The sequence below is a fragment of the Gymnoscopelus braueri genome (genome assembly GCF_963280865.1).
Source record: "Gymnoscopelus braueri genome assembly, chromosome: 22".
NCBI lineage: Eukaryota > Metazoa > Chordata > Actinopteri > Myctophiformes > Myctophidae > Gymnoscopelus > Gymnoscopelus braueri.
The window spans coordinates 25,412,382-25,483,914 of record NC_137624.1 but is presented as its reverse complement, the minus strand read 5'-3'; the positions used below and the strand labels follow the sequence as shown (position 1 = coordinate 25,483,914).

The following is a 71,533-nucleotide window of genomic DNA, read 5'->3' as shown; positions in this document are numbered from 1 at the left end:
TCTCTCTCACACACATACAGAAGCACAGGCTGCTCTACACACCAAGGCTTTACACACCAAGGGTGATTTATCTGTGCCATTTATTTGCAGCACATCAGTAATACTTTTCAAACTTGCATCCACTCATATACTTGAATATCAATGTATTAGTACTGAGTACTGGCAATCAAAGACCTGCAGGACACAAGTAATGTCACTTCTACATACTTAATCAATAATCTGACAAAATAAAGACCAAGTGATCACTCTTCAGCCAATTTTATGACATTTCTGGTGTGTACCAGCTTCAAGACTGGTGCCTCAAAGTCACAAACCAGCAGCCAGTAGGCCCACTTTTACTTGGGCATATTTGTTTGTAGGCAGGTGTGATGCGAGTGTGTGTTACATGTGTTCATCTGTCTGTATTTGCATACATGTGTGAGTGGGTGACTATTTTTCCTAGTTGAACTTTCCCTATGTCTCCTGGTCTCTGTAATTTCACTGCTGTTCTTGCTTTCTCCTTCTCTCCCGCTCTGCTAGAGCGCCCCGGCTGCACTGTTGACATGGGCACTGTTAACACTGGCATCACGATTCTCAATTAAATCCTCCTCATAATAGCAAACTAGGCAAAGATGTGGGAGACTTGTGGTGTGATCACACTCCTGGAACTTCAGAGTTTGGGTACAAGAGATGTTTGTCGTTCCCACACTGAACTTGGCATGGGAATCAGCTTCTGGCCACCTAGGTCAAATTACTGTTTAAAATACCTTTTCTGGGAATGACTGAACCAGCCAGACACAATGGGACCCATTACATTTCCTCAAAGATGCCTTTGGCAGTCAAATCAATATGCATGGAAGCAAGTGTGCAGGTTGACGAAAACAGATTTGGAACTCGTTATATATTTTGGGTAAATGTATCTGTATTTAGTGGGCACAACTTAATGTTAATCTTTTTACTAAGAAGGACATTTTTGCTAAACCACTTAAGCCCTATATACTCAGCCATACGACAAATAGTGGAGGAAGTTTTATTTTATTCTTTTTGGGGGGGGGTGGAAATGTTTGCCTATGACATGTCCAAAATACAAATGCCAGGGTTAGAGTGGTTAACAAGTAACTGCATATTAAGAAACAATAGTAGTAATATTGATACCATAATAATACATTGATAAATTGCATTTTGCTTCCTGTACCTGTAGTGACAAATAAAATGTTCTTGATTCTTCTTGTTTCTTGATTCATTACAATTGAAATGCTTGAGACAATACTGTTACACAAGAAAGTACATATTCAAATACAGAATACTTGATAAGGAACTCTATCAAACAACTCATACACATAAAAACATCAGTCCTATCAGGTAAATAATCAAAGTTGCAGTGTTTGACCTAGCCATTATCCCCCTAAAATCATAAATGACCAGCAAGAATTTGATGCCATTGAACCTCCTCCCAAATGAAGGAAGTTGAAACAGTCTTTATTATGCTATTTGTAAATTCACTGTGTGCTTTCTTGATGTTCGGAAACTCAAAGCAATTCACTGTGTTTACATTTGGTCATTCAGATCACACACTGTGGTGCAGCTGAACAGACGGTTTGTCCGAGTATCATGGCTGATGACAAGGACAGATACATAGGACAGTCACAGGGTAGAGAGGCCATCTGGGAATCGGAAGGTCGCCAGTTCAACCCCCGGCCTGTCATGGTGTCCCTAAGCAAGTCACTTAACCCCTAACAGCTATATCCACCTATACTCCTTGGAGACACAAAGAAAACAGATAGCTTGGTCTCTCACCCATACACACACATAACATATCAACATGACATGATGTCTTGATCATGTCACCCAAAACATGTTATTTTCAAATCCAGTATTCTCTTTTGGCTACGCTACATGATGTCTGTGATTTTGTGCTGAATTAGTCTTTATTAGTTTAGGTATATGCTTTGACTGTGGTAAAAGCTTTTGTATACCTACAGTACCACTATAACTGATTTAAGAGCAAGACAACTCGGACTGAGATTAATGTGTGCGGACAATAAGACTCATAATTTGGGGGCACATTTATAAATGTATATTTTATAGATAATCTAACATTGGTTGTTTCTATCGACAAACTTGGATGTCTGCGATTATAATTGAAAGAAATGGCATAGTTGTCATTGACAGATTAAAAAAAATCGAGAATGGAGGTCATTGATTGGCCTGCTGTCTGTGTGCACAGAAATATGATGCTAATCGGCCTAGTTGGTAGTATGTGAGATTAGCTACACTGACACACAGACACACACAGGGCCAAATGCATGGCCATCAGTTCTGCATCCGTTGTGAATACAGTACATACACTTGGTGACTAATATAGGATTGTATCGAATGTGGATATGCTTTGCTTCAGCTCCATGTGCAGTGTACATACAAGCATTTGACTCAGTCCACAGTGGAATGCTGGACATACTCAGGGCGTATGGTATGGGATACTGGAGAAGATTGTGTAAACAGTGGCTGCATCCTACGCACGCACCCTGGACAACATCTTGGCAGGCCAACATCTTGGTTAGGAGTACTGCAGGGCAAGACGCTCACCCTCTTCGCCATCATGCTCGAATGAGGAAAGCCATCGCCGGGAGGGATGAAAAGCCAGTCTTCTCCCTGGTCCCACGCAAGAGTCGGCAAGTGGTGCCTCCAGTGAGTATCACCGACCTGGACTTCAGCGATAACATACTGTAGCAGTGGTCTGAAATACGGTGGAGCAGGCCTGCAGCCTTTTATTGTTGGAGTGTCTGAAGATAGGACTGCTTTTCAACATGGGGAAAACCAAGCTCCTGGCATATAATACCACCGATACCACTGTCCACACCAGAGACAGCACGCTGCTCACAACCGTGACCGAGCTCAAATACGGTATATTGGAGCTTATATAAACTCCGCTGAGAAGGGCCTCAGGAGGACCAGACGGGACTGGTGTAGTCAGCATCAAAGTGTGGATGAGGACTCCAAAGGTCATGGTTTCTCTCAACGATTGAGTCAGTCCTCCTTTACCGCTCAGATACAGTACGGTAGATCCTCACTGTCAAGGCCGAGAAGTCACCAGATGGCTGCAGCACGGCCCTTGATGTATCGTGGCAGGGCCACGTACGGAACATCGACCTTTATGACAGCATGCTGAGAGTAACAGACAAGTTCAAGGATCGTTGTCTGAAACTTTCTGGCAACGATATATATCCAACACCCTGAGCATGCTCCCTGTCAAACTAAACTGTAGTGGGAGCCCAAGCAGGGCCCTGCCTCGAGAGGGAGAATAAGGCTGACCAGCTCAACAGGGACACCGGCCTCACAACCGCAGAAAAGCTGCACTCCTGCATGTGTGTGTGATTAATGAAACCACCAAGACTGTTTTTATTTTAGAAATTGGATGTTCCTTTGACATGTACATGGATACTTGCTTCTACTGTAAAATACTGGAATACCAATCACTTGCACATGCCATCTCCGCATGTGGGTACTATTGTAAAACAATTGCTTTGATATTTGGGAGCTTAGGGCATGTCCATAACATGTGTGTGCGAGGACTACTGGCTAAAAGACGGGCAAAACAATTAATTAAATATTTTTCTGTGTCACTCTATATGGAAAAGACGGCGCCATCACCTATACCCATAACTGTATGGTCTACTTGTGTCTAGCGTATATAGACAACTGATCAAGATATTGCATTGCATTTTTTTTACTCTATTTGGATTTTGACATGATTTATGTCTTAACTGAAAATAAAGAAATGTGTGTGTGTGTGCGTGTGCATGTGCGTGTGCGTGCGTGCGTGTGTGTGTGTGTGTGTGTGTCCGGCTGTCCGCAGCTAATCTCACAAACTACTGGGCCAATCAGCGGCATATTTCTTGTGCACGCTGACAGCAGGCCATGGGCAACAATTCTCAAATGTTATATCAAATCAGTCAATGACAACTTTGTAATTTGACACATTTATTTTTCACAGAGCAATTGGCTCTGTGAAAAATCGCAAAAGCAGTTATTGGCTGGAACTAGCCAATTGCAGCAGGCTGTGGAACATGCATGATCTGACAGTGTTGTTGCTACTGTACCCCCCCCCCCCAGACAGACAGGCGCGCACACTGACTAAAGTGTCAGCATTTATGGTCGTCCAATAAAGTCCTATTTGTCAGTCAGTCAGTCAGTCAGTCAGTCAGTCAGTCAGTCAGACAGACAGACAGACAGACAGACAGACAGACAGACAGACAGACAGACAGACAGACAGACAGACAGACAGACAGACAGACAGACAGACAGACAGACAGACAGACAGACAGACAGACAGACAGACACACACACACACACAGTGAGATCGAGCAAGCAAGCGAGACAGACAGAGAGAGCGTGAGAGACACAGAAGAAACTCATTACGCCACCAAACCACAGCTTCTATTGAGGCATTTCCATTGTGCCAGCACATTTTCTGTTTTTAACTAAGGGCCAATATGTGCTTACGTCACAACTCAGCCAATTTGTGTTAATTGTGTATAGCCTCAATAGAAGGCTATACACTGAGTTTCCCAACTTGGTCATGTGACATAATATATTCAAGTGGAACCTCCCAATGGGAACTATGTTAGATGCTGTCTAACAATTTGTCCTAGAGAGACACCGACAGAGAAGGAGAAAGAGAGAGAGAGAGAGAGAGAGAGGCAGTGTTGGAAAGTAACTAAGTACATGTACTCAAGTACTGTACAATTTTGAGGCACTTTTACTTTACTGGAGTATTTACAATTTTGAAAACTTTAGTTACTATAGTTACTTTGTAGATTTTGATGATTATTACAAAACATACATTAACCACTTCAGCCCTATATACATTTTGGCCATTTGAAATTAGCCGATCTACAAGCTCACAATGACGCATTGTGAGCTTGTAGATCTCCTATTTTCAAAAGATTTTTATACATTTGAAAAGTTGTGAAATGGGACATTTTGCATAAAGAGTACTTTCTACTTTTGGTACTTTAAGTACATTTTTATACCAATACTTTTGTACAGTATTTCTACATTGCAGTATTGCTACTTTTACTCAAGTAAAAAATGTAAGTACTTTTTCCACCACTGGAGGGAGGTTGATATTGCTTCAGACTCAGGCGTAAGTATTATTATTTGGGTATTTACTTCCCAGATGTTAACCCCTTTACCTATAAAAATAGGTTAAGAGTATGAGTTAGTTCAATTTTACTCCTTTAAAAAGTAATATTACATTATTACACAAAAAAAATTCACATGTGACAACCTCCTATACTATGGATTATAAATTATAATAATATAGTCTACCTCGAAATGGCGTCCATTGTAACTCAAAGTTATTTGGTTTAATAACTAATATTACTGCTTTGGCAGTAAACAAGTTACACTACTAGTTACAGGGGAAAGTTATATTAAAGTAATACATTACTTTGTAACTAACAACACTAGTGAAAAATATGTTCCTAGGTCATCTTAATTAATTTCACATGTATGCATTCATACAGTGACAACAGAAAAACTGTCAAGAGCAGTGCATTAAAGAGACTAGAACTTCGGCCGCGCTGCGCGCGGCCTCAGCTCTATATCATATGATTATTATATTTGATTAAGATATATGATCTTATAATAATCATGGGGCACGTATAATCATTATCTAATAATCATATAATATAATGAATCATCATACATCTTATTAAATAATGTGTTCACAGAGAGACAGACAGGCTAGATATAGATAGATATATAGTTAGATAGATAGATAGATAGATAGAATATTCGTTTTATGCTGATGGATAGATAGATAGATAGATAATGTACATTTGTTTGTACTCAAGTACTGTACAAATGTGAGGGGTTTTAACTTTACTGGATTATCTTCAATTTTCAGTACTTGTACTTGTACTCGACTACATCTCAGAGGCAAATATTGTCCTTTTGTAAACTGTAGATGTATATAATTATTACACAACCTGCATGTATATCCTAACCTGCTGTATCCCTATATACTTTGGCTATTTTAAAATAGCCAGTGTACACACTCACAACGCGTGGCTTTGCGAGTTGTTGTGAGCTTGTAGATCAGCTGTTTTCTAAAGATTTTTCAACATGTTGTGTCACGGCCCCTTGGCCTGGCTAGCAGGGCCCCTATGTGTCTCTCTCTCACAGATATCCTATAGGCGTCGGCCAACTTGGGGTTCCTCATTAGGTGCATTGGGAGCACCTGATCAATGCTCCCTGGAGCCCTATATAAGAGTGGGTGGCAGCCATTCCAGGAATCCCTCACCAGATGACGGCACCCTTTTGTTTCTTTGCCTTATGACTCAGTTCACACACTTTACAACACCCCACACCACATTGAACACACATCCATACATTGCTGACACTACTGATTACTGAATTACACACCTCATACCTTTTGTACAGCATTATTTAAGTTCATTTGTTAATAAACCACTGTTACTTTTAGCACTACCACTGTGTCCTCCTCCATTTGTCATGGCCCACGGGCCAGGTTGTGACAAATTGGGGGCTCGTGCCGCTTTTAGTAAAAATACTCGGGTTGGCTGTGACTCTGAACAGGTAAAGTAAATTCCTGTATTGTTTTAAGCCTATTTTGGCAACTTTAAGTCACAGCATTACTGAGGAGGTACATGGTAGTGTTTTGAGTAATTTGAGTAACAATTTGTTTTGAATAGCAATTTGTTTTGAGTAATTTGATTAACAATTTGTTGGATTAACAATTTGTTTTGGTTAACAATTTAAGTAATTGATTTATCAGTTGGGTTAAATACAATATTTATTTTTGTTTTGTGCTGTCATTTAGTTACCGCAAGTGTGGTAATTAGGGCAGGTGGCACAGGTGTGTCTTGGACAGTCCAAGGGGTGGTGTTCCCCACCCAAATAGGATAGCGGCGTTTCCCCCTGTGGGACTCGTTGTGCTTTTGTTTCTTTATTGTATGGTTTGATAGATTCTGTCCCACAAAATATGGGATGGGGTGGTGCCACCGAGATGCTCAGTCGGTAAGGGGGACTCGGGAGGGCCACTGAAGACCAGGGCAAGTTATGGTAGGTTAGATTTGGTTAGGCAGCTGAGGTAGGGGGAACGCCACTCCTGTAGGCACACCTGTCTCACCTGTCCTATTTTGGCAGAGGGGGAACATTTGTTCCATTTTGGAATTATTTTTTTAACTATTTAAAATCTAACTTAAAGGAAAAAAAAACCCTACATGGTATATTTGAAAGTGTTTGTAATAGGTCACATTTTTCTAAAAGAAAATTCTTGGAACAGTTTGAAAAATGTCCGATCTAGAGGATTTTGTGAAGACTCCATCTGAGGGAACTTTAGATAGTTTTACTAAGGAGCAGCTGCTTAGGGTAGCAGATTACTATCAACTAGAAATCACTGACAAAAGGTTAAAGGAGAGACAGTAAAGTCACTTTAAAAGCTAACTGGAAGGACATGGGGATTCTAAAAGTCTCCTGAAACTGAGGAAAAGTCAGCTGAAATGGTTAGTCAGTCTAAGCTGCCCACTAGTCAGTTTTTCACATTTGAACAACAGAAAGAGTTGCTCATGCTGCAAACAGAGCAGGAGAGGCAGAGGTCAGAGCAAGAGAGGCTGAAGTCAGAGAATCAGTTTGATTGATTGAATATTTTATTAGGCAAAAAATGTAAAACATTTAAAATACTTTGTCTAACAGGTCCGTTCATAAAAGTCCTTGCGGACTTGTTTCCAATGAGGGCCTTGGTATTCAATTCATACATATATTCATACATAGTTGGAGAAGGAGTTACAAGTGGAGAGGTTGAAAGTAGAGCAGTCTAGACTAGAAATTGAGCGGACCAAACTTGAGCTTATAAAGGAAAGTAAACTCACAGCTGAGGAGGCTGGGATGTCCAGTAGTAGGTCAGCGGCCTCGGGGTCTCAGGCTCAAGATTTTGAAATTTTCAGGAATTTGCGCTTAGTGCCCAAGTTTTGTGAAAAGGACTCTGAAACCTTCTTTTCCATGTTTGAACGAGTAGCCGAGGTGCGTAAATGGCCAGAGTCTGCCCGCACGTTAATGCTGCAATGTGTGTTAACGGGCAGGGCACAGGAGGCCTATTCATGTCTAAGCCCTGCTGACAGTCAGAAGTATCCTGTTAAGGCAGCAGTATTAAAAGCCTTTGAACTTGTTCCAGAAGCCTATCGCCAACGTTTTCGCACATGGCAGAAAACTGAAAACAAGACTCATCTGAGTTTGCACGCGATTTGTCATGTTACTTTGCCCGCTGGTGTGCCGCATTGGATGTTAAGGACTTTGATGGGTTATGTGACCTTATAGTCCTCGAACAATTCAAAAACACTTTGCCTGAACATATTGCCAATTACATCAGTGATCGGAAAGTTGACACTGCTGCAAAAGCGGCTGCTTTGGCAGATGAATATGTTTTGACACACAAGCGCTCTTATGGGGAGCGACGCTCCTTTGGCCAGCTGCACGCTGGTAATGACGGTGGTGATGGCGCATGTGTCAACATGAACTTTCCTGGTAGTTCAGGCATGGCGGTGGCACCAGAGGCAAAAGCTGAATATGGCACGCGTGAGGAGGAGGAGAATAAGATATGTTATTATTGTCATAAAGAAGGGCATTGGAAAGTTGACTGTTACGCTCTAAAAGCAAAGACTACGTCTACCTCTCACCCTGCAAAAGGTGTGGCTGTGGCTGTGCCTGCGCCAAGCTTGGGGGAGGTACAGGTTGAAGGGTCATGTCGAAATCTTGAGGTTGAGGAATCCTACAGGCCGTTTGTCAGTGAAGGATTTGTGTCACTTGTAGGAAGTAATGTCAAGGTTCCAGTAAAAATACTTCGTGACACAGCAGCTTTTGATACTTTTATTGAGGCATCAGTGTTACCATTTACTAGCAAGAGTACTACAGGGTCCTCTATTCCTGTTTTGGGGATGGGTTTAACTGTCCTCCATGTTCCTGTTCACAACGTCATGCTGTATTCCGATTTCTTCCAGGGTCTGACCGGCGTTGCTGTGCGTCCCGCTTTACCCGTGGCAGGGGTGAATGTTCTTCTTTACCTCTTCGTAAACCTTCTCTATGGCAGCCATGTCCTCCCTAGCCTCAGAACTCTCCCTCCTCCATCCCCTCGCCGACATACCAGTGGACGAAGGCCCTTTTGACATACATTAGGTCAAATTGTGGTCAAAGCTCCTTGACTTGAATGTGATTCTGGGTAATGGTTTGGCTGGTGCACGTGTGTGGGCGGATGTACCACCACCTTTAGTAGTAGATTCGGTGCCGTTGGTAAGAAGTCAACCTGACGAAAGTGAAACTGAATTTCCTGAAGTGTTCACTGCTTGTGCAGTGACACGCGCTATGACGCGCGCAAAGTCTGAGGCAAATGATTGTGAGTTAGGAAAAAACGAAAAGTTAGGTTCAGGACCAAGGTGACCATCTGATTTTAACTGTGTGGGCCCACTCCCTGGCTCTAAGTCCGGTGTGGTAAATCTTCTCACTGTAATTATGTGTTCAATTGTATGTTCCATTGTATTCATTTGGTCTGACAAATGTCAAAAGGCATTTGAATTTATCAAAGCTGTGTTGTGTACTGCTCCTGTCCTTGCAGTGCCACGTCTTGACCGTACATTCACTCTGCAGGTGGATACTAGTCACGTGGGTGCTGGTGGGGGTTTATTACAACCAGAAGACTTAGGCATTGACAAACCAGTTAACTTTAAGTTCAAGTCTATGTAGTGTCTGGGGCTGCGCCTGTGGTGGTCAGTGTCCATAATCCACTAACCCTTTTGAATTAATTGCAAAGTCCCAATCAGAAGATTATTCACTGGTCCCTAATGCTGCAGTCATATTGGCTCGTAGTTAAATACATTAAAGGGGTAGAGAATGTTGTAGAAGATGCCCTTTCCAGGGTGCCTTAAATAGTAGGCAATATGTGACCTGTTGTTTTTTTTTGTCCCATATACTGGTACTCCTTTTCTGTCTGCTCCTGCCTCCTGTTCCTCTCCTCTTAGATGCTCCAGGAATCCATGTTAATCTTGGTTGCTGAGGGGAGGGCTGGGTGTGCTGGTTGTGGACAGGACTGGTTGGACCGGAATTAATTAGGGGGCAAGTGGTGTTTAAATTCACAAATAAATATGTTTGTTTAATTATTGATATACGTGCATGTTTTGTTTTCTTGATTGATTTAAAGTTGGTATAATTAAATTGGTGTTAGTTACACGGTCCCTTATGGTCCCTCATTTTGAAGAGGGAGGGTGTCACGGCCCCTTGGCCTGGCTAGCAGGGCCTGTGTGGTTGTATGGTGTACTCCCCTTTGTGTCTATCTCTCACAGATATCCTATAGGCGTCGGCCAACTTGGGGTTCCTCATTAGGTGCATTGGGAGCACCTGATCAATGCTCCCTGGAGCCCTATATAAGAGTGGGTGGCAGCCATTCTAGGAATCCCTCACCAGATGACGGCACCCTTTTGTTTCTTTGCCCTATGAGTCAGTTCACACACTTTACAACACCCCACACCACATTGAACACGCATCCATACATTGCTGACACTACTGATTACTGAATTACACACCTCATGCCTTTTGTACAGCATTATTTAAGTTCATTTGTTAATAAACCACTGTTACTTTTTTGTACCACTATGTCCTCCTCCATTTGTCATGGCCCACGGGCCAGGTTGTGACAGTTGACTTATTAGACTAGAGGTTGCACATGAACTCTGCAGCCGCACTGTGTCTCTCCAAGGCTGGTGATCATTTAGCTCCATAAAGAACCTCTCACTCCGCTATACAGCTCCGAGATGAGGTTCTATGTCGTTCTCATCCAGGATCGGTGGTACGTCCGCCAAGGCTCCGCTGTTTACCCTTTTGTATACATCGTATCCCAAAACTAATGGTAGATTCCAAACCGCACGGATGTTTAAGGTTTGGTCGGCTGCATAATATTTTAGGTCGGCAGCGAAACTACCCGTTTAAATCGCTTATTTAGTCAGCCTGTGGCCATGTTTCCCTTCAACCCGGAAAACCCCCCTACGTCCGCTGCCAGTACTGCTCCCGGTTTGGCTACAATGGGAAACATGGCCACATGGCCACAGGCTGACTAAATAAGCGATTTAAACGGCAGCGCTTGTTTCTTTCCCGTTTGACTGATGTGGCAAAGGTGCTCAGTTTGGTGAAACGAACCATCCGGAAGTAAATTGCGAGCTGGCGAAGTGATTTGCATAAGTATTGGGGCATAATGCGTTTCATATAATTGTACATCCTGCAAGTACAGTAACGGTATGGAAAGCAGGTATGCTGGGAGGCAGAATATTGAGGAATTTGTGAAAAGTTTGGAGTAGTTGGGCCATGGGTGTGCTTGGATACCCTCCACATGCAATCATTTCGTCTCCATGAGTTTGCTTGTCAATTATAGTGGGAGGATGTTTAGGGCAGCAGATGGTATAAACAGTATGCCATCTAGTGGACTCTTAATTGTAATGCAGCAACGGCAACCAAATAAATGAAGCAGTGATCTGCTATTTTCACCATTTAATGTTCGCCTTGTTATGATATGCCTATTATACAGGGCCGGATCCCAAATCTATGGGCCCCTGGGCCTGAAACCAACCAGGTGGCCAATACATGTGTCATCAACAACCAGAAGGTGCAGGTGCCTAGGGCAACCAGAAAGGACAGAAAAAAAACTAAATATTTAGCCTTATGTGCACAGAAGAGATTCTTGAGACAATTGGGGTCCTGGCCAAAACATCCCATGGGGCCCTTCTGACCGACTTAAGAACACTTATTACTCTGACACCCCCCCCTGACATTTGTGTGCTTGGGTCTGGGTCCGCCCGACAGGTCTGTTTGGGGATCCAGCTCTGCCGGAATAGGGAATGTGCAGTGGTGGAAAAAGTACTCAAATTCTTTACTTAAGTAAAAGTACCAATACTGCAATACAGAAATACTCTGTTACAAGTAAAAGTCCAGAATTAAAAATGTACTTGAGTAAAAGTACAAAAGTATTGGCATCAAAATGTACTTAAAGTACCAAAAGTAAAAGTACTAAAATGTTTGAAAATAGCAGATCTACAAGCTCACAACGCGTCGCATCGCGACGCGTTGTGAGCTTGTAGATCGGCTATTTTCAAATAGCCTAGGTATAAAATAGGGCTAAAGTGGTTAATGTATGTTTTATAATGTAATAATTTATATCCGAAAAGTAACTAGTAACTAAAGTTTTCAAATAATTGTAGTGGAGTAAAAGTACAATGTTTGCCTCTGAGATGAAGTGGAGTAGAAGTAAAAGTATTGGAAATACTCAAGTAAAGTACAAATACCTCAAAATTGTACTTAAGTACAGTACTTGAGTAAATGTACTTAGTTACTTTACACCACTGGGAATGTGGTTACTTGACTTTTATATGAGACAGATCGCATGATGAATGAACAAAAAAATCTGTCACATCTCTATATCTGCAATAGTAATAATAGATGATAATATTAGGATGGAGTATGTATTAGAATTTTTATTTTATATTTATTTAGAAGAAAGACCATATTTTAGAATGAAGTATCAAAATTAGAACGGTCCAAAAGTTAATACATTTATATGTATTAACTAGGACCTGATACTGTGAAAAGAATTGCTCCGCCAACCACTAATGAAAAAGTAAGTACTGGTACAGAAGGCCCATATAGGTGACAACTGGCTTTGCTTTTGGCTAAACCAAACGCATGAATCTGGATATCTTCATAATGTACCTACAATGTAATCTAAATTATTCATTTGTTTGCAATCATGGCAATCTCTTATTGAAGCAATGTACAGACATACTTTAGTGGTAGGCTATTGAAGAAGAGGGATAGTGAGAATGGCAAAGAGACAGAGAGTGTGAGCATGGCAATCAATTTGACTGAACCAGTGTGTCTGCTCAGTGAGGACTAGATATTCAAACACAAGAAATGTGCTGAAAACATGGCTCCCATCTATATCATTGCAGCAAGCACTGTTACTCATGCCAAACGTTATTCAAAGATGCAACCACCTTTCCAAAGGAACAAAATGTGTCAGCAAGTTTATCTTTAAACGACAAATCTTCACAGGAAAAGAGAGAAATTGTAGTTCATCTGTCTTCTCCATTCATCAGACATGACAGAAATGCAACCATAGTGAAAGGTTTCAAAGCTACTACACACAGAGTTTACATGTATTCTGTGGAAAGTGTGGATTAATTTGGTTCAGGAACAAAGGGGGGAACCAAGGACAGATTTGTTGAAAAAGTCCTCTTACTCAGCTGACATGAAAACTTTCCTTTGGCTCATCATACTGAATAACCTCCAAGGATTCATCTCCTTGCATGTCAAAACTCTGAAAACTAGAAATCTAGACCCCCCCCCCCCCCATCTAAACAGGATGTAGGCTAAAACATTTATAAAATAAAACATATTTTAAATATTTTCTGGGTATTTCTATCCTGATAAGACAGAGGCAGGAAATCAAGGGCAGAGATGGAGGAAAGCCAGTCACTGAGCTAGGATTGAAAAGGGACTTTATCATATGGTGCTCCAGCTCAGTGATTCTCATACTTTCATGTCAAGGACCTCCTATTTGGCTGCAAATCCCCTTTTGAAAAGATTTTGTGCCAGAAACCCTCAAGAAGGGATTTGTCAACATCTTTCAAAAATAGCTACCAGCTCACGTGTTCAGCTTGTAGATAGCTTGATAGTTGTGAATACATTTTAATATGAATAAGTGTTTAAACTGTCCCTCATTTTGGTGGGGACCCCCTGGAACCCCCTCATGGACCCCACATTGAACGTATCAAAAATTAATACACCATGGAGTCAACCCACAGCTTCCAGCTTTATTAACCTTAATACATACAGCTATTCAGCAAACAACACATTCAACAGGTTGTGAGCTTGTAGATCTGGTATTCTCAAAAGATTTAGAAAGTGGCTAACTGGAATGACAAAGGAACAACGACAAATACTTTTCGCATCATAGACTCCCAATCAGGATGAATTAACCTGCACTATTTGACTCATCAGCGCCAACTAAGGCTATATTGCAGGTGGGAGATACCTGGCTACTATGATCTTGTGCTCAAAGCTGACATTCTGCCACACGTATTACATAGTGGGTGTGTGTGTCTGTGTCTGTCTGTGTGTGTGTGTGTGTGTGCGTGCGTGCGTGCGTGTGTGTGTGTGTGTGCTCGCACACGTGCGTGCGTGCGTGTGTGTTTGTTTTGGTATACAGCGGTGCTAGAGGAAAGCCCATAGGTTCATCCAACAGGGATAATGACATATTCCTACATTGTAATATTGCTAGTAAAAAAAATCATATCCATTCTCTCTCTCTCTGTCTGCCAAATAGTATGCCTGTAGAAAGCCTCATCATTGGCATCATTACCCAGAGATAGAGGCGTGACATTGAGCTCTGTAGTGCCTGGCACAGCACTATGAGTCCTGAGCTGGTAAACATGGAGAGGAACTTAATTCACACCATATAATCCAGATGGAACATAGTCAAGTTGAGTTGCATTTTCCCAGAACACTTGGCCATTTCCTGTTTTGGTTGGCATTTGTATCCCTGCTGTTTCTAGTCCCAATGCATGTGCATATGTGCGTGTGTTGTGTTTCTATTGGGGCACTTTGTTGAGGTAGCAGAGGCACATCAAAACAAAGGTTATTGATGGCCTTTTGTTATGACCTAATCTCTCAAGACAGATTTTCATTTCAATTAGTTTCGTTTTTAGCCGAATGTCAGCAAATAACAGGCTCTGTTCCAAAGCATAGCTGTCCCACTGTTATGTCCCATATAACCTGAACTCACCCTACCACTGGGGGACAAGACCTACCTGGCAAAAGCCCTTCTTATGTAGTATAGTAAATCTGCTGTATACTAAATAGTTATACCTTGTATACCATAAGGATACATTATATAGTGCATCCTAGGTATAAAAAATATATTTATTGAATTGATGAAGTGATTGGATTCTTTGTTTGTAAATGTCCAGGTCCACACATATATGCACGCAAATATTATATTCACCAAATCCCAAAGCCACCCAAACCCATGTAATGCCTCATGCATATTACAGGTGATAAGCCAGTCTTTTGCAGAGCAGAAGCACCTTCTCTCATCTGCCTATTACACCATAAATTATTCAGGGTGTCATTACATGAGGAGGGACACCCTCATTACCAGTCCAAATGACTTGTTAGTACATCTGAGCCCACTCAACACTGCAAATATCGATGTCATGGTCAGGTACACTGAGAGGTGAAGCATGGCTGCTCAGCTGGCTGGCAAGCCCATTTCACACAGCAGTATATTGTAGTATAGTATAATACAGACAGACAGACAGACCAACAGATATGAGTTTAGATACAGAAAAACAGATAAACACAGGCAGACAGATTGAGAGTGCCCTGTTTATGCACAGTAAAGAAACTAGTCAGTTCCCCTATACCCTGAATCCAAATGTATGCTCCATCGCACGATGACCTTGCATGCCGAAAATAGCAGACCTACAAGCTCTACGTCTTGCGGATGCAATGCAATGCGCTGTGTCTGTGAGCTCACTGAAGTGCATCCACCAACACATTAAAGGCTGGTCCTGTGTTACGTACCGACACACTCAAATGCCATACAACTGCCAAACTAGTAAAATAGTGGATTGTTCTGGCTCACCGTGAGTCTGGAGGAGGAAGGAAGAAGTGTCAGGGGAGTTGGCAGATGGCTTCCCCAGGTGAACTTTACTGACTTTGAGACAGGCCATCCTGGAAGAAGCCTGCTATAGCGAGGCAGTATCAGTGGAGCTACAGGCAAAGAGAAACTTGATGCTTGTGTGCCTGTGTGTGTGTGTGTGTGTGTGTGCGTGTGCGTGCGTGGACAGAGAGAGACAGACAGAGACATTGTAAGTGAGAGAATTGAGAGAGCAGAAGAGAGGAGACATAAAAAATAATAAGCCCACAAAATGGTCTGGAGAATTTTGTACTCTATCATGACAAACCACTCATGACAACACACACACAGGTTCAACAGCTCTTCTATTAGGTACGTATGAGCAAAAAAATCCAATCCAGTACTTATTTTAGCAAAGAAAACATTGTTTTAACCAATCTGTATGTTAATACCATATAACTAACACCTGCAGCGGTTGGAGGTGGTCTCCATACTCTTCAGTGTGGTATATGAGCATCAAATTGCAGAGACTTGAAACTTGCTTGATTTAGGTAATCCAACAAGTTAACCCATTAAAACCGGGATCTGTGTATCTGTGTCATTTCAAAAGTGATTTTTTTTATTTGAATCTTTGCTTCTGGGGGTCCCTGGAACAAAATATTTTGAGATGGAGGTCAGCGGTCAAACACATATCATTTTGGGGGTCCTTGAGATTAAAAGGTTTGAGCACCACTGAACTGAAAGTTTTTCAGAAAACTGTTAGGATTTAGAAGACATTTATAGAATCAGCCTCAGGTCTTCTGGTAATCAGAAGGTCACCGGCTCGCCTCCCGGTCCCAGTCTATGTGTTGACATTGTTCTAATGTCTGACCAATTACTGAATGTTTAGCCAATATTGACTGAATTATTCAGGTATGTTTTTATGACTTGAGAGAATGTATAATATATAAACACTAAATGTAAAATGAAGCTATGAACAGGAAAGCGGTCTACGTTTATGTACAGTAAATAGACAATGACATATATTGAAGGTATATGGGTCTCTTAAATTAGTGTTTTGGGTGCGTCCAGATTATTGTCTATCAGGGCATAGCACACATTCTGGAAGAAATATTATGCAGTGTAAACAAATGCAGCAAAATAAATATTTTGTGGTCTAGCCTTGTGCACCAGTAACCGGGAGATGACCTGCCCTTTTGATATAATCCTGATTACCAAACTGCCCATCCCTCCCAGAAGGCCCCCAAATCAAGCTTAATGTAATGATGGAAAGCTTTAGTGGAAAGAGAGGCTTAACTAGGGATTGACGTTCAACGCCATACCGTACAGCATAAAATCATTGATGATACATAAAGCATTTTACAACAACAAAAAGCATGAACACACAGCATTGGCATCACCAGCTATCTTTTGTTTCTTTCCCTTGTTTAGCTTTTCCCCGTAGTTCTGACTCTCCGTGAAAGCCGCTGATTCATCTGCTGCTTATCAGTATCTGTGAAGGCAAAACAAAGGAGTCCTCTCAAACTCCTACTCAACTTCCCGAAGGGAAAACTGATCTGAGATAATATTATACTAGGACAGGATGGCAACCCTGTGTGTAGGAATAGATGCAAAAAAAAAATCCCCACATCAAACTTGCATACACACACACAATACACAATAGAAATGCATGGAGCGTGATATAATTCTCTCTAGATATATAAGAAAGCATGGAAAAGCGCTTTTGTAAAGGATTTGAAAAGCTTTGAGTGGCAATCTCCATAAGACCCCACGTCTCTCTCTCATCTTAACCTCATGTTCCTAGTGGAGCGGGAAAGAAAAGACAAAGTAGGTTGTGTGTGACAACTCAGCCACCTGAAGGTTGTGTACTTTGAGCATTTACTACCAGTAATAGCCACTAGAATAGCACAGTCATGAAAGTGCGTGGACTAAAGTAGTACTAAAGTACTCTTTTGACTTTAACGAGGGTCAACTCATTGAATTCATAATTAAATACATTTCATAATAGTGAGTTGACAAATGAGTTTCTGAACCGTGTGTGTGTGTGTGTGTGTGTGTGTGTGTGTGTGTGTGTGTGTGTGTGTGTGTGTGTGTGTGTGCCGAGCACTAAAGCCATTTGGTTCAGCATTGTGAAAATAGTCTGCAATAAATATACAAACATAAAGGATGCAGGTGGTACATATTTATCAGTTTAATAATAACATGAATAGTGTTGTAACAATACATGCACTATCATAATACTACTACTGAATTGTTACCAAACTCTCATTTCCTCTTCTCTGCTTTAAAGGGGTAGGTTTTCTTTTTTTGAACAGTTAAAAAATTTAATGAATGAAACCCCAAATGAAGCCCCAGATTAACAGAATATGTATCTTGAATTGAAATCAAACATTAAAAAAAATGAAATTATCACCTTAAAAGGACAGGTAAGTGATATTTTGTTGGTGAACAGGTTAAGCACTAGGCTATATTGTGATAGTATTCATTGTTATAGTGTTTGTTCATTAACAGGGGTCTCTCTGTCTGAGAAAATACATTTTTAAGTCTTGTCTAAATGTTCCACTGAAAAAACTCAAAAATAAATTATTATAAACAAAAGAAAATACATTTTTAGGTGGGGTTGCACATTTTCAACCAATCAGGAGAGAGGACCCATTTATCAGCTTAAATGTTATATTGTTCCAGTTCCAATTCTGTCTGCTAATTTCTTTGTTTTTTTTTTGTTTTTTTGTGGACACTACAGCTGTAGAAATGTAAACTGCTATAGTAATAGGTGGCCTTTATTCACAATTTCCTATGAGAAAAGCTTTTTTTTCAACCTGTCTTTACAGAATCCCCAAACATAAAATAACAGCACAACCTACTGGGCAATATGTGCAATATCAAAAGGACAGCAAATTAAAATGCTTGCTTAGCTCTAAGCGGAATAAAGGCATTTAATAATTTACTTGGGGTAGCAGACTAAGTTAATATACACAAAAGACCTGAGATCTTAATAATGCAACTGTAAATCAGATAAATGTGGGAGTGAAAAAAAAACCTGATGACATTTTTGTGGGTGAATACATTTCACCTGATCACTGTATATAGACTGTTACACCATATTTCAGTCTATAGTTCATGTCCCGTATAATGTACGGTCTATGGGACTTTAACTCATTTATAATTTGCACACCAACATATCCACAAGGAGTTATTGTCGCAATGTTATTCATGAGTTTACCTCCTTGGTTGTCACTGTGGGTGCTGCTTCAAATAGTAGGAATACATATACAAGAATATAAAAAATAATTAAAGGTGTGTTTGTGTGTAAGCGTTATTTAGTTAGCCAACGTGTTAAATAGCTCTATATTCTGATAGTAATCATTGTTATAGAGTTCAGTAAGGGGTCTCCCCGTCTCTCCAGCTCTTTAATAGCCTAGACAGAAAATACATTTTCAGGTAGGGATACCCACACAGAACTCAGGACACAGGATTAAAAAGTGAAATTGGAAGAGATGAAAGAAAAAAAATAGCAGACAAAATTGTAACTGGAAGCTGATAAAAGGGTTCTCTCTCTTGATTGGATAAAACTGAAAATGTAACGAGCTGGAGAGACCACTGTTCTGACTTACCCATTGGTGTGCCTTGGGCAGAAAAAGTTTGAAACCCGCTGCTGAAATGACTTCTCCTGTATTGAGAACTTTATTAGAGCCCTATAGCCTCTGAAATGTGGTGGAACACCAAATTAAGTGGAAATATCAACACTCCAAAAATGATGCATCAGGTTTAGGCCAGAGCCTCCAGAGCATGGGGGAAAAGAAGCATTCAATTACCGCATTAAGGGTGGGTGTGGGATGAATGCGCACAAAGTATAAGAGTAAAATAATTCACAACTTTTTTGTATAGTTGTATATATTGCAATAATGATGTGCGATTGTCACACATTCCCAAGACGCACGTTGAATTGTTTCAGCACACCATGTGGGAACCACTAGATTAGAGTACAACACATGCACTAACTTGAGGTAAACCACGATAACTGATTCCAGGAAAAGATTACCACCAGGGGGCATCAGTTGGCCAATTGGAAATGAGAGGAACATCACACAAATGTCTGTATTAAACATTTAATAAAAAATCTTTAAATGATTGTGGCAGTTAACTACTTTCAACCTGGCATCCCTATTTTGGCACGTAATTATTGCCAACATTTTACAAAATGTGTCCAAAAAAAGAAATAAAAAAAAGAAATACAACTTTTCAAAAAGAATTAAGCCATTTTGCAATAGGTGGGTCGCAGCCAGAGGCTCTGGCTTTTTGAGGTCTCCTTGGCAGGAAAACATTTGGGAACCACTGGTCTAGGCCAGTGGTTCTCAAACTTGTTTGAGGAAGGGGGTGGGGCAGCCAACTTCATTACAGAGATGTTGAGTGGCTGGCGACTTCAGCAGGAGCTGGCGAAGACTAGGCGCTGGCGGAGGGCTCTCGACTACAACTTGGGCTCAATTACTAACAGAAATCCTTTCAGCATACTTATTCACAGGGTCTCCTTTAAGCCTGTCTGTAGGAGGTCAGAGTTCAACTCGTCTGTATCAACGTGGCTTCCTCCTAATTTCTAGACAATCTGGATACATGACGCATGATAATTCCATGTGTAAACATAATTCAACTAAACAATATGTAGACAGATTTTGTCCAGATATCAGATTTCCCCCTCTTATTCAAACCTGGTCCAATCGAATCCATTTAAAAAATAAGTCAGCTCAGATTGGAGAGCCTCGCTGGGTCCAGAGCCGCCCAGTACCGCGGTCGTCCCCCTATCCTCTCTCTGGCACCCCTGGGCCGTATGACCCTCCTGTCTCCCTCCCTTGCAGAACGAGTCTTCTCCTCCACATAGAGATGCATATTACCACGGAACTTTATGGGCTGGAGGAGCGAAGTGAGGAGACATGTGAGGAGAGTATAGAAACACACAGCGCCCTAGCCTTTTCAATGTGTTGAGGTTTTGGTGACTGATATTGTCCTTCTAATGCGTGAGGGGGCCGTATTTTTTTTAATTACGTTTCTCTATTATTAATATTAAAAGATTTCAATTTTCTCCAAAAACTTATAAAAAATAAACTAATACTGAATCAAGCAACTGTCTGAGGTGCTCACAACCGCCTGAGTAGACGTTAAAATGACCCCAAACAAGTGAAATATCCCTTTAAAATAAAATAAAAGTCTATTAGGAAGGATTAACATATTCAGGTATGAACCCTAGTACTGTCATCACTTACAATATTGAGATTCATGGGTAACGTTACAATTGCGTTTATTTTGCTAATAACATGAATAGTGCTAATAGTTGTGCAGCTCCAGTTGCAAGTTTGTCTAAAGAATTAAAATTAATAAAAATTAAAACACGAAAATTATACCCATCCAACATCTGTATTATTCTTACCCTGTTGCTGAGGATCTTCTGTACAGGTTCTGAGTCATCAAACACTATGAAGCCAAAGTTAGGCAGCTTCTGCGCACCACAACTGTTGATCCTGAGCTCCAAGACTGAGCCATACTCTGCAAAGTTACACGTCACATGCGGGGCATAAACAAATATTTAAGGTTTGTCAGCATGCTACAGTGAATGTAATTAAATTAAATCAATGTCGATTTCTGTGATATTAACTACTCTTAATGGGTCCAAAAAGTCTTGGAACACTTTAATGCTTGTGAAACCGTCCCAGGAATCATATCAAGATTATTGAATGTGCATTTGTACTTTTTATTCAATTAAATATATTATTTCCTTTTAAAAGATGCAAAAAGCAAACCACACAGTTTAAAGGGGGTGCAAGTAATATTTAATATTATGCAACCTCCATATGACATATACACTTTTTTTTTTGCAGATCTACAGTGATCTTATGTATGGCCAGTATGTCTCCAAATGAAGGAAATTCGTCACCACGACTGAGAACTTTAATCTAAGTTTAGGCAATTTTACCAGGGTGGACTTCCTCCATTCCTGACATCACAATACTGCTCAACTGAATGTTAGGGGTGGGGCAAATTTTGCAGTTCAAACACCTTGCTTACAATATTCATAAACAGTATTTGAAAAAAAAAACTGCCTTTAAATGTCATTGTATTCTTACACCAACATCAGTATCTTTCTGTTCAGGACAAGGCAAATAAAGCAAATAACTATACTTACGTTCAAAGAACTCCTTCAGCTCAGCCATGTCCACATCATAAGGGACATTTCCTACAAATAGTTGGTGGGCATCGGGGTACGTGATCACCCCGTCGCACCTCTGCCTCTCCCTGCTTGCCTTCCCGCACTGAAACAGAGACCATGGATATTCAACCGAGCAACACAGGTACATAGGTTTGTTTGTTTGTTTATTTTCAGTTACAAGAGAATTCAAAAATCATACAAAGATTCAGTAAAAATGTGAAGGAGAATGCCTACAAACCCTCCAGGGGCTTGAGAAGTGGCATTCTACGGGAATATTTGTACATTCATAGGATAAAATGATCTATTACAAATAAAACATTAATCTGTCATACAGATGAAGAAACAAAAAAAAGAAAAGAAACAGCAAAAACATATCGCAACAATAAAAGTTAAAGGCAGCTTCTGCGCACCACAACTGTTGATCCTGAGCTCCAAGACTGAGCCATACTCTGCAAAGTTACACGTCACATGCGGGGCATAAACAAATATTTAAGGTTTGTCAGCATGCTACAGTGAATGTAATTAAATTAAATCAATGTCGATTTCTGTGATATTAACTACTCTTAATGGGTCCAAAAAGTCTTGGAACACTTTAATGCTTGTGAAACCGTCCCAGGAATCATATCAAGATTATTGAATGTGCATTTGTACTTTTTATTCAATTAAATATATTATTTCCTTTTAAAAGATGCAAAAAGCAAACCACACAGTTTAAAGGGGGTGCAAGTAATATTTAATATTATGCAACCTCCATATGACATATACACTTTTTTTTTTGCAGATCTACAGTGATCTTATGTATGGCCAGTATGTCTCCAAATGAAGGAAATTCGTCACCACGACTGAGAACTTTAATCTAAGTTTAGGCAATTTTACCAGGGTGGACTTCCTCCATTCCTGACATCACAATACTGCTCAACTGAATGTTAGGGGTGGGGCAAATTTTGCAGTTCAAACACCTTGCTTACAATATTCATAAACAGTATTTGAAAAAAAAAACTGCCTTTAAATGTCATTGTATTCTTACACCAACATCAGTATCTTTCTGTTCAGGACAAGGCAAATAAAGCAAATAACTATACTTACGTTCAAAGAACTCCTTCAGCTCAGCCATGTCCACATCATAAGGGACATTTCCTACAAATAGTTGGTGGGCATCGGGGTACGTGATCACCCGTCGCACCTCTGCCTCTCCCTGCTTGCCTTCCCGCACTGAAACAGAGACCATGGATATTCAACCGAGCAACACAGGTACATAGGTTTGTTTGTTTGTTTATTTTCAGTTACAAGAGAATTCAAAAATCATACAAAGATTCAGTAAAAATGTGAAGGAGAATGCCTACAAACCCTCCAGGGGCTTGAGAAGTGGCATTCTACGGGAATATTTGTACATTCATAGGATAAAATGATCTATTACAAATAAAACATTAATCTGTCATACAGATGAAGAAACAAAAAAAAGAAAAGAAACAGCAAAAACATATCGCAACAATAAAAGTTAAAGGAACAAAAAGTAAACCTCTAAGGAAAATATTGAATGGACCCAGGTTCATTAGGCAAACCATATGGAAAGCATTTGGGGGATAAGAGAAGCGATTTCAGAACCTTCTTGAATTGGTGAGAAGACAACTCCTATATTAAACCGAGTATGAGAGGTACGGGTCTTTGGGGGTCTGAGGTTATTTGAGCTACGTGTTGAGTAATTATGGACCAGAAGATTATACTCAAATATATGATGAAAAAAGGAGGGAAGGGTTCTGCCCAATGAGCCATGAACAAATAGACCAATTTGAAGATGGTTCACTTGATAAATACTGAGGACACCTAATCGAATAAATAAAAGCTGAGATGAATGTCTTGAATGTACACAACTTATTGTTCTTAGAGCTTGTTTCTGAAGACGGTATATGGGCTCAAGTTTGGTCTGATGAGTACTAGCCTAGACTATATTTCAATAATGAATATACGGATGAATCATAGAATAATATAACAGTGGCTACCTCAGAGTAGGGCTTTCACCAACTAGTCGACTAGTATAACCACTAGTCGACTCTGTTGGTACTAGTCGAATAGTTGGGAAAAAACATTTTTTGTAATTTGTTTTAATGCCCATCTTACTATTATTATTATCCTCCTGACTTTATTTTTTATCAAAAGGGGGTCAAAAGTATGGCCAATAAAAGCCTATTATTGGGCAATGGGGATCCTTGGAGACGCTGCTGTGGTAATGTGCTGCTGTGCCAGAAGCGCTTCCCTTAAAACGCCATAAAAATAAGGGCAGGAGGATAATAATAATAGTAATATAGTAGTAGGATGGAATTTAAACAACGCCCCCCCCTAAAAAAAATATGTAAATTTCGACTAGTCGACTAGTACTTGGTCAAATGAGTCGACTAGTAAAAATCATTAGTTGTGAATGCCCTAGTGTGTGTGTGTGTGTGTGTGTGTGTGTGTGTGTGTGTGTGTGTGTGCGTTAGTGTCATAGCGCCACTCCTACCAGACTCATCTGAGGGAAACCAGGAAACAGAGAGGTTGTTATTCTGCCTCTTCACACGCAAAGAGACGGACAATATGATTTACCTTCAGATCAAACAACTTCCAGTGAGAGAGGACAGACTGTCTGTCCACAGCTACAGGAGAGAATACTGACCCAGACCACTTGAACCTGCTGCTGACTCTGTCAGCTGAATGGACTTTAACACGAACCACGATTCAAAGTGAAAGTAAACTTCAGGGAACATTCTAGAGGAGGGAGTGTTACCACGACTGACTGGCTGATTTCCTGGCTTGAACAGTGTGTTAGTAGCTTCACTCAGAGACCAAATGGCTTCCACGTTGTCTCGCCCTGAAAAGGATTATTCCTGTCCTGTGTGTTGTGACATCTTTAAAGATCCTGTTATCCTGTCCTGTAGCCACAGCTTCTGTAAAGACTGTCTACAGAGATGGTGGAGAGAGAAGGTAATAAAGGAATGTCCAGTTTGTAAGGAGAGACATTCAGTGGATCCACCCAGAAACCTGGCTCTGAAGAACGTGTGTGAGGCCTTCATACAGGAGAGACATCAGAGAGCTTCAACAGGGTCTGAGGTTCTCTGCAGTCTGCATGCTGAGAAACTCAAACTGTTCTGTCTGGAATGTCAACAGCCAGTGTGTGTTGTGTGTCGAGATGCTAAAAAACACACCGACCACAGATTCAGACCCATCGATGAAGCTGCACTGGATCACAAGGAGGAAGTCCAGAAATCACTGAAGCCTTTACAGGAGAAACTGAAGGTCTTTAATAAAGTTAAAACAAACTATGATCAAACAGCTGAACACATTAAGGTCCAGACTCAGCACACAAAGAGGCAGATGAAGAAACAGTTTAAGAAGATGCATCAGTTTCTACAAGAGGAAGAGGAGGCCAGCATTACTGCACTGAGGGAGGAAGAGTCGAAGAAGAGTCAGATGATGATGGAGAAGATTGAGGGTCTAAACAGAGACATCTCAACCCTTTCAAATACAATCAGAGCCATAGAGGAGGAGCTGAGAGCTGAACACATCTCATTCCTGCAGAACTACAAGACCACAATGCAAAGAGTCCAGTTCACACTGCAGGACCCACAGCCGGTCTCAGGAGCACTGATAGATGTGACCAAACACCTGAGCAACCTGACCTTCAGAGTCTGGGACAAGATGAAGGACATTGTCTCCTACACTCCTGTCATTCTGGACCCCAACACTGCCTATCCAGAATACATCCTGTCTAATGATCTGACCAGTGTGAGACGTGGAGAGAAACAGCAGCTTCCTGACAACCCAGAGAGGTTTGAACACAATGCCGATGTCCTGGGTTCTGAGGGTTTTAACTCAGGGACTCACAGCTGGGATGTTGAGGTTGGAGACAATGCAAGCTGGTCAGTAGGTGTGTTACCAGAGTCCTATCAGATGAAGGGGAAAGGAGGTGGTCAATTCTGGAGAATAAAGTTAAATAAAGGTAAATACAAAGCATGCTTCTCATCAGGGTCAACAACTGATCTCTCAGTGAAGCAGAAACCTCAGAGGATCAGAGTCCAGCTGGACTGGAATGAAGGAAAGCTGTCCTTCTCTGATCCTGATACTAACACACACCTACACACCTTCACACACACTTTCACTGACACACTCTTTCCATACATTTACACTGGTCAAGGTGGTTCTCTGAAGATATTACCAGGGAAGGTCAGTGTAACTCTGGATAGTTAGACATGATGATGATGGGTGGTAAGAAGTACTTTAAAGGGGAACAAGTAAAGGAACATTACTAGTAGTACAGTGTCTATTTCGCCGCTGTCGGGCAGAAACCTCTTATCTCCATATTAAACTTTTTTTTTTAAATGAACGCCCTACTTGCACTTGATCATTCTACAGCGTCACACAAAAGTATAAAAATATTATGCTTATTTAAATCCTGAAAAGTAACAGTTTTGGAACATAATGTATGAGGTTTCCACCCGACAGAGACGATATGATGTGTTGTGGTCTATGGATGACAATCAAGTGTCTAACACAAGTGACTAAAGTTACACTAGTCTCTGATCTGTGATGTCATTCATATGATAATATGGGATAATTATGTTGTTATGAATAATATCTACAGTTTTTAGTTAATAACCATAACCAATAATTATAAATCCTATTATCACCTGTCTATTATCAATAATAATAATGCTAAAAATTATGTAATGTTTATAATTAATAATGGTAATGATTTTTTGTTACTGATGGTTATTATTATAATATTTTAGGTTTATAGTTAAATTATCAAAATGATAAATATAATTGCAAAGTGGCAATTTGTCCTTTGACATTTTCTGACAACATGTATTAAAGATAATTAACAGATTTTATGACCATCAGACCTTTCAATCATTTATGGTAAAATCTGTGCCAGGTCATGGCCTTCTTCAGCAATGCCATCCTCCCTACAGTTCAATTTAAGGGGACATTTATGGTTTTCAACAGCTTCATTAAACATATCCATCTAGTTTGTTGATGTATGGTCAAACTGTGATTCATTTATGGCCACATTTGCACCAGACCTATGAATGAATGTGTTTCGAACTGGTGGCTACACCTTTTTGGAGATTTGAAAATTTTCACACCTGGTTCAACACTGAAACATACTGTATAATAATTTAATGTATATTCTGATTTGTGTTTCATCTGCAGTTTTACTGTATAATGTATCAGACTAAATGTACCAATTCTTTTTTTTGTAATTTGTTTTAATGCCATAGTAATAGCCCATCTTACTATTATTATTATCCTCCTGACTTTATTTTTTATCAAAAGGGGGTCAAAAGTATGCCCAATAAAAGCCTATTATTGGGCAATGGGGATCCTTGGAGACGCTGCTGTGGTAATGTGCTGCTGTGCCAGAAGCGCTTCCCTTAAAACGCCATAAAAATAAGGGCAGGAGGATAATAATAATAGTAATATAGTAGTAGGATGGAATTTAAACAATGCCCCCCCCCCCCTAAATGCCCCCCCCCCTTTTTTTTTAATGTAAATTTCGACTAGTCGACTAGTACTTGGTCAAATGAGTCGACTAGTAAAGATCATTAGTTGTGAATGCCCTAACCTACCTCAGAGCTTATCAAATTATGGGTTTTACTTAAGATACCAATACTCTTTTGTGAATATAGCCATAATATTCGATTTCCAGGATAACGATTCATCAAGCATAATGCCAAGGAATCGTGTGGAACACACATTAGTTTGGATGTTATCAATATCTATTTTAGATGATTTGTTAAAAATATGGTTTAAGGCCAAAACATATGAACTTCAGTTTTTTTTTTGTCGAGTGATAATTTATTGGACCGAAACCAAATGGATAGCTTACCAAGTTCTTCATTTATGACCTTTATAATGGTGTCAGGATCTTTATGAGAGTAGAGGACGCTCGTGTCATCTGCAAATAAAGAAATTGACAGTTTATCTGAGACATTTGGAAGGTCATTAATATATATAAAAATAACAAAGACCCAAGAGTTGATCCTTGAGGGACTCCGCATTGCATATGAAGAAGAGAATTGGTTCCACTGTAGGATACAAACTGCCGTCTGTCTTTGAGATAACTCTTGAACCAGAGAAGTGCATTGTTTTTTACTCTAATATGAGAGTTTCTGAAGAAGAATATGGTGAATGACCGTGTCAAATCCCCCAAAAATACATAGTATTTTCCTCTTATCTCAAGCTTGTATATTTCATTTACTAGGTGTAGAAGTGCCATATGTTGAATGCTTCTTTCTGGAGCCGTACTGGTGTGTGTATATAAAATGTTGTACTTATTAAGATGTTCAATTAACCTATGATAAACCTGTTTTTCAAATATTTTGGATATAGCAGGCAAAATGGAAATAGGTCAATGATGGTTGAAAATGGCTGTGTCATCATCTTTATGAATAGGGATAATCTTGGCTACTTTTAGTTCAGAAGGAACTATAAGGGAACTAGGGAAGGAAGTAGGTGGTCCGTGTGGAGGAAATAAGCTCTTGGGACATTAAAGTAAATTTTAGCCATGTACCTGGCCTGGGGGCCCTGTGTACAGTTGGAGGACCTCCAGGTCTCTGTTCTCTCTGTGCTGTTGACTGGGCCTTCTCACACTGTAATTACAAAAACTCCAAGATTTTCATAATTCTCCCTTTAGATAAACTTGACAAAATAAAACAGAACTTTGTATATGTAGTATGTTTCTTAGCTGCAACTGGGATGGAAACTCAGATGAGTTTTATCTGATATGGCCCAATTCTTTTATTTCAACATTCAAAATTGCAACAATCTTTTCTGGAAATTGATATAGAACACATTCTAGCTGAAACCACAGAGGACTTGCATACTGAATATAGATGGACAACTCATCTCAGGGCATTACTATATACAAATAGGCTTATACCAAATAGATGCTAAGTAGAACCAATCTGATGTACTGTTGATCCAAACAGGCCCATTATACATTCTCTGTAGCAGTGGTTCTAAACTGGTTTCAAAGACCTGAAAATTCAGGAACCAATATGTAAAATACCAACACTCCTAATAAATATATTAAGGTCATCCTTAATGTGTGTGAAATGGATCAAGTGGTTGAGAATCAATGCAGCTTAGTAGTTTTGGTTTTGCACTGAGCTGGCTGTTATACCCCCTTTACCTGACTACAACATTCTGCTTAGAAAAATATTGTCATCAAAAGTCCAGTTTCTATGTTAATGTTCAAAATAAAACTGCATAACTACAAATAAGTATTGCTTTCTATTCAGTGACAGTTGTGCAAGTCAAGTCTTTTTATTTAATTTGGTTTAACAGCAGGTTCACATGTCTGTCAATGTTTTATCATTAAACATAACAGCAAAATAAATTCTTCCATTTTGCACTTTGTCCCATGTACCCGTCTAGCACCTCCGCGTAACCCGGCAAAGTGTTCCATTCGACCCGCAGAAGTCGAATTGGACACTTGCAGGTCTGTAACTGAGTGTATACAAATGGAACAAAATGGACCCGTAGGATCCATTTGTACACTCTCAGAGTTATGGGGTCCTTGAAGCTAAAACAGTACTGTGTATTATAGTGTAATTTCCAGTGTGGACAGTACTGTAGCCTACATATAAATCCATATACACATAGTGTATTGGGAACACCTGGCCGAGGCTTTGAGGTGTTTAAAAGGTTGGATGAGGTAGACTAGGATAATACATATGGTGTACATATGGTGTATTTTGTGCTGTAGGTTCAGATTAGATACTGGGGAGCCCCCCACCAGCATGACCTTACACCTTGGTCTTGAGCAGGGGTAGAGATCTCAACGTGTCTGAAAATTAAGGCCCAGCCCTAACTGGGCCAGTCCGGTCTGAAATATTGACATAAATTTAGGCCCGAAAACCCGAAAAGTGAAAGAACTGAGCAGATTGGACCTTCCGTTCCAGAGATAATGACCAAAACATCTTGAAAACGGCCACTTTCGCAGATTTTCAAGCACCGATTTTCGATTGAGTTTTGGCCATTGCCGCCCGTTTTTCTTTAATAACACGGGCTAGGAAGGTCGGAAGGTGACAAACTAGACACCTGAGTAAAGTTCACTTTGAGCTGCATCCAACACATCCACTGCCATTTCCGTCTGCCTTACCGTTAGGCCGCTAGGGGCAGTTGAAATTATTTTTTTAGGGGTAATAGATTATTATGGAACCCGAGGCTCGGCCCGACTAATTAGCATAGATTTTTGGGCCCGGCCCGAAAACGTCGGGTCGGATATGGTCGAGTTCGGGCAGAATTTGAGAACTCTAAGCAGGGGTGCATGAATCCATGTGCCCTACAAAATACCCTCAACGTTTACAGGGAAAACCATGGGGCTCTACAACGTGTGAACAGCTATTAAGCTTAAGAAATAAAGATATTTGCAATTTTTTTTTACTGTAGAACCTAATCATGTTCGTCCCGACACTGGCACATAATGTAGAGATGAACATGATGAAACAAAATACACTAAACAAATTACTTATCTCACAAAGTAACAAGTTTAGAAGATTGCACAAGGCACAGATGTGTGTGTGTGTTAAGAGTCAAATCAGACTACTCAGTATGTTGATTCGTTGATATATAAGAAAAATATATATATATAAAATATATAATATATATATTTTTTTCTTATTTTTTTTAAACCTTCCTTATTGGTTTGAAATATCCTTTTCAATATAGTTTTGGTTAATTGCCCAACCCTAGTGTGCGTGTGACGTTTTTCTTTTCTCTAGATGCAGCAGGTATGGGGCCCATGGGGCCCAGTAACAAAGGTGGGTTGTGGCTCGGTTTCGCCAGCAGTTTCCTGACAGCGAGGGTGGCAGTGTTCATTTTCAGTCCTCAATGAAAATGTCAATGTCTGAGTAGAAGGGCACCTGGTCCAGCTCTGCTGTCGAGGCATGACCGTTGGAGACGGCCTCCGTCAGGAGAGTTGTCAGCAGCTTCTCCACATATTCTGGGGGTGAAAAACAAAAATATGCTGTATATATTTTAGGGGGCCAAGCACTCTACTCAGTGTGTAGGCACTCTATTGTAATTGTTAGTTTTAGTATTACTATTATGACACTTTTTGCAGTTTTGCCATAACTACCTTTTTATGAAAAAATGGTAAAATGGTAAATGATGCATTTATATAGCGCTTTTATCCAAAGCGCTTTACATAGATTGTGCATTACATTCACCCATTCACGCACACAGTCATACACCGATGGCGGAGGAAACCATGCACGGCACCAACCTGCTCATAGGGAGCAATTAGGGGTTCAGTGTCTTGCTCAAGGACACTTCGACACGAACTCTGGGGGAGCCCGGGATCGAACTGGGAACCTCGCGGTTCCCATCCGGCAACTCTACCCTTGAGTCACTGCCGCCCCAAATGCAGATAGGCCCTCCATTATTGATAAAAACAAAATGGCAGCGCTACAGACCTCATTTACGTCTGAGGCCTAACAGCCATGCCATTTCTTTTACTTCTTACAGTGGTAGAAGGGCGCCCCTTCTACCACTATATATTCCTCCCCAATGGACGAATATTAAGCTGATTGACTGAATACTCTCGCCATGATGGCATGTTGTGCTCATTGCTTCTTGCAGCTATATTTATTTATTATGTTCTATTTATTTGCTTTTTAGTATGTAAGCATCAGTCAATATGGCATTTGTGGTAAGTGTAAGACGAATGTATATTACTGTACCATATGTGGGGTTTTTCTTGACCACGTGCACAGAGTATTTTCCATTCTTGCTTTTGGGGAAGCAGATATTCTTCACCAGTTTTCCCTGTTGAGTCCTCACTTGCCGTGGTCTTTTTGCATTTTCGTTGAAATACAGCGCGGATAAGTAAAGCCTGTAATAAAGGGCATTATTAACTTTTTGAGTAGCAATGTTCAATATGATCAATCACGTTTTATGCATTGTAATTGAATGAACAGTCTTAGTAAGTTACCTGGACATCATCCTACGATGGGAGAAGACAACTTTTTTGGGGGCAAATTTCAATATTAGGCTATGGAAGCCGTCAATCGCCCAGGTTTGATGGTGAGGGCTGAGTTTTGCAACATCCTTCAGCAGACTTGCATTCCCCAAGATCTCCTCCAGCCTCGCTGATGCTTTTGATGCTGGAACAATAACGTATAACAAACATATATAGGCACATCATTTAGTCAATTATTTTCATAGTCCATAGCATACTAATGTTGCTGACCTGAGGCCTGTTAATCTAAATGTAAGAACTAGAATGTTATGAACTGTTATAGTCTGTGTATTTTCTTCAATCACATCACTTACTGGTAATAATAACAATGAACTAAATAATTCATAAGGAAAATAGGTTGTATCAATAAAGGTAATGTTATGTATAAAGTAAGTGGAAAAGCTATTCAAAAAGGTGTAACATAACAAGCTAAAACCATTTCCCGTTTCCTGTTCCGGGTCAGTTTCTCGTAGCTCCATTGACTCAGCGGCGGATTTGAACAGGAAACACACAACACCTTCACAATGTGTTTCTGGTCCAAATCTGCTGCTGAGCCAATCAAATGGAGCTATGACAAACTGACTACGAGAACAGTTCCCTTTTCCAGAATGCCACCCAAGACACTGCAAACAAAATAACAAACATACCAGGGCTCAACCACTTGGAAGACTGCCTTTCAGTCAGGGGACCATGTAGACATCTAGGAAACAGGGTGTTGCTGTGGCTGTGGATATTCTGTACATGATTCAGCACAGAAACCCACTTAGCCACCATTTCTGGCCCAGAGGAAGAGGTGGTGACCGCCCAAAACATGTGACTGATCAGACTCTTCTGCCAAGCCTTGATCTTCTCACAGCCTCGTTTCCTGGCCACAACGTCCAGTTTCTTGGAAACACCTGAGTAGCACAGATACAGAGAGCAGTAAAATATCATGCTAGTGCTACTGAATACAGGGAAGGGGTACAGGCAGTGGTGGAAAAGGTACTCAAATGTTCTACTTAAATAAAAGTATCAATACTGCAATGTAGAAATACTCTGTTACAAGTAAAAGTCCTGAATTCAAAATGTACTGAGTAAAAGTATTGGCATCAAAATGTAGTTAAAGTACCAAAAGTAAAAAGTAGTCATTATGCAGAATGTCCAATTTCAAATGTAAAAAAATCTTTTGAAAATAGCAGATCTACAAGCTCACATGTGAGCTTGTAGATCGGCTATTTTCAATTGGCAAAAAATGTATATAGGGCTGAAGTGGTTAATGTATGTTTTGTAATAATAATCCAAATCTACAAAGTAACAAGTAACTAGAGTTTTTTAATAATTGTAGTGGAGTAAAGGTACAATTTTTGCCTCTGAGATGTAGTGGAGTAGAAGTAAAAGTATTGGAAATTGGAAATACTCAAATAAAGTACAAATACCTCAAAGATTTACTTAAGTACAGTACTTGAGTACAGTACTTAGTTACTTTCCACCACTGGGTACAGGCATATTATGCAAGCAGAGTGTATGATCAAAAATATATAAAGCATCATTTATTTGATCTTACTTTTAGTGACGTGCCACACACCATAACGGTGCTGCACCCCGGCCCGTTGCTCGCTCATGTATTTCTCGACTTGGACGTGACGATCGGTGATGAGGCTGTTGACCGTCACACCCTCACCATCAAGAAACGTTAGGCTCCTGTCGAGTCCTTCCTTCTGCATGTGGTTACTGTCATCAACCTCGTTAGACTTTGGGGGAAAAGAAAAAACAAAACACTTGTGTGTATTATTTCCCATCACAATCTTGAACGTTCTCTGACATTACAAGTGAGGATTGGAACTACATTAAATTCTTGAATATGTTATTTTGTAACTGAAGATGAGAGCAAACTTTTGTAACAGTTTTATAAGAGTTATACAAATGACATTATATTTTGTTTAAAAAAAAGAAAAAAGTGGAATGTAAAAGATAAATCTATGATTATAACCATGGTGGTTTACCAGGCTAACCATAAGGTAGAAAATACAGTATATTTATCATTTTATAAAATATTTCTCAATACCTGAACAAGTTGAACGTCGATTACTTTCATAGACTCCATGTCCATCATCGTGTAGGACCCGTACTTTGCACAGTGACCAGGACTAGCTGCCCTCATGTCACCTCCCAAGGTGACCACCTCCTTGTGCTTCAGTTCCTCCAGTAGCTCAGCCTGGTGCTTCTTCCATGTCACATTGATGGAGGGGTCCATGTAAGAGCGCACATTCCTGTAATGCTCTTTCTTGGAAATGGACCTCACTTTCAGTGCATCAAGAAACTAACATGGAAGCATTTGAGTTAGAACAATCATGTTTTGAAATCGAGATTTTCTATAATAAAGATTTGAGTAAATTGTTTACTGCCTCCCTCACCTTCTTCACGTGTGCGAATGAGGCCCCGGTGAACACAATTGCACCCGACATATGCAGGTTCCCTGCTGGCTGGCTACCAACCAGAGGCTGGCTGTTCCATTTCCTGCTGAAATCACACCTGAAGCATTGCTGCGTGATGGAAAGATAGGTGCCTCTCACAAATTTCTTCACCTGGCACGTGTGTTTGCAGGAGGGACAATACTGGAAAAGTCCTAGCAAGCACTCTTCATAAACCAGGTACTTTGAGACATCTTTGACAGGTTTAGGGGGAGGTCTGTGGGGAAAGCAGCGTATGTCAAGATAAATGTGTTTGTGGGAGAAAAAAAAATAGTTTGTGGAGTCATTCGTCACAAATCGTCACAAATAGTCTTCATTTAGGTGGAAATGACATGTATAGGCCTAAATGTAGGCGACTCATTGAAAGCTACAACTAACTGTTGTATGTTAAAGTGTTAAACTTACAGGACAATGCTGGAATGATCTTCGAGGAAGCCATTAGTAGTATGTGTCGGTGTGGAATCATTAATGTAATCCTCATCCAGTCGATTCGACCAGAAGCCTTCCGTCTCATCTGCGTCATTCAGAGAAACAGACAACTCATGTGGTGGATGGCTGACATTTTTTCTATGTAGGGCTGCAACTATTGATCTTCTTAGTAATTATTCTATCGATTACATTTTCGATTAATCAAGAAGGGAGTTTTTTGTGTTTCTTTTTTATATGCACAGAGAGTGTGTGTGTGTGTGTGTGTGTGTGTGTGTGTGTGTGTGTGTGTGTGTGTGTGTGTGTGTGTGTGTGTGTGTGTGTGTGTGTGTGTGTGTGTGTGTGTGTGTGTATGTATATATATATATATATATATCGACTAACCAATTAGGAGTGTGAGCTTGTTTTAACTATTTCTGTATGAAATATTGCTTATTTTCTAATTATTTTATTAAAAGGCTTGATCAATTATCGAAGACTTTTTTTTAATGGTCAATTATATAGATTACATTGATTAACTGTTGCACCCCTACACATTGTCAAACTACAGTGCATAGACAAACAATGGCAGATGAGGTAAGATGATCACTCACCGTTGTTTCTTCTAAACTTTAATGTTGACAGTTGTGTCCCTACTGTCCTTGTCCTTTTTGGCCAGAACAGTGCATTACACTGCACAGAAACATTCTTTGACGGCATTTGTGGAAAACATTGCACGCCAGTATTACGTGTCCTCACCACTTCATCCGGCCGATAGTTGTACTGACAGGAAAAGTCTTTCTTCGTACGTATGTCAGCAGCACCCTTTATAAAACACAAACAATCAATAATTATTTTGTTCATGCTTTCATTTCTGAGGCTGGGTGCTACGCTACTTGTTATGTCTTTACTTTTGATTGATTTAATACTTTATTAACAGTTTGCAAAACGTACAGTGGTACGTACGATTATACAATGATGCTAAAAGGACACAAAACACAAAAAGGCTTGTTTCCATTTTGGTCCTATGTATTCAATTCATCAAGACATTTAAAGACAAACAATAACATACAAGAAGTCATCAACACTAAGAGCACTACTTACTTCATGTATTACAACGACACTGGAGATTTAAACATATTTCTAACCCAATGCTAGCATTTACAATGGCCTAATTAGACCTTGACAGCTACTGTCCATTTCGAGCACTGCTGACTACAACAGTGAGCCAACTTTTTGAACCACGTAGTTTCAAGGCAATGTAAATAAGGAATGGACAGATATTCTAATCTACACCATAAGGACTTGATATACTCCTGACACTGGGAGGCAACTTGGAGCCAGAAGTTTGTTGGAATACATTAAAGTAAATGATAGCCGAGTGGACACGCTTATAAATGAACAATATGTCTTAATGACTGTGGCCTTTGTCAGTTCATGAAAATAAAAAAGACATATCACACCCTTTTCTTGTTTTTCAATGTGCACAGACCAAGTTTCTGCAGTAAAAGGCTAACATACTGTAGACTATGTATGGGGGGGGGGGTTTCAGGTAGAAACTGCAGTTTCTACCTTCTACATGAAGTTGGGGAAGGCTTTCAAGTAGGAACTGCTTGGAAGATGGGGGGCATTACAGGTAGGAAGGGGCCAAATGTCCAAAGGGCACTTTTTCCAGTTGAATTCACCACTTTAGTCCCATTTCAAAAATAGTAAAAAATAGCCGATCTACATCTAAGCTCACAACGCGTTACATCAATGTCCTTTTGAGTACTTGAAATTATTTTAAAAGCAAGTACAAATTTGACTGACCAACTTTCACTTGTAGTTGAGTAATATTTGACCAGGAATACAGGAGTGCTGACCAGTGACCACCATTCTGCCCACAGCATTACTACTAGTGCAATAAGTGCATTTCTGTCATTCACATGTTAATGTTGCCTCAGGAGCCTGAGACTACATTAACATGTGAAGTGAAAGAAGGTGCCAATGTGCGAAAGGGGGTTCAGCCAGATTAGTCTAATTATCATAACTTCGACCCATCCTGCACAAACGAACGGCCTTGATATGCCTTTAAATTACATCATCATGGGACAGTGGGACACTTCTAAACCCCTGTGTGGGGGGGGGGGCGAGTGAGAGAGAGAGAGAGTCAGGCTATTACTCTATATAAAAAATCCCCACCATTTCCCTCGGTGTAACTTTACAAGCTGTAATATTGTAGCGGACTTCTCTACTTATCGTGATTTCGGACAACGATGTACTACTACTGGCATCCCCCCCGGGCTATGGGAGCTACATTCCAGAGGTAGCAGAAACTCACGTCACGTGACCTTAACTTGGCACTGGCGGGAATATTTCCATGGTAACGCGAGCTCCACCAATCAGATACGTTGTTGCTCCACTTTAGGATTGTGGGTAATGTAGTATGTTTCCCATTACATTGCAAATATAACATGTTCTCTTTAAACTTAACTTAGGTTGATTTCTTATGTGGCTTGAACAGGGACATACACACACACATATAGCATTGTTTTACAACCTCATAGCTAGTGGTAAGTGGAAAAAGTCTAGACTACATTGGATGGTTACCATGTTATGTGGCTAATACTAATGTCCAGTCTATGAAGAATATCAATGGGATGTTAACTTCCTGGAGACTCACTGTTGAGCTCTAAACAGTAAACAGTATAATAAGGACAACAGACAACAAGAAACTTACCGGTTGACTCCCAGGGGTCGATGATTGTGAATATACTGTTGGCACGGCATTAGACTTCAGGATATATTTGTCTGCAAAACCCATAGCCTTCTGCATAAAATTTGTAAAACAATCTGGAGTAAAGTGTTCACTACAGAGACGGGTCCTTTCGGTGATCAGAGTAGGGGAATCAATTCGATCTTTGAAGACAAAGTTGACCCATACCCGCTTTAAAGCCGGTTCCTTTGGAAACTGGTGGTAAGATGTGCCTTCTGTTTGCTTGCAACCCAACAGAATGCAATTCTCAGAGGACTTCTCTTTGCTTTTGGACATCTTTCTCCGGTTACCACGATAATGTTTCTCTGATTTCAAGTAAAAAAGCTCCCAATCAATCAATCAAAAGAATAGCTGTCCCAAGATGGCCTATTGTTCAGAAAAAAAGCTCAGGAAAGATATGCAGGTATGTGACTTCACTCCTCGTGGTTTGACTCGGAACTAAGCATGCTCTGTAGCAACATAAATATAAACCAAAGACTGTGGCAGATCAAGACTCCCAATCTTCACATGACTTCTTGTATCTGTGTGACGTTGGTGCCCACTGCCCACCCCTTCTAGAGACCAGAAGCGCACAACATTCACACATCAAATGGAGTGGGGAAATGAGTGGAAGGGGCGGAGATGTACAAACCACACCCACTGAAGAGACTGTTTGTTTTTCGCACCAGTGGCGAGGCATGGGATTGGCCATCTTGGTAAATAAAAAATATCTTTGCTGGCTGTACTGTAAGATCCTGTGAGGTTTGGAGCGGATACGGAAACGATGTGCCGATAAAGTAGGCGGGCTCTAGACCGGTATTTTCATGGCCATGCTTCAAGAAAGAAAGAAATTAACCAAACTGGCAGTGGGTTGACCTTAGTCTGCCATTTGCTGCCCCCTTCTGGTGAGCATATGTGTTACCTGAGTATTTACAGAATGGTGTGTAGAGTGCTGGAGTGTAAATTGTGCAGTGCATGGCATGCGCATGGTGTCATGCTCCTAGGGTTGTTTGTTTTAAGTAATATTTCCTGAATGTAATTACTATGTCAGCATAGTAAACCGTAAAGCACCTTGTAGTGGAATATATATCATACTATAAAATTATATAAAATTAAGAAACCTCTATCAGGGCACCATTGAAAATTGGCATATGAAGTGAGGAAGCCTATTTTTCTATTATATCTCTTTTTTTTTTATCATTTGCTAGGTCTAAATATTTAGGAATTTAAGCTGCCTGTGTACATACTATAAATGTTACGTTTATTTTCACAAAGCAGTCCTACTTTACGTTCACTAAAATGCATTGTACGGAACTTGCTGTCCAAAATGAGGCAAGCAAGATGAGCTTGTTCTGCAGGCTCAAAACTGCTCAAACACAGTATATGGGGAGACATACAAGCCATACAGGCTGTCACACCATTTAGAAGACAAGAAGAGCAGAGAGCACCATGATTACACCCACATTTGATTTGCCAAAGTGATTTTGGCAAATCATGTGTGATTACAAATTAATTTAAAAAAATGTGTGGGATTACACCCACACAGAGATTTGCCAAAGTGTGTGGACCATACTGCTCTCTTCTTGGTCAGAGCCAGGGACTGCTTACTTATTTGAGTAGAAAGTCTCGAGTGCAATCAAAATGAGATCAAAATAGTATTTCTATATGGGGGCAATTTAAGAAGTGTCCCCCCCCTCCCCTCATGCCCTGCTGTCGCTTTACCCATGCACAATAATGACAAATGCAAAGTGAAATCCATGTCCTACAACTATTTATTTATGTCTCACAGTCACCATTGGCTAGTTTATAGCGGTTTACAAACAGCCACAAGGTTTTACAAACAGCCACAAGGTGTCACAAGTGTACCACTGTTTAACCTTACTTACGCTGGGAGGGATACAAAACTGCGCATGTGCCCCATATCAATAGGAAACAAGCTAGTTACTGTAGCAACAACGCAGAAGACGTACCTTTTAAGCGTACCGTAGTTAGTTTCCTAGTAGCAAGTAGTTAGCTTCTGACCATAGGTAGCAATTAGCAGCAAAGTTATATTCATAATCTGTACGGATTTTATACATTTTTAAATGTAAGATAGATACAGACAATACAGATCAAAACGTGCTTGCGTTAAAATACGTGGATAGTAAACTACTCTCTAAACGACCGAGGTAATCTGAGTTTGATGCTATTGTAACATGCTAGCAGTACAGTTTTTTTTAAAGAACAATTAGGTCATGGGTGGGATGGCCGACTTGGAAGGGTTGCAAAATGTAGTTCAAACGTAGTTTAATATGCACAACTCTAAACACAACTTGATCAAATAACTTACGTATCTTATAGCCTAGTATAAGCTTACCATGTTTTTTTTGTCCACCACAAATTTTGGATGTAATTCTATTTGGTAGAATTTTACCTTTGCCAAAATGTCCCTGCCAAAGGCTTCAAGCCAAAGTTGTTGTATTTGTGAACAAGTCAAGAAAGTTTACTTTGTGGAGCTCCTTCAGCCCTAGACTGTCTGTGATCTTCATTTCATGAAATGTATGTAAGATCACAGACATTCTAGGGCTAGAGCTCCCTGTGCCATAAGGAGGCAAACAGTTAAGTGCCACTGTACAACAGGCTTACATTCAAAGGTCACAATCAAGTAGCAAATCATGCCAAAGCCAAATCAATATTGGACCCTGACAATATACTGTATATAAGAAAATACTATGTATCCTTGAATAATTGTGTCTTTAAGAAGTAGGATTGCAACAAGATAATTTTCTGAGCAATTATTCTATTGATTACTTCTTCAATCAATACAATTATTGCAAAGCACATTTTTAAAAGATATTCAAAAAATAATAATATAGCAACGTATTGATTAACCACTCACGTGTTATTTTATACTTAATCACACAACGGTGTCGTGCAGAAATAGTGAAAATAGCTGATCTACAAGCTCACAACGCATCGGCTATTATCGCAATTTTTGACATTTCTTTTAACGTTTTGCCTATAATGGCATGCCCAAAATAAGGAGTGCTGGGTAACAAGCAACCAGGTCTGCACGGTTGAGGTTATTAGAGCAAATGGAAGACATTTCTTCCATTAGTGAAAATAGAGTGAAATGTTAAGTACTTCTTGAATAGCTAATTTGATTTGGAGTGACTGTCTGCTATTCTGGTTTAAGTAGGAAGGTCACTCAATTGGACGGAGGGAATTGGGGAGGTTGGGTTGCCTGGTAAACCCCCCTCCCTCCCGAAATCTCATTTGCATTTGATTTCACTCCTGAAATAAATTACAAATGAGATTTCCGGAGGGAGGGTTTACCAAGCTAGAGGTTGGGTCCACAGCTTATTGTAGATTCTAAAGACAGTACATACTGGCGAACGGAAGTTAAAATAAGGGGCTGGCACAGGCCCTGATGATGATCTCCTATCTCATCTTCAATAGGTGTTGTAAACCTGGAGTCAATGTGATTCCCTTAGACGTTTGCTATACAGTAATTACACTGAGTTGTAAATATCAGCATTATAATGAATGTATGTAGTTTTTATTAATGCATGTTGTTTCCAAATTGTGATATTTGACAAGGAATTAAATGATAGATGGTATACCTGTCGTTTCATATCGTATGTCATTGATATTGTCTACTTTTCTCTTCAACAGACATGGAATTTCTCCCAGTGCTTGACCCTGAGGTCAAGCCGAAAGAAGGAATATGGTAATGAAGTTACACCCTTGTCTTGATATTAGCTAGTATGCATCTTTCTTGTTTGTTGAACTCTTGGTGATGTCCGCAGGTATGCTATAATACCCAGGGGAAGTGGCCCAGGTGTTAGTGTCGGCCACAACTGCACATACGTTCCCTCTGATGATGGAGGCAAAGGGAAGATCCTTATTGTTGGAGGAGCCAATCCCAATGCCAGCTTTTCTGAATCCCATGTCATAAATCTAGGTAGAGGGATGTTTACTGACTTTTGGGGATGATATGTACTTATTCCTCTGAAATGGATGACTTGTAGTGTTAACAGAGCATCAATGTCTTATTACTGTATGCACTTTCTTTTGGCCTAGGTGTCCTCTTATTGCTCAGCATAATCTGAATAATCTAGCTCTTCTAATATGTATTTTTTTTTTGTATCCCTTTGGCCCTATCAGATTGTCATGAGTGGGACATCCCAGGGTGGGAAGGTTTGGAGTCCAGGTATGAACACTGTAGTTTTGTGCCTGAGAGCTGCCCACACAGTCTGTGGGTGTTTGCCGGGGCACAACCGAGTGGAAATCGCAACTGCATCCAGAACTTACAACTAACTGGTACATACAAAGCCTAATTGAAGTTGTTGTTATTTTCGTTACAGAATTATTGTATACCATGTGAAAATATGCAAAATCTTGATTAGGGGCCTGTGTGGAACACTTAATCCTCTAATGCAGTCCTCTTATGTTCTTTCATTTGTAAACTGTCTGTAGTTAATATTGTAACTATTTTAGCTGACTGCAATATCATTGTCTTGCACAATCAAAAGCACATAACATTCGATGAGCAGTCTTGTTTGTGCTAATCCAGACAGTGGGTCACGGTGGAAGACTGTGGAGGTGAAAGGGAAAGCTCCATGTCCCAGGACATATCACACCAACTCAGCCTGCATAGGGAACAGCCTATATGTGTTTTCTGGTGGTGAAGCAAGTGCTACACCCATCTCTGATCCAAAACTACATGTCTTTGATACAGGTTAGTGATGGCCCTACAAAAGCAAGGTATCACTACTGATAATTTCCAACAAACAAAACTATGATGACTGTAGACACAATTAACCACTTATATATATTATACAGCCCTAAATCTGTCCATTGACAAATAGTAGAAAACATTCTTTTGCACACCTACTGAAATGGACAGGTGCGTCGGAGTAATGAACTTGAGAAGAGCAAAATAGGGTCCCGCACACTGTCTTCACTTACAACAAAAATGGTTTAATGCAGATACGTTTTGGTCGCTTAAACCTTCATTTCACCATTGACAAATACTGAAATTAGCCGATCTGCAAGCGTGTCGTGATGTGTTGTGAGCTTTTAAATGGGCTATTGTTGTGTATTTCTTAAAGAGATAATTGTGTTTTCGTGTATAATGACATGCCTATGAATTGAATACCAAGGCCCTCATTGGAAACAAGTCCGCAAGGACTTTTATGAACGGACCTGTTAGACAAAGTATTTTAAATGTAACTGTGCTGTTTTACATTTTTTTGCCTAATAAAATATTCAATCAATCAATCAATCTAGATTCACAGTGATTAATTGAAAAGGTTCTACCTAAGCAATGTATTTCCTCGTATGTGGATTTATTGTTTATTTGTTTTGTTTTTTTTGTCATTATTATTCAGCTTCATCCTCCTGGTCTCAACCAGAAACACAAGGGAAGCATCCATCTGCCAGGCATGGCCACATCATAGTGGCAGTGGGCTCAATAATCTACATCCATGGAGGCATGGCAGGAGACAAATTCCATAGTGACATGTACTCGCTGGACACAAGTAAGCTCTAGCTATTCTATACCATAAACAGAGGATCAGTTGCTCCTCTGTAGTTCTCTCAATGGATCATCACATGGAATTTACTGTGTGCGTGTGCGTGCGCGTGCGTGCGTGAAATAGTATGTTGTCAAGCCCTAGTTTCTACCGAAGTGCCCTAACTGTGGGTCTATTTAAGGTAACATGAAGTGGGAGAAGGTGCAGACCAAAGGAGACATCCCTCAAGGAGTCGCAGCTCACTCTGCAGTGGCACTGGGCAAGAACATACATGTCTTTGGGGGAATGACTTCAGAAGGAGCCAGCAACTCTATGTACAGATTTCACACTGGTATGACCACGTTTTGTGTAGCCCTTGTTATTCATCATTTTATGTTGATTTGATAAGATTGATTGAACTCAAAATGTAAATTTTGTTAAAATCCATAAAAAGTGGACTTTCTTTTCAACTTTGACCATGCACAGAGCATTCACATTATAACCTTTCCTCAAATCTATTCTCTACTTGCAGACAAAAAGCGATGGGTGCTGATGAATTTCAAAGGGGATATTCCACCCAACCGCCTTGATCATTCTATGTGTTTATTACCGTGGACGGTGAGGGCCGATGGAAATGGCGATCTGGCCCAAGGCTCAACAGCCCCAATGGAGACATTACAGCTGGCCTTTGTATTTGGAGGGATGGACACACAGGGAGTCATTCATAGTGACTGTGTTGCAACTGTGTTAACATGATGTATGCTTAAATGTCTGAATCATTCAACTCAATCAATACATACCATTTCTACTTGCGTTATTAAAGTATTTCACTTTAACTACTTGTGGCTAGTGTAATGATTCTAATTGTTAACATGTACCGTATGCATTCTCATAGTAATCATTGCTATGGAGTTTGTTCTGTAACAGGGGGCTCCCTGGCTCTCCAGCTCTTTGGTAAACAATACATATTCAGGTGGGTCACCAATTTCATCCAATCAGGAGGTTCATTGTACCATGTGTCAGCTACAATTTTATAGTATTAAAATGATGTATTTAAGCACTTCAATTTCACTTGTTTATCCTGTATGAGATCTCTCTTGATTGGATGAACTTGGTATCCTTTCCAACCTTATTGTTTAAAGAGTGCGAGATTGGGAGACCCATGTAACTGAGCAACTACACTACAGCAATGATTACTATAAGAACGAGCGATTAACAACTTTTTTTAAAACTTTAATAAATTCTACATTTAAGGTAGAGTAAGTGATCTTTGTTAAAAGTGTTAAATGGCTCTATATTCTGATAGCGATTGCTATAGTGTGTTTGTTGAGTAACAGGGATCTCCCCGTCTCTCCAGCTCTTTAGTTAACAGAAAATGCATTCAGGTTGGAGAAGTCGCACAGGATAAACAAGTGAAATTGGAAGTTATGACAGAGAAATGAGCAGACTCAATTAAAACTGCAACACTCAAATTGAAGCTGATAATGTTTACTCTTCTGATTGGCTGAAATTGGCAAACCACCTGAAAATGTATTTTCTGTTTATTAAAAGAGATGGGGAGACCCCGTTACCAAACAAACAATAGCAATGATTACTATCACAATATTAGAGCTTTAACCTTTTTAACAAAAAAACATTGTTTAACCAATTCTACTCCTGAACGAGAAACAAATACATAAATTAAATTACCAGTAGCTCACTTCTCTACCAATTTAAATCATGGCGCTCTGCCTTTTCTGTGAACATTTGACATTCGTTACCATGTATCTAGAGGTAGAATGGTCAATAACCCAATAATACCCAAGGTATGAACTGATGGAAAACAAAGACAACATTTTATATCAAACATTTATTTCAACATCTTCATTGTAGAAAGGCTCCTCTACAATGACCAGAGTCAATAAATAACTTCTTAACATTGTCAGTGAACATGTCAAGCCCATGAACCCACGAACCCCCCACCCCCCCCTACTAATTCCCTCCCCACTACGGAACCCCTTTCAGGACTGCCTGAGAACAGCAGTAGCGAGCCACAAATCTGGGCCGACAAATATCTCCACCCTAGAGCGAAGAGCACATCCCTCACACATCGAAAGTTATTTCAATTATCTTTACAGAAGTTTTCAGCGTGGTCGCTTTTTGCCACTCCTTCCCCACCTTTCTTCTCACCATTTGAGTCCAATGAGTCCATTATGTACATCTAGGTGCCACTACCAGAGAGGCAAGAGGTGACAGAACAAAGTACTTTGTTACGTTATACCTGCCTACAACTCATCCTTCTCATCCTGCTCGCCCTCTCCGCCCTCTGGTGGGGGGCCACCAGCTCCACCATAGAGCTTGCTAACAATAGGCTGTACTACTTCTTCGAGCTCCTTCTTCATGGCCTTGAATTCTTCCAGATCTGCCTCTTGGTGAGACTCCATCCACTCGATTTTCTGCTCCACAGCTTTCTCGATGAGCTCCTTATCCTCGTCAGACAACTTGCCACCGAGCTTCTCCTTGTCACCGATCTGGTTCTTCAGAGAGTACGCATAACTCTCCAACTCGTTGCGGGCGTCGATGCGCTCCTTCAGCTTCTTGTCGTCGTCGGCAAAGCGCTCAGCATCGTCCACCATGCGCTTGATGTCGTCGGGTGTCAGACGGTTCTGGTCATTGGTAATGGTGATTTTGTTCTTGTTGCCTGTGCCCTTGTCCTCTGCAGTCACACGCAGGATACCATTGACATCAATCTCAAAGGTAACCTCAATCTGGGGGACGCCACGGGGAGCAGGAGGGATGCCGGTCAGATCAAAGGTTCCCAGCAGATGGTTGTCTTTGGTCAGGGGACGCTCTCCTATAAAAGGGGACAAGTAGAAATTTGCAATCAGATCCAAAGTTCAGCAATATTGATAAGATACAGAACAGGGTAACACTTGATTATTCATTATTGCAGTTCAGGCAAGTTGCCAATAAGAGTCCCAAGTCTTTTCTTACCTTCATAGACCTTGATGGTGACAGTGGGCTGATTGTCAGAGGCGGTAGAGAAGATCTGGGACTTCTTTGTGGGCACAACAGTGTTCCTGGGGATCAGCTTGGTCATTACTCCTCCAACAGTCTCAATACCCAGGGTCAGGGGACATACATCAAGAAGAACCAAGTCACCTGGAATAGGTCAACGCATTAGGTTAGGGCCATGTAAAGTAATAAAAAAAGAACAAGATTCACTGCAGTAACGGATGTATTATGAAGTGGATCAGCTGGCAATGGTGGACCTACCAGTGTCCTCCTCTCCAGAGAGCACTCCAGCCTGCACAGCAGCTCCATAAGCCACAGCCTCATCAGGGTTGATGCCTCTGGACGGCTCTTTGCCATTGAAGAACTCCTTCACCAGCTGCTGGATTTTAGGGATACGGGTGGAGCCTCCAACCAAGACAATCTCATCGATGTCAGGTTTCTTCAGGTCAGAATCTTCCAACACTTTCTGCACAGGCTTCATGGTGGAACGGAAGAGATCCTGGAAGTAAACAAAGCCTGGTTAATAAAAATGTACCATGAAGCTGTGGGGCATTTGATCAGACTAAATAGCCACCGCATGATCTGAAACTTACCATGTTGAGCTCCTCAAACTTGGCACGAGTCAGGGTCTCGGAGAAGTCCTCGCCCTCAAAGAAGGACTCGATCTCAATGCGGGCCTGGTGCTGGGCAGACAGGCCTCTCTTGGCCTTCTCAACCTCGCGACGCAGTTTCTGCACGGCGCGGTTGTCCTTGCGCACATCCTTGCCAGTCTTCTTCTTGTACAGCTTGATGAAGTGCTCCATGACACGCTGGTCAAAGTCCTCACCTCCCAAGTGAGTGTCGCCGTTGGTGGCTACCACTTCAAACACGCCGTTGTCAATGGTAAGGAGGGAAACGTCGAAGGTGCCGCCACCGAGATCGAACACGAGAATGTTCTTCTCTCCATCCTTCTTGTCTAGACCATAAGCAATGGCAGCAGCGGTTCTGGAAAACACAACAGAAATGTCAGTAAATATTTGAAGTCTGACTTCACTCATGGCAGGTGATTAAGACAATGTATAGAGACACTTACGGCTCATTGATGATTCTCATGACGTTCAATCCAGCAATGACTCCGGCATCCTTGGTGGCCTGGCGCTGGGCATCGTTGAAATAGGCAGGGACAGTAACGACAGCATGTGTGACCTTTGTAAACAAAACAAAAAGAATCGGATTAGAAAACGAGCCGAGTCACAATCCATATTATTCCTGACATCATGTAGATTCTCAATTCCTTTACCTTCTTTCCTAGGTAAGCCTCAGCGGTCTCCTTCATCTTAACCAGCACCATAGCAGAGATCTCCTCAGGCGCAAAGGTCTTAGTTGTTCCACTGTTCACTTCCAACTGAATGTGGGGCTTGCTCTTCTTCTCAATAACCTAGACAAAAAGAACATCCCTTTTGTCATTTTGTTTCAACAAATATTTAGATCCACTTGAGGCCCTACTCGTGTGTCAGGAGCTTTTAACATACCTTGAATGGAAAGTACTTGATGTCATGCTGCACGTGGACATCGCTCCAAGTACGACCAATCAACCTCTTGGCATCAAAGACTGTGTTCTCAGGATTGGAGGTCAGCTGGTTCTTGGCAGCGTCACCAATCAGACGCTCACCTTCGGCGGTGAAGGCCACATAGGATGGGGTGATGCGGTTTCCCTGGTCATTGGCAATGATCTCAACACGACCATTTTTGAACACTCCAACACTAAAAAGGGCAAAGAGAGTCGACAGTTAAAGTTAATGGTTATTGAAACCACTTAAAACCATCAATACTTAGCTAACTTTACCTTTGCCTCTGTACTTTATCTGCTCTTTTTTTCCCCTCTACACAAAATATATTTGACGAAAATACCTGATCTACAAGCTCCCAACGCGTTGCGAAGCGTTTGGAGCTTGTAGATCTGCTATTTTCGGCAAATGTTCCCCCCAGAATAGGCATGCTGATTAACCTCAGCATCTGTGTCATTTTAGATTTGAGCTAAAAAGCAATATTTTATACTTTGGCTATTCAAAAATAGCAAATATACAAGCCCATAGGCACATCACTTTGTGCCCCACTATGAGGTTGTACATCTGCTATTTTTGAAAAATCATGAAAATGTGCAAATAATTGAATATATATTTTAAACGTTTTTAACTCAAATCTTTGCTTCTTGGGGGGTCCCTGGAACAAAATATTTTGAGATGCCCAGTCGGCAGCCAAATACATATAATTTTGGGGGTCCTTGACATGAAAAGGTTTGACAACCACTGATATAGCAGCATTCGTTTTTCAGAAAACTGTTAAGATTTTAGAAGGCATTTGTCGAATCGGCCTCAGGTCTTAATGGGTTAAGGAACATCACCAAAACATCGAAATGTAACAATGAACATCTCTTACCATGAGTAGGTGGTCCCCAAGTCAATTCCGACCACGGTCCCCACGCTCTCCTTTTTATCATCGTCGTCAGCAAGCGCAGTGCCTGCGACCAGCAGCACCATGCACAGAAGCCTCATCTTTCCTTGGCTGTTGTTCAGCTCACTTAAGAAATCTGTGAAAGGAGAACAACCATGTCAAATCAATGGAACACTTAACTACTGAATATTTGAATTGGTAAGGTACATTGTGCAATTAAGACGACCATGTCCTGGAAAAGCAATTTGATCCCAGTCTACCTCATAGTAGTTTGAGGTCTTAAAAGACTTCAAGCTATATTATTGTCCGTCTTTAAATGTCTTGATGAATTGAATAGACAGGAAGGACCACAATGGAAACAAGCCCTTAGGGATTTTTGTGTTATCCTTGTATCACCATTCATTGTGTAATCGTACCACTGTACTATTTGCAAACTGCTAATAAAGTATTCAATCAATCAATACTATGAGGTAGACTGGGATCAAATCACTTGGCAGTTAGCACATCCGGTCTACAGCGGTTCCGGAAACGGTCTGTGTACGTTCAAGAAGGTGCGTGGAAATGCCCGGATACAGTATTATTGGAGTAGGCGGGCTCTAGACTGCTTCTTTTTTTCTAGGATTGCTTTTAGTAAATGAAATGGAAACCAGGCTTTCAGAATCTGACAGGTACGAACGGCGCAAAAGCTGGTGATGACGCGAGGTTAACTTTGAGGTGAGGCACTGTCTGTCTGCGATGCTCTATTCTTACGTGGTGTAGACAGAGATAAACGTTTTACTGATCACAAAACTGTATATTCTAGATTGAACAAAAATGACCGTCCAAATACTCAAAAATCGACGCCTTATTTAAAACATCGTCAGTGGGGTGGTGCCCAGTGTTGCCATATTTTGCGAGAGAAATAAGCAACTACGGTATGAGCACTTTAAACCATCGGCTATTTGAAAATAGCCGATCTACAAGCTCTCAACGCGTCGCATCGCAAAAACTCTTGCAATAAAATATGTTATAGTTGGAAACAGTCCAACAAAAATGTTCCCTGGGCGCAAAACATTTTTCATGAATATATTTGAGACCCACTGGTTTAAATAATAATTACATTATTTGGAAGCAAGTTTAAATAAGCAAGTACACTTTAGAAACAAGCCCAAAAAAAACACAGCCAACCACCAATATTTACAAGTAACTTTACAGAAAAAGAAGCCCAAAGTCGCTTAGAATAAGCCGACATGGCAACACTGGTGGTGCCTCCAACGTTTCCTTCACCGGGTTTCCTAAATTCCTTTCAAACACCCGGCACTTTAGCCTTAGAAGCGTGCAAAGCAAGCTCGCCTTAATGTACGTTCTATTGTCATGGTGTAATTGTAAAACACAAGACATACCGACTAAGAAAAGTGTTAATATAATTTTCCCCACGTCCATTTCCAGCCTTTCAGAAATTAATAACCCTTTTAGCTTTGCTCTGTTAGCATTAGCGTAGCGTGCCGACAAGAGGAAAGCTAAATGTCCTCCAGCTGCTGCTAGGCCACTTCATGCCTAGCCCTGATACATGACTGTCACATCATGGCAGTCATGGATGAACTTAAACTTGGTGTCTGCACTGTCTCCCTTTTTGTCCCGTACATCTACATAAACGTTCAGATTTCAAATATAAAGTGCTTACCCCATGGCCACGGATGTTACAATTATGCACGGGCCCTCAGAAGTACCCGTATCTTCCGTATTGTTAAATACAACTTATTTTAATCCGATCGGTTGCCATTTTCTCATAGCGTTATAATGTATCAGAGTGCAATACACCTCCCAACCGATAGGGTCACGTAGTTGAAAGCATATGGCAAAAATACGGAGAAAATGGCCACCGATCGGATCAAAATGCTTTTTATTGAACAATACGGAAGATACGGGTACTTATGAGGGCCCGTACATAATTGTAACATCCGTGGCTATGGGGTAAGCACTTTATATTTGAAATCTGAACGTTTATGTAGATGTACGGACTAAAGAGGGAGAAAGAGCAAACACCAGGTTGAAGTTCATCCAGTTCATACGTAGGGCTAGGCCACTTCATGCCACTTCATGTCAAAATGTGATATTAATATGAATAAATCATGCGTTATTCCATCACATACCTTTACAGCAGATACTGAATGGATTCTCTTCTCCCTCTCTGTCTCCTTGGGGTTATTCCAACTAAAAGTATAGCAGCTGCTTTATGGGTCGCCCTCTCTTCACTTGTATTCTCTGTACATGAACTGATGTGTTGAATGAATGGTTCTCTCTCCAGTATATAAGCATCCACTTCGTCCCCATCGTGGAGGCACATGATTGGTCCTGTAGCGGCTCGTTGGAAGGCGCTCATTGGCTGCACGGGGCATGCTGGCCGCCGCTGATTTGCACACGTTTGGCAACGTCAACGTCATGAGTCATGTCTTACTGTACCACCGCTGATTGGCTAGCTGTCAAATGGATCATATCTTTTTTGTGCATAGACTTGTCGGAAGGGATCATTTTACATACAATGAGCCTTTCTTGTTAATTTACATTGTGCATTTATTTTTTAGGTTGCCCCGCAGCCTATAGGCAACATCCCAGTAGATCAATATTTGAGTCCATGAAGACTTATTATAATATTCAGCATTCATCCATATGCCTCTTAGGTTTTAAGCTATGTGTTACCATGTAATTAAGTAATGACTCATCACTACCAGTAAGAAACAATGTGTTTCAGTGAGTAAATATGTAATGCATGGAGTTGTAATTACATCAGAAAAACTAGATTGTATGTTAGTTGCATCATTCAGAACATTATTCCCAACTCCTATGGCTTGCCACAATATCAACTCTGACACAGTTATGCAATAACATGAATATCACCCCTTTCCATCCTGTTACTTAGGCCTGCTGTGTGATGATGTGTGTGACACTTTTTTTAATGAACTCAATGGGGGTCATGGAGAAAATAGCTAACATAGCAGCTGCATTGCTCAAATATTATAGCCTATACAATTATTAAATGGGTAATACTGATCTATGCTACATCTTAAGTCTATTTCCCAAATTCTGCAAACTTACAGAGCAGAGTGGGAACATAACATTTGATGAAGTCTTTCAATACATTATTTGTGTAATCTTATGACAGTGGTTCTCAAAGTGGGGCCCAGGGAGCCCCCCACAGCAAAATAAGTAACAGTTTAAACACAAAACGTCTACAAGCAAAATCTACATGCTCACAATGTGTCACAATGTGTTGCAACGCGACACATTGGGAGCTTGTAGATCGGCTATTTTCAAAGGTCATGACAACTCTTTTCTTATGGAGGTCCCTGACACAAATCTTTTCAAATGAGGGTCTGCGGCCAAATAGGCCAACATATGAATTCGGGGGTCCTTGACATGAAAATGTTTGAGACCAATTCAATTAATCTATATGTCCTGCAATCACTCCAAGGTCATTTAGTCAAAGGTGAGGTATCCCATATGGCATCTGCTGATAAGAAACAAAAAAGCCAGCCTTTCCCAGGGCCAGTCCTCGTCAGCAGTTTAGGTTACTCTAATTATTTCATACAGAGGGATGGTCTTCCTGTTAGGCCTTGGGCCTGTCGCACCTCCAACGGTGCCCTTGGTGGACTCTGCATGGCAGGGGCATCCTCTTCCCTGAGCCAGGCCTAACCTGACCGCATACCAAAAATACCAAAAATAAATAACATATTCAGCCATTAGGAAAGAGGAGACTACTTTTGTGATTGATGTCATGAACAATTCAGAAATAAATTGGTATTAAAATGGTGTAAGTTACCAATGGAAAATGACTAGTTCCCCCACATGGAGAGAATTCAGCTGGAAAAATGTAACTCGTTTCTTTTGCACTCCAGCGCAGAAAAGACGATATTCAATGCAATCTGACTGTTGGAGATCATGTGGGGAGACAATGGCGAACCATTTTCATATTTTTTGGGGTTGCTCTTCTGTGGTTCCATTTTGGAGAAGTGTCCACAGTGTCCTGGAAGCCGTTATAGGAATTGAAATTCATTTTGATTTTAAAACCATGTATCTTGCTGATCTAGAAGAACTGCATTGTACTAAGCAAGATCAATATTTGTTAAGGGTATTACTAGTAGCATCCAAAAAGGCCTTAACTAAAAAATGGCTTACGAACGTTATACCAACTATAAATGAGTGGATTGATTTAATCTATAATATATTTATTATGGAGAGAATTACATTTAGCTTTAGAGGTCAAACTGAAGTCTTCATGGACAACTGGTTTAAATGGCTTACTCATGTCTCTACATTAAGACCAGATTTTATTTGAATTCAGTTATTTTAATTGAATTTCCTTTATTTTCTTTGATTGACCATATTGAATAAGGTGTACGTTGAATTTGTCCCATTAATGGACCTTTTGTTCTCCGGTTTTGAAGTTTTGATCAAGTTTGATTATACGTATGCATAGTAGTCAATAAGTGACCAAGTAGAGAGACAGTTTCCTCCCCTTATATGTTTGTATTTGTATGTTTTGTATGTTCGGTTTGTTTGTTAGTAATGTGCTAGTCTTTTCTTTTTTGTGTATGTTTGTTTTCATGTTCTGAAAAATCCAATAAAAAATGGGGGGGGAAAAAATTGTGTAAGTTAGGGCATCAAGAAGAAACAAAGGATTGGAGCAGGTGGGCTGAGTGGCCAGTGACTAGTCCAGGGACTAATACCTGACCTGGTGTTTTGGTCCAACTGTTATAGATGACTGTTGTCCGCCTATGTTAGCCACTGGCAAACTCAATCACTGGCAAACATTCAGCGAAAATAGCAGATCTACAGCTCAGTTTGTAGAACGGCTATTTTCAGCAAAGAGATTTGATGTAGACTAGAGGCAAAAAAGGAGCAGACAGTCACCTAGTATAAACCCCACGGGGGCCCTGTTCAACAGGTTTAAGTAGTTGAATAGACTCCAGGACTGTGACACTGGAAAGCCAGCATGCCCTAGAAACTGGGTGCTATGGATTTATGGCAACATCCATGAAACGTAGGTAAATAGAATGCATGGACATCACAAATGCTGCTTTTGAAGCAGCTGGAAAATTAAAATGTTGGCTGAATAGAGATGAACGCATGAAGGGTCTGAAGTATTATAAGAGTAATGATGATGCCACAGCTTTGGCAAACTGAGAACCCATTCGGTAAAAACAAAAAAAAACTTACTTTTTGCCTCTGTGTATAAACAGGAACTCGGTTTGTCTCCTCCCCTTTCTTAGTCCACTTCCTCACGGGTGCTTCTGTGTTTATTCCTACTAACAGCAACACTACATGTTAAGGGTAATGGTGCTGAGAGATTACAGTTTAGGTACCAATTATAGTCACATATTATCCATAGCCAGTGTATGCACAGTCAAGTCTATTTGTTCACCCAATACCTAGAACCCTTATCAGTAGATTTACAATGTATGTTTTAAACATGCATCAATTGGGGACACATTAAAGGTTTAATGACATTCACTTTTACACCACATTCAAAGTCTTTGTCCTGGTCCTTCAAAAGTGTACAAAAAGTTTCAAGTGAAAATTCCATTCCAGTGATCCATGGCAGGTGTTTTTCTCTCACATTTCTAAAGCCTTTTCAACTGCAATGAAAAAATAAATCTTTGCCTGCGGGTGTCGCTGGTGAGGGATTTTGCCTGTCAATCATCGCCTCTGCTCCGCCCCCCCCAAAGGAAAGGATAGGGGAGGGGCGAGGAGGAGAGTGGGCGGGATTAATCGACTGTGACCTCACTGTCGAAGGGCCAAGCTCAGATTACTTTTCAGCCTAGTTATTCAGAAAACCCCAGACCACAGAAAATCCACTGAATGTTCTAAGTTCAGGTTTTTTGGGTGTAATTGAGGTCATAAAACCCCAAATAAAACATTGAAAATAAAAAAAGTGAAAATGAATGTCATAGAACCTTTAAGGAATATAAGAATGGTGCGTGGGTCTGCAGTTATAACAAAAAACTATGGAGCTTGCACAAAAACGCATTCCATCCACTCTTTTATGCCTGTAAACCTGTGATGTGACAATAAAGCTGATTCTGATTCTGTACAACAGAAATAAAGTGCCTTTTGGGGAGGGTTAGTTACTTCAACTTAGTAGAAGTAGTACTTCAGGTGAACTTAATAAGAATCCCAGGCACACTGTTCAATTGATAAATTAATAACCTCCTTTATTTTAGCATGGCGTAGCAATTAATTGGGGAGTTGACACTGAACTTCCACAGTGTATTCACAAGCTGTTAGTTCAACCTATTTTACTATCACCTGCTAGGGCTGTGAACTAAACCTCCCCTGTGATATGCATGCATAAACAGTAACCATTTTAGGTTACTCTGAAACATTAAGAGAAGTGTTCATATTAAATGGAGAATCAAATGGAGGTGCCTAATGAAAGGAGGAGAGCCAAGTGTTGTGTACATACCTTTGAGTATGTGTCCCCACTGAGGTAGAAAGCAGGGAGTTTGTAGGGTAGTCCCACTGCAGAGACTATATTCCAGGGCATTATCAATACCAATGTCAAGTCAAGTAAATTTTATTTATAAAGCACATTTAAAAACAACCAGAGGCCGACCAAAGTGCTGTACATCAGGGTTAAAAAACACAAAAATCATCAATACATACACATACAACTGCAAGCAAAAATACACAAAAACAAAACAAGAAGATCAACAATATATACAACTAGAAAATGTGCTCCTCGGAGCACAAGTCTCCGCCAGCAGACCTGTGCTATTTTAATCAAATGAAATCACTTACCCTATCTTTAACCATATCTTTTACCCTATCTTTAACCACATTGTGATGTCACGTGAAACTGACCAATGTTAGGTGTTCTCAGAGGGACACACACACGCACGGACGGGTGATTTGTACTGGAAGGTACTGTTCCAATCAAGACTGATTGATCCTGTCTTACCTCACTTCAAAAAAGTGACACACCTATTTATAGGATTTTATTTCGTCATGTGTCCCTCTAGCCAATCAAAAGCATTGGTGTCAACATATTGTCACGTGTCACATGGAGCTTGACCAATGTTAGCTTGGCTAGGGGGGGGGAACACACAGCGGGACGAAGCGAAAACATACTTTCCGCCTCCGGCGGAGACAAAAAAGCAATAATACAAAAACCATAGCAAAAAGGCAAGTAGCTAAGCAAGTGATAAAGGAAAAAATGTGGGAGCACGTAGACAGGTGTCCAACAATTTCTCCATGGCAGGGGGTACTACTTAAAAGGCCTGGGAGAACAGATGCGTTTTTAATCTGTTTAAAAAAATGTCCAACGAGGGTGCAGCCCTGATAGATGGCGGTAGGTTGTTCCATAGTTTTGGGGCAGCAGCCGAAAACGCACGGTCACCTTTTGACCTCAGGCGGGTGTGTGGGACCTTGAGGAGCCCTTGATCCGCTGATCTAAGTGGCCTAATGTTATCAGGGGGAGGAAGCATCATGCATATGTAGGGCGGTGTATCATGAGTGTTAAATATTTGGCATCACACAGTGTGCTTCAATGTGATTTGACTTCAGGATGAGCCATATGTGGACTACACAACTTGTTTTGGTGAGAAATCAGGATTAACCCTGGCTGAATCACATGGATGAGGGTGACCTCAGATTGAAAGACCTGAAACATCACTGACCAATGGTTAGATTAAGTGCATTGGAACAAATATAAACCATGCCTCGTGCACCACATCTTACCCCTCCATGATGTAAACATGACTCAACATTGCACTCATGTTGAGTATTACGTGGGTGGTGACTGTCTCTTGCAAGATTGCAAGTTTATAACCTACTTCTGTGAGCATCCCAATCCCTAGCCTCATTGTGCTGCTCTAAGTAATGTATTTCTGGCTTGTTCAACTTCTCTTTCACATGCAAACTCATATTACTAACTCATATTGGTACATGGTAGTGTACAACAAGTAGTGTAAAGATTATTGTCCATGTCACAAACCAAATGTGTATTGGCCGTTTTGTCTTGAGTTTCTCATCAGTCCTTGTTGATGACTGCACTGCACATTGCCCAACCAAGCAGAAGTTAGTATTTGAGTAGGATCTAAGGTATCATAATATATACTGGCAACATTTAGTGGGAAAAAAGGAGAGACTGATCCCACACACTTTTGGTGGCACAAAGCAGGTGGTGTTCCAGAATGTCAGCAAGGTGTGTGTGTGTGTGTGTGTGTGTGTGTGTGTGTGTGTGTGTGTGTGTGTGTGTGTGTGTGTGTGTGTGTGTGTGTGTGTGTGTGTGTGTGTGTGTGTGTGACGCTCGCACATGCGTGCGTGCGTGCGTGCGTGCGTGCGTGCGTGCGTGCGTGCGTGCGTGCGTGCGTGCGGGCGGGCGGGTGTGTGGGTGTGTGTGTTTTACTGTACATAAATAGTACATCAGAGGAACAGTTTTATCAGACATTGTATTGCCATGTATTTTATGATCCTGTACCAAGGGAAGAAGTTTGTTAAATAAACCAAAAGTTGTTTCTTCTGACATAATGAACAGACTGCTATGTATTATCTTACATTCAATGTGGGGAATAATGTCTTATTGGTGCATCATAATTTAACAAAACTTGCAGCTTAGATGAAAGCTTTATGTTATTTATAAAGTAATAAATATGTTATAATAATTTTGCAAACAAACTTCCCCATGACAGATGTCGGAATTACCCAATTACATTTTATGTAAGAACAATACTCCATATTGCATCCACCTTTACCTATGATATTGGCAGTGAGCATTCCCAAGATTATTATGCCATTTCCAGGGAAACATTTATTTCTATACCCTTTGAAATATATTCAACAACATTAAGAATCTGCAGGATGTTATGGGAAAACTTTTGAGAAAGATTGAAAATGGCCATTGAAAAAACATCTGCACACAAGGACCTACAGAGTTCTGAGGTACAGTAGGCTAATCGTTTCAAGGTCACCACAGTGGATCATCTGTTTCCATCTGCTTCTGTTTTCTGGATCTTACTCGGCCATTCCAGTCGCCTGCATTTCCTCTCTTACTGCATCCATAAACCTCCTCTTTGGCCTTCCTCTTCTCTTGCCTGGCAGCTCCTTCTTCAGCATCCTTCTCCCAATGTACCGCTCATCCCTCGTCTGCACATGTCCAAACCATCTCAACCTCACTTCTCTTACTTTATCCCAAAACCTTCTAACCTGGGCTGATTCTCTAATGTAGTCATTTGTGATATTGTCCCTCCTAGTCACTCCTACTAAGAATCGTATCATCTTCAATTCTGCCACCCACAGCTCTGCCTCCTGTCTTCTCGTCTGTGCCACCATTTCCAAGCCATACAGCATGGCTGGTCTTACTACTGTCTTATACATCTTCCCTCTCATTCTTGCTGGCAACCTACTGTCACAAATCTAGCCTGGTTCCAGACGAATCTGCTAGAGCACCGAAGTCTGGCGTCACTGCCACTAGAGGGCGCTGTTTCACGGGTTCGTGGCTTTATGTTTTGTGTTGAAATCCCCATTTGGGAATCTTAGATCATGTCATATAAGAACTGTGTTCCAAACATAAACACACCACCCCGGCGTTTTCGTCAGGGGGGTGGCTCTGCATAGTTTATGATATTCATTCATATTTGATACAGCCTGTTTCTGGCGAAAATGGAATTCATTCTGCCTTAAAAGTCTTAAGAACTACTACTTCCGGGTCTGAAATCACTGTCCCTACAGCAGCCGCGTTCATGGGAAATGTAGTCTTTGGGTTGTTTGACTCGTTTCTAGTGTTTATATTGTGTTACTCTTTGGGTAAATGTGTACATTTACACCTTCAGTCGATGCTTCATATCCATATGAGTAAAATCGCCGGGGTGGTGTGCTTATTTTTGGAACACGGTTCTTATATGAGGCGATCTAAGATTTCCCAATGAGGATATCAACACAAAAAGTAAAGCCACGAACCTGCGGAAAAGCGCCCTCTACTGGCAGTGACGTCAGGACAGAATTGCCCTCGGCAGATTAGGTTTGGCCCCTCTCAATTGAGATTGGATTTCTCTCCCTCCGAAGCTGTGAGGGACAAATCAGGGCCCAGTATGCAAATATGGGGCGGGTTTATCACCAGAGGCATTTTTTTTAATTTGCCCCTCGGAAATGCAGGGATTCCAGACTAATATCTACGCAGTGATATTAGTCTGGCCATGCCAGGCTATCACAACTCACTCCTGACACTTTTTTCCAGCCGTTCTACCCTGCCTGTACAAGCCTGTAGATTTGCTGTTTTCACTAGAAATGTTTGAAATTCTTTTGAAAAACATCAGATTTTTGGGGGGTTGGGGGGTTGGGGGGATTTCTGAAAAGAAAAAAAAACTTTTTTAGAATCTTTTGAAATAATGTAAAAGAAATGGTAAGAAATGTAAAAAATTGAATAAATAAAAAGGCGAATTTACTACTAGAGTAACATACTCTACAGATTGTACAAAATTAAATCGTATTCATTTAAAAAAAAGTTACATAGTGAGGCTTTAAATGTGCATCTTACATGTTAGAGACAGGCTGCAGGCATCACCTACACCCAAAGATGAGAACATTTGCTAATAAAAATAAACAAAACGTTTGAATATGATAAAGCAGCAGTGATACTCCTATGTATTCACTCCTAGGTTTTAATTATAGTAGGCTTCATAATGATGACCCCAGCCTTTGTTGTGTGTGTGTAAGATGTTTAACATCTTGGAACGCCAATCTTGGTTTATACCATAGATAGACTGTACATGTTTATACTTCATCGTACGACGGTGCCAAAAATTGCAGATATACATACAAGCCGTCAGCTTTTAGACCCTAGACTTTAGACCTGTAGTTTTGGGCTGCTGTGGGAACACCGGCATTAAATATGGCGCCCCTAGTGGCAGCAACCATACTCCCGTGCAACACAAACTGATGACGTGGTTCGGTTCGCCTACCGGACGAGCAGGAGGATGGCGGACCAGAGCAGGCAAATCAAACTCGCCGCAGCCAAGAAAAAGGTAAATTATTTGACAATAATTTCAACAATGATAACAAAACAATCACGCAAAGCATCCGACGCGCCTCTCATGTGCCTGTTTGACTTGTCAGCGGTTTGTTTTCGTCCACCGAGGAGGAGGGTGACATTACACGTCCTCCGACTCGTCCCCTGTCGCTCCGGCCGACCGTCCTGCGTGTATCAAGGCGCTCGTCGGATAGGAGAGGCCGGGGCTTATTTTGGGCCTCGATTGATAGTATTGAATTGCGAGCTTATGTTGACTATTTATAGTCATTGGAGACATGTATACGTTTATTCTTGGCCTACTTGTTCCACTTCATTCATTTACTAAGTGGTTGTGTGTGGCTTTCTATCCACATTTTCTAATTATGTAGTTGGCCGTTCCTAGTTGTTAGCGTGTTGGCTAATGGCTAACTTGATTTGGTAGCTATGCAGTTTAATTCTAATGTAGTGAAATGATACTAGACAACGGTTGCCCGAGTAAAGCTTGTCTGTGGATCAGAATTAAATATCCAGCTTGCTGCAAGTTCAACAAACAAAACCCCCTGTGAGACATTGGAACTAAGTTAACCAGATAAGATGACTAACTGTTTTGACAGCTGACACCCCCACCTCGTCACATTGTCCTTGTCTCGTGTTGTGTGCCCTGAGAAAGATTGGCCTTATCAATTGTTGTTACTGTTAGCCAGGCCAGTCGACCCGTCAGCATTTGCCGTTGCCTTTCTATTTCCGTGGATATGTGATATGTGGGTTTAACCCCAGTATTTAACATTTCATTTTGGCATTCCTATTAACCATCTCTAGAGATGACTGAGAGCCTGTGTCCTCAGGGCCAGTGACAGCTGTCACTAGGAGGCATGACTAGGCCGTGGAGAAGTTGGACACTCAATACTACAAGTTAATTCGGTGTACATTAGTCAAGGAAATTAAACGGGTGGTCATTCATAAACACTTTAATAGTGTTACTTGGCCATAAGTTAAGTTAATTCTACACCCTTGTGGAGAAGAAAACAATCAATGTAGTCACAGTCATTGTACTAAAAATGCAGCAAGCAGTTGGTGTCTTGGTGATGAGGGTGCAGTTTTGCAGACGACATGAATGTAGTTTCTTGAATAGTCTCTGTTTCTCTCTCCCACACACACACACACACACACACACACACAACACAGTCTACACACTGAGGGGAGATCCTTGCTATTTCATCTGAGGGGGAAGTCACAACTCTTTTTTTTGTTAGCCTGACAAAAGCTTTGAGCAACTGAAGGACATGACTGTTCTCTCATCATCCCTTTCTCTCCTTTGCCCAGCTGAAGGAGTTTCAGCAGAAGAGCACCCCTCCCAGTGGAGGAGGAGGGGAGAAGGGGGCAGGAGGAGCAGGGCCCAAGAAGAAGCGGAAGGTGAAGGGAGGTAACCAGTCTGATGTATCGACATCGGACAGAAACTCTCCAGATGTGAGTTCATGACTTCTTTCTGTCTGTCTGTCAAGCCTAATTTGCACTTCAGCTAAAAAGTGTCATGCGACATCATCGCATGACACATTTTTGGCCAAAGCATAAATTAGCCTTCAGTCTGACAGCTGTTTGTTTGTCTGTTAAGTAGTCACCTGTCCATCTTTGTTTTTTGTTTGTGTCCTGTGACTGTCTTAAGGCCAGTCCACACCAATGCAACTCCTTGCAACGTGCAACTACTTGCAACCATTATCCCCAATGGCAGCTGCAAGGAGTTGCATTGGTGTGGACTGGCCTTTAGTGTGTGTAATGTGTAGGCCTACTAATACAGGTTGGCAGTACAATGGAGACCTTACAGTAAAAGTATCATAACCATATTAACTTACAAATGGTCGTGTAATTTGAAGATATTGGAATTCTATTGTAGACATTAGGAAAACATGTTGATGAGGATTGTAAAACATGAAACAACATGGCAGCATATATTATTGATTAGTAACTAATACTTAGCTGTCCTACAGTATGCACGCTGAACCGATTCATCATCCTCTTTATCAGTATTTAGTTACAGGACTGGGAGACCTGTCGTTTTATTTCTACAGAACAACTTGCAAAACAGCCAAGGAGACTTCCTATTCACACTGCCTGATTTTTGGTTATACCTGTCGGGCTGGGGCCATTAAAATTCCAATGCTGTCATGTACTGCCAAAGGACATATACTTTATACATCCTTTGGCAGTACATGATAGCAGACAGAAAAAGTCTTGAATGTCTTAACTGAGTCAGCACTAAGGCGACAGGCAAAATTGAAGCACTCTCCCCTCAAAATCAGAACAACTCAGATAGCTGGCACTGTGAGCTAGCATCACAAGCAATAGTGTTCATGCTAATCCTTCTTCTGTTCAGCTCTGGATTAGAATTGATGCAGCTGTATCCAAGTCTTGGGATCTGCGAGATTGTCTCCAGCTTTGTGTTTCCATATAGCACATAGCTTCCAAACAGCACTCAGAACTAATAGTGGACACATTACTGAATTGGCAGAGCTGCAGACTGTACTATATGCTTGGGTATTTGTAGCTGATCTGACCTGTTTACACATGTGTGCATATATTGACAACAGTATACCTGTCTTTTAATGACTAGGCTGTTAATGACTGTTTGGGTCATTTTTGTTCCAGCACCCCATAAACAAACTAACATGGCTTTTCTGACTGCATGAACATACAAGCACACATACACCATTTAAACCTACACACATACACCATTTAAACCTGCATCTCTCAAGTGCAGCTCTGCTCTCCATATCCATAGTTTCAATATTTAAATTAATCTCAACTTTTTGTGATAGAAGGTAATGACAAAGCTGTGATTTCTACTACACTTACCCATCATGAGGAATAGAAAATGTAGGAACATACTGTATTTGTGTTTTCCTGTTAAGTATATTTTTCTTTTGTATAGTATTGCATTTTCTTTTGTGTCAACCCAAAGACTTTTGTTGCCCTAGTTGTGTGTAACACTCGTCTCGTATATAAATATTTCAATAATTTATTCAGTCATATTTTTTATCTCTGATGTTTGCAAGATACAATTGTATTGCAAGATACAATGGATTATTTTGTAGTAGTGTGCTTCCGCATTACAGGAAGTCAAACAAGTTAGACAGCAACTAGCCTATCATTTTCATCTTTGTTAAAATCTTAAAGACAATGCATCATCAACATCAAACTGCCTTCGCTATTTTGGGTTAAGTCATTATAGGAGACATAAAAGCTCACAACATGTCGCAGATTCTATTAAGTCAATCAGATTCTATTCTGCAATTGTACTGGTGCTATGCTTCCTTTCAAGCCTGTTTTTCTGCCTCTGTTGAGGAATGGTGATTCTGATTTGCTCCAGGTGATTTGTGATGAGGTGATCAGTCTACTCTAGGCTTTGTTCAGTCTATGGGTCTGACTAACGGTCGAGGATCAAAATAATAATAATCCTGGACCAGAAAGAGGTTATTGAGGTGATCAACATGGCAGTGTACTACGTAACATGGTTGTATACTGCTGCATAAACTCATCTGTGCCTATTTTGTATAGATAAACTGCTGTCACTAACCTCATCATAATTGATTGATGCAGTGGATTCAGTGTCATACCACAAAAGTTTGGTACCTTTTCCCCCACAATGCACATGCCTTCACAGAAGTTCAGCTCTGTTTTTCATGTTCTCTTTAGTAATTGCTTCAGTGGCTTTGCTACTACTACTACTACATGTCGTGCAAAGACCAATGGCAACACACAATGCTCCTCATTTGATTTGCCACTTACTGTATGACCTTTGTCTCTAGCGTTGTCATCTTCTTGTTAGACTTCTTAAATTAATAACTCTGCACAGAAATTATGAAATTGGTGAGATTCTGCACAGGAGGGCTTTTTTTTCTGCCAAAGGCACAACATAATATTGATTGAGTCACTTAAGTTTGTAATAGGTTTTCAATAACAATTTCAGTAATTGCAAATTCTTCTATCAGTAATAATACAAAAAAAGGTGTATAATTGTTATTGACCAGTTTCCAATACAGGGGAAAACAGAGCCAACTTCAAGTAAAGACTGGAATGTGAGTCACATGCCAGTCTTTAGTCTCCTCATGGTCCCACTCCCAGCACAATGGCATTCAATATTTCTCATTTCAAATCCCTTTTGTAGGATACTCTTAGCACTTACCCTTTCTATCCCTTTCTGTGTATCTCTGTTCCTTTCTGACTCACCCTCACCTTCCCATCTGTCCCTGTCCTGTCATGTAGTTTGACAGTATTCTGAAAGCACTTAGTCAGAGCAATGGACTAGTCCTGCCTCCCTATGGCAACAGTCAGGTGAGCCTCGCTCTTTCAGTCCTTCCTGTCTGTTCCTCTTGCCCGTTTTCTTCTCCTTGCATTCCTTACTGTCACGTGCTGCTCTTTCCATAGTAGGTGATATTTTATCCAATGCAAAGCTACCCCTGCTTCTGGCCCCTTACCTCTAGTGCACTTAATCACTCTGTGTGTTTACATGCACAATAATGCCCCGATTGTACCCCAAATAAGGCAATACTAAAGTTGAAATGGTCATGTATTGTTATCTGATTTCCAAAATCAGGGTAAGGTCTTAATCAGGGTAAGAAAAACCTGTTTAAGACGGAATCTTTTATGATCATGATCAATCTTTCGATTTATTTGGGCATGTAGGCTAAATGTTTTTTGGGATTTCCTTGTTTCTTAATAAGAGTGTGTTTAAATGCATGTACTGTGCTACTGCTAAGGTTGAACAGCTTCACTCTATAGAAAGTATTTACAAGCCTTTATAGGGAATTGCTGTAATCGCACTAATGCTATGCATGTAAATGCTTCTATTGAACTATTGCCATAACCTGATCATTCCCGGGTATTGGCGCGCCTGGAAAATTCACCCATAGACTGATGAGTAGTGGAATTGGATGGTTTGAAGTGCATAAATTGGGACACTGTGGGGTCTAGGGGAGGGACAGTGGAGCAGGGATAGTCATTATTCTCCGTTCAGACCTTGTTTTGGCATGTTGTTGTTGTTGTTGCCGCCGCCAGTGTTACTGATGACCCACCAGAATCCCTGTCTAATGTCCTAGCAGTGCTGTGTGAATTGGGTCAGTTAACATGACTCGAGTTTAGTTCGGTAGGTCCGTCTGCATGGCCATGGCATCCTTTTGTGGGCAGTGAGCACCTGACATTATTTTTTGCTCGATTTTAATATGCAGACATGTTTAGTTCTCAAAAGAAAACTGTTGTCATTCTGCTGCTTTTCCGTTGTTTTGACTTTTACAGTAAGTTGTGATGTGCTCAGCAGTGTTTTGTACTGTGTGTACTTGTTTAACCACATTAACCTTGGCATCCCTATTTTGGGCATGTCATTGGAGGCAAATCTCAATACGCATCGCAAACAATGTGAGCTTGTAGAACGGCTATTTCTTGAAAAGCCAAAGTATAAAATAGATCTTAAGTGGTTAATCCCCCACCTTTCCCGTCTTAGCCTTAACACATTAAAACCGGGAAAGAGTCTGTGTGATTTTAGATTTTAGGGTTGGCTATTCAAAAATAGCAGATGTACAAGCTTGTACATCTGCTATTTTTGATCATTTTTTTTTTTAAAAAGTTGAATAATTTTGAATTAAGGAAAAGTGTGACAACTAAGAGATTTAAAAGGCATTTGTAGAATCGGCCTCAGGTCTTAATGGGTTAAACTAGTGTCTGTGTGTGTGTGTGTGTGTGTGTGTGTGTGTGTGTGTGTTGCCTCTCAGGCCTATGCTGATATGGAGACCACCAGGGGGTCTCCGGCCCCTCAGCTGCTGGAGAATCCCATTGGAGAGCCTGGCCGTGGCTCACCTGTGTCTAACCCCGCTAGCGCTATTACAGCTACTAACCCTGAGTGTGTCACTCACAACACAGCCCTACAGGTGTGTCTCTCACACTTTATTCTCTCTCTTTCCTTCTCTCTCTCTCTCTCTCTCTGTCACTCTGCCCCCCCCCTCCCTCCGTTAGTCATTCACCTTTTATTTTATTATCATAAATCCCATTAACACCAGTGCTTAACGTGCTTTGTCTACACAGTACACTAAAGTACTTATTATCACACTACAGCTAAATACATTTTTTCGCTAGTCCTCAGTGCTAAACGCAGTGATGTTTACACACGGTTTGGTCGTGAAAGAGAGTGAACCGCATTCTGAAACATTAGTGAGTGAGTAGATGAAAGTTTCAGGCTGTCGATTATGTTTTTGCTGATTGTGAGTGCTGCTGATAGGAATGATTTCTAAAGTGTGAACCACGACCACACTGATAACTAGTTGTATGGCAATGTCACAGACAGTATGACACCAGAGGTAAATGTTATGCTCACACTACACACTTACACGCACAAACATAACCTATGGTCAACAACAAAAAAGCTTTTCAGTTGAAAATACATTACTTTTGTTATGAGACATGAATTATTAATCGGGGAGAAAAAAACATAAGGTTGCTGTCAGTGTCCGTTTATATGGATACATGTTTGATGGATAAACTGACCATATATAGCAGTCAAGTAATACCCCATAAATAGGCTATAGTCCTTCTCACAGCTGACCCGGGTTTGAAGCCGACTCGAGGCTCTTTGCTCTCTCGTGCCTTTCCTGTCTCTCTCTGTCACTATAAAAAATTAAGCAGAAATGCCAAAAAAGGAAGCTTTATCTCTTTGTAAAGTTGCTGAAGTTGCCATGTTTGGTCTACTAAACGTTGCTATGGTAAGGTTACAGATGTTCATGGCCATCATTAGCCTGATCATACACACAGGGCTCTTTTCTCGCTGCTCTGCTGTGTATGTACAGTACAATTTCAGTATTCACTCATTAGTAAATATATGGTTATCAATCCCAAACACTGACCGTATAAACATAGCAATGTGCACACACACAGATCAACTTCATTCCTATCTGTCTCTCTGTCTGCTTCTACAGAACTACCCTGATACCAATGGCAATGAGAGTTCCATGGAGGAAAATAGGTGCGTCAACTTCCCATACCTTTATCACATGGTGCCCCTGACACTTGCATCTCACTATCTAATATGTACACTAAATAGTTAATTATTGTACGTTATGTCATATATAGACCAACTGTCTAATATGTGCATGTAATATGAGGGTGTCATTCATCCTTGGCCTATACATGGTATACGTTCATAGAATCTGAATATTACACTTATTCTGCTGTTTGTCATCTGATGTAGTGTCATGGTTTTTTAAGGTTACCATGCAACATGGTCAACCACTTAAGCCTGACTTATTCCAATGCCGATGTCAGGTTGTGAACATAGCCGATCTAAAAGCACACAATGTCTCGCAACACATAGTGAACTGCTGTTTTCGCCACAAGACACCTGCCTATGGCAGAATAAATTAAGCTTATAGGACTAGGCTATTTTTGAATTTTATAGGGACACCACACCAGTGTTAATGTGGTGTTAATATTATATTTTATGTGTGATTTCTTGTCTTGTAGACCCCTATCAGCTACAGAGAGCCTGCGACAGCTGTCCCAACAACTGAATGGCTTGGTGTCTGAGGTACCACATTATTATACACACCTGGTTCATCTCAGCACACATACACACTTGTCTCATCTCCTCCATACATAATTTACACTTCTTTGTCTGACCATGTTGATCGGCATAAACACTATTTTCTGTTATTTTCTTTGAGCGACGTAGAAATTGGGCTTTACACTTTGACCAGTATCTCATTACTGCTGAATTGCATTATAGATCAATACTATGTTAAAGTGCATAGAAGCTCATAACATTGTCCATTTAGTTATTTCCTCTGAATGTCTATTGTCATCATTTGGAATACAATACTATTTTATTGTATATTTTTTGTCATTTAAGGAATTTCCTATACTGGAATTTGGCCCCAGGATTTACTTAAGACACTTTATAAAAGGTTTTGAAGAATGTGTACCATATGTAGAAATGTGTTGTTCTCTGTGTGATTTTAGTCGTCCACTGCTTATGTGAATGGGGACAGCGCTCCTTCACCTGTCCATGAGAAAGAGCTTGAGGTAAGAGATGCAACTAATGCTTTCTATCAAGAATCAGGCAAGTTTGAAATGACTTGGAATTAAGAAACATTTGAGTCGAGCCAAAATCAAGTTTGTAGTGCATACTTATATATGATTTATTCTTTGTTGTGTGCAGATAATAGCCGATCTACAATCTCACAAAGTGTTGCTCTGCAGTGTGTTGTGAGCTTGTAGATTGCAATACGAAATATAAATCATGCTTTACCCACTGAATGACTTCGGCACTCAACCAGAACTTAAATAATGTGAAAGTGGGGGATTCTTTCTTAAATTATCTAAATTATTTACACATTGCATAAGTATTCTCTCCCTTTGCCGCAAAATCCCTAAATACACTTTAGTGAAGCATGTTACATTCAGACGTCATATAAATATTTAATGAGTCCTTCTGTATGCAATCAAGTAAGTAAGTGATGTCAGTGATAAGCTTGTAGTGAAGTACCAAGAAGAAAAAAAAATGACACATCCTCCAAAGAACTTTTAAATCCATTATAAGAAAAATGGAACCAATATGGTAGAACTGCACCTCTGCCAAGGCCATCCACCGTAACCGAGCGACCGGGTAAGGAGGGCATTAGTCAGATGGAACCAGGAAGCCAATGGTATCTCTGAAGGCACTGGAGTGATCCACAGATGAAATGGGAGAAATTGTCCTTGCCACAACTATTAAACGCACAATCCACAAAGCTGGGCCTCATGGAAGAGTGGTGAGAAGAAATCCACTGCTGAGGAAAAGCCACATCCAATCCCATTTGGGAGGCAGCAAACTTGTGGATAAGTGGATCTGGTCTGATGAGACCATAATTGAACTTTTTGGCCTTAATTCAATCTATCAGACCTCAATCTGATTGAAAATCTGTGGCATGTCCCGATGACGTACAAAGCTGATATTGACCTCAAAAGCCGCAAAATCCACGTACCAAGTACTGGCTCAGGGATTGAGTACTTATGCAACCAAGAAATACTGCATGTTGTCTTTGTTTATTATCTGTGGTACAATAAAACATATTTTTCACCTTCAATGTGTTTCTATGTTGTGAAAATCAAATCAAAATTCCAGAGTTAATCAATTTTACTTCGAGGTTGTAACACTCTAAAATATGTAAAAGTACAAGGGTGAGGGGATAACGTGAGTGCACAGCAGAATGTGTATCTCAAAAAGTCCTCAAAGACCAGTCAGCAGTCAGAGCCGAGGGATGAATGAATTAGCAAAGCAGTACAGAGCAGTGTAGTCAGTCATAGCCATCCATAACATGTACCCTAGCGTCCCTTTTCTGGGGAGAACATTTGGCAATCTATACAGTAGTTCGGCTCTTCTCTGCGAAGAGATTTGAGAAAAAGGACGGGCCTAATCTAGAGCCCTGGGGGACTCCGGTCAACAAAGTATACAGGGTTTAAGTGGTTAATTGGCTGAGGCGAGGCACTGTGGTGGCAGGAAGTATTATACTAGTAGAGACTATTATACTAGTAGATGATCAGTAATACAGGGACATTGGAAACTCTCCTGTGGTACCTCCAGAGTACATTTTCCCCAGCTGCATTTGCTCCCTGTTGCATCATTGTCCTTGGTGGAATAGTTCAAATGTCAATCCTCCCCCGCGCTACCACTTCCATCCAGTGCTACACTTTCATGCTCTGCCCCCATGTAGCCTTCCTTTTTTTTCCCCTCCCAGTCTGTGCAAAGTTCGCCTGAGTTTTTGGTCATTTTACTCGCCCTCACAAAGTTTGGCATGGTCATTCCCCCTCTGTCCATCCATACATACCGACTCTTTTACTGTAGAAAGCGCAAGCAATTATGTAGTCCAATAATATAGTTCAATAATGTGTCTCTGAGCACTGCTCTATAAGGACTATATAGAGCACCGAAGTCCTGACGTCACTCGTTCATCCCCAGGTTTGCGGAAGTAATTTCTCTATGGAGAATAACATTGGGTCATCTTAGAATCGTCTCATATAAGAATTGTGGTCCAAAAATAAACACCGCGTGTCGGCGTTATTGTCAGGGAGGAGGTTCTGTATCGTTTATGATAGTCAGTCACTTATATTTGATACAGTCTGTTTCTGGCGAAAATTTAACTAATTCGGCGGAAGTAACATTAGCGTTTTCTCACCGTCAGTTGATGCTTCATATCCATAAGAGTCAAACCGCCGGGGTCATGTGTTTATTTTTGGAACACAGTTCTTATTTGACGCGATATTCAATACGTCTATGGGATTCAGAACGGGGGTGGAAAACTGCAAACCAGGTAGACAAACAAAGGATGTGTAAATGACGTCAGACTTCGGCGGTCTATTGAGATATAAACTGGTCATTTATAGTCCAAACTCACTAAAACATGGATGGTGAAATAAATAGTAATTTGAAATTAAATTGTTTATGGCCTTTTGATTATATTCTGTATTCTGAACTTGCCCGGACCTACCAACCTGGTGAATATTAAATGGCCTAAAGTTTTAACTATAGACAGTTTAGAAGGTGTAAAGGGCCTATAGTGTTAGCTTAGTGTTCTTTGTATTGAATGTTGTAGGGGTGGTACATTGTTGCCTAAAAGCACTGCTCTTGCCCTTTCCACATGTTATTTAATTCACCACACTCTGGCATTGCAATTTAATTAGCCCACTATTAAGCATTACTTGGATGTTCCAAGTGCAGCGGCCTTTGTGCAGTGTAGAGAAACTAGTGTAATGTGTAGGCAAACATGTAAAACAAATTATTTTAAGTCGGCGTAGTGGACAGATTTTCTTGAAACTTGGAAGGAGTGATTAGTAGGCTGCTCGGTACAGACGATTGACTTTTATGTTGAAAAGGACAAGTTCTCAAAGAAGGTCAAGGTCAAAATTACATAATCCCTCATATACTGTAGTGCTGAGTTGTGCACTCTACTGAATGCCATCATTCTAGTCAATTATGTCTTAATGATGGCCCCGCTCCCCCTTTAGCCAGGCCAGATTAAATAACAGTTTACCTGCCAATGTCATCTACTTTCCTCATGTGTTTTACCATATCATATTTATCAGAACATTTTGCACTACTTGATAATGAAACCGGTACTATTATTTACCTTAGCGCTAATGATCTACATTTTGATTTTTCTCTCCTCCACCCTCCTGTTTCTTTGTTTCACTTTCACCTCCTCACTTTATCTCATTCTGCTTTCTTTTTCTTTCCTTTTTTTCCTTTCTATTCCCGGATGCATGTGTGCACGTGATAGAATCGGAACCAGGAGCTGGCTGCTGCCCTGGACTCCAGCAACATAACAAACTCTCAGCTCAATACCAAGCTATCCCAGCTGGTAAGAAGCTGTGTGTGTGTGTGTGTGTGTGTGTGTGTGTGTGTGTGTGTGTGTGTGTGTGTGTGTAATGGGAGTTTGCCATTTCTTTAGTTTATCCTTGTGACAATTATTAACCCATTACCAGCCATTACAACCGCACTACGTACTGTGCACACACATCTTGCATGTGCTCCTCATTAGCATTAAATAAGCAACACTTAACTGCATGGCTATAACTTCATTTGTCATCTCATCTTTCGCTTTTGTTGATAAAACACACTTTTCTCCACGTTTTTACAGTAAATTGATTCAGATCATGCTGTCCTGTACTCAGAATTGACATGAAGTCAATACTGGGTATTATGGCTTATTTAGTATTGTTTTGTTGATTTTATAGCACAACTAACTGCTAACCAAAATACTAAATGGGCTAATCAAGTACTTGGATTGCTTTGCAATGATACTGAGCTAGGCGTGAACTGGCACTGGCAATGTTGTTGGGGTTGATAAGTAAGGTCTTACTCTTGATTAGCCTTAAATTCACATTAATCTGTTTGTTCTGTTGGTTTGGCAGACTCAGCAATCTCAAGAGGTCACAGATCAGCTACACAAGGTAAACACTGTTTATTGTTATTATTATTATTGTCTTGGTCTCTCTTTCTCTACCCCCCAATTCATACCACATACACACAGAAACCGCTATCACACATGTAGTTTATCCCTGAAATGGTCAGAAATATTGCCTGCATGGGATGAGAAGTGAATGGGAGCATCAACATCCAGGGAAATCTATTATTGGTGCACCC

General features: G+C 40.6%; 6 protein-coding genes across 6 annotated transcripts in view; 3 read left to right on the top strand and 3 right to left on the bottom strand.

Annotated features, from left to right (window-relative positions):
• Positions 1 to 20,398: 20,398 nt before the first annotated feature.
• LOC308078913 (ras GTPase-activating protein-binding protein 1-like) lies at positions 20,399 to 22,324 on the bottom strand (the record flags this gene model as incomplete). Its single annotated transcript, XM_080420254.1, has 4 exons — positions 20,399 to 20,584; positions 21,102 to 21,217; positions 21,855 to 21,981; positions 22,289 to 22,324. 4 exons carry the CDS (start codon positions 22,322 to 22,324, stop codon positions 20,417 to 20,419), a joined length of 447 nt encoding a protein of 148 aa, XP_080276380.1. The 3' UTR covers positions 20,399 to 20,416.
• A 2,099-nt stretch (positions 22,325 to 24,423) lies between these two features.
• On the top strand, positions 24,424 to 27,249 carry LOC308078372 (E3 ubiquitin-protein ligase TRIM35-like). The gene has a single exon (XM_080419499.1). It carries the CDS (start codon positions 24,702 to 24,704, stop codon positions 26,097 to 26,099), a length of 1,398 nt encoding a protein of 465 aa, XP_080275625.1. The 5' UTR covers positions 24,424 to 24,701; the 3' UTR covers positions 26,100 to 27,249.
• A 3,241-nt stretch (positions 27,250 to 30,490) lies between these two features.
• Positions 30,491 to 37,912, bottom strand: LOC308078519 (uncharacterized protein). The gene is made up of 10 exons (XM_080419708.1): positions 37,453 to 37,912; positions 35,348 to 35,558; positions 34,734 to 34,842; positions 34,272 to 34,545; positions 33,923 to 34,177; positions 33,422 to 33,608; positions 32,526 to 32,774; positions 31,852 to 32,023; positions 31,601 to 31,752; positions 30,491 to 30,861 (listed from the first exon to the last, which is right to left on the bottom strand). Exons 1-10 carry the CDS (start codon positions 37,762 to 37,764, stop codon positions 30,740 to 30,742), a joined length of 2,043 nt encoding a protein of 680 aa, XP_080275834.1. The 5' UTR covers positions 37,765 to 37,912; the 3' UTR covers positions 30,491 to 30,739.
• A 1,580-nt stretch (positions 37,913 to 39,492) lies between these two features.
• rabepk (Rab9 effector protein with kelch motifs) lies at positions 39,493 to 43,803 on the top strand. The gene is made up of 8 exons (XM_080419670.1): positions 39,493 to 39,635; positions 41,122 to 41,176; positions 41,256 to 41,410; positions 41,614 to 41,769; positions 42,023 to 42,187; positions 42,840 to 42,989; positions 43,165 to 43,314; positions 43,495 to 43,803. The coding sequence occupies exons 2-8, from the start codon at positions 41,124 to 41,126 to the stop codon at positions 43,716 to 43,718; spliced, it is 1,053 nt and encodes a 350-aa protein (XP_080275796.1). The 5' UTR covers positions 39,493 to 39,635; positions 41,122 to 41,123; the 3' UTR covers positions 43,719 to 43,803.
• A 1,132-nt stretch (positions 43,804 to 44,935) lies between these two features.
• Positions 44,936 to 50,656, bottom strand: hspa5 (heat shock protein 5). The gene is made up of 9 exons (XM_080420111.1): positions 50,522 to 50,656; positions 48,375 to 48,525; positions 47,468 to 47,699; positions 47,236 to 47,373; positions 47,029 to 47,141; positions 46,550 to 46,940; positions 46,218 to 46,455; positions 45,936 to 46,103; positions 44,936 to 45,795 (listed from the first exon to the last, which is right to left on the bottom strand). The coding sequence occupies exons 2-9, from the start codon at positions 48,488 to 48,490 to the stop codon at positions 45,227 to 45,229; spliced, it is 1,965 nt and encodes a 654-aa protein (XP_080276237.1). The 5' UTR covers positions 48,491 to 48,525; positions 50,522 to 50,656; the 3' UTR covers positions 44,936 to 45,226.
• An 8,647-nt stretch (positions 50,657 to 59,303) lies between these two features.
• Positions 59,304 to 71,533, top strand: part of golga2 (golgin A2) — a gene marked incomplete at its 5' end in the record, with an annotated part of 30,961 nt that continues 18,731 nt past the window's right edge. The window contains 9 exon segments of the mRNA XM_080419790.1: positions 59,304 to 59,333; positions 59,336 to 59,389; positions 60,697 to 60,840; positions 63,634 to 63,702; positions 66,333 to 66,379; positions 66,877 to 66,940; positions 67,372 to 67,434; positions 70,668 to 70,748; positions 71,302 to 71,340. Coding sequence (XP_080275916.1) covers positions 59,304 to 59,333; positions 59,336 to 59,389; positions 60,697 to 60,840; positions 63,634 to 63,702; positions 66,333 to 66,379; positions 66,877 to 66,940; positions 67,372 to 67,434; positions 70,668 to 70,748; positions 71,302 to 71,340 — 591 coding nt within the window.

Bases quoted from the DNA above. Each gene is read 5' to 3' on its own strand.
- hspa5 (XM_080420111.1), bottom strand. From the start codon at position 48,490: ATGAGGCTTCTGTGCATGGTGCTGCTGGTCGCAGGCACTGCGCTTGCT. The intron at 47,700-48,374 runs GTAAGAGATGTT...TGCCCTTTTTAG, and splicing joins TTGGGGACCACCTACTCATG to TGTTGGAGTGTTCAAAAATG. The intron at 45,796-45,935 runs GTAAGAAAAGAC...CCCCTTTTATAG, and splicing joins CACCATCAAGGTCTATGAAG to GAGAGCGTCCCCTGACCAAA.
- rabepk (XM_080419670.1), top strand. From the start codon at position 41,124: ATGGAATTTCTCCCAGTGCTTGACCCTGAGGTCAAGCCGAAAGAAGGA. The intron at 42,990-43,164 runs GTAAGCTCTAGC...GGTCTATTTAAG, and splicing joins CATGTACTCGCTGGACACAA to GTAACATGAAGTGGGAGAAG. The intron at 43,315-43,494 runs GTATGACCACGT...CTCTACTTGCAG, and splicing joins TATGTACAGATTTCACACTG to ACAAAAAGCGATGGGTGCTG.
- LOC308078372 (XM_080419499.1), top strand. From the start codon at position 24,702: ATGGCTTCCACGTTGTCTCGCCCTGAAAAGGATTATTCCTGTCCTGTG.
- LOC308078519 (XM_080419708.1), bottom strand. From the start codon at position 37,764: ATGTCCAAAAGCAAAGAGAAGTCCTCTGAGAATTGCATTCTGTTGGGT. The intron at 34,843-35,347 runs GTGAGTGATCAT...TGAATGACGCAG, and splicing joins AAAGTTTAGAAGAAACAACG to ATGAGACGGAAGGCTTCTGG. The intron at 31,753-31,851 runs GTAACTTACTAA...CCTTTATTACAG, and splicing joins CATCGTAGGATGATGTCCAG to GCTTTACTTATCCGCGCTGT.